Source organism: Mytilus californianus, unplaced genomic scaffold, assembly GCF_021869535.1.
Source record: "Mytilus californianus isolate M0D057914Y unplaced genomic scaffold, xbMytCali1.0.p SCAF_1, whole genome shotgun sequence".
NCBI lineage: Eukaryota > Metazoa > Mollusca > Bivalvia > Mytilida > Mytilidae > Mytilus > Mytilus californianus.
This window is the reverse complement of record NW_026262581.1, coordinates 63,185,817-63,255,350: the sequence shown is the minus strand read 5'-3', so window position 1 is coordinate 63,255,350 and position 69,534 is coordinate 63,185,817. Positions and strand designations below refer to the sequence as shown.

The following is a 69,534-nucleotide window of genomic DNA, read 5'->3' as shown; positions in this document are numbered from 1 at the left end:
TGGTGAAAAATAAAATTTTGAAAATTATTTTTTTTGCGATTGCTTATGGTATTTTTGTCAACACTTTGCTCTTCTTGATGGGATAAGAAATGACAAACAAACAATATGTATGAATTGAAAACTGTAATTTATTTATATTGAAATGAAGAAGAAGCAAAAAGTGATAAATATGTATAATTAAATCAATAAATCATATTTATAAACAACATATATGTTTATAATGACAAAACGTTATTGATCCATCCCATCAAAGATGGGGTTACAATCGAATATTACATTGAAATTTTGTATTATAATCAAAGTAAAAATATGTATGTGACTTACCTACGTATGTTGAATATTCACAATACCCATATGAAACAAAGTTGAAATATGTCAATTTTAAATTGATTTAAAAATAATTTATTATTGAAATGAGTTATCCAGGGAGGGATGGGGTGGGGGGGGGGGGGATATAAATTTAGTTCCCAAATTTTCCTGCCACTTTCAAACTGCAACTAAAGCGCCATCTGAAATCAGATAACCACAGGGGAGGGAATCAACTGTGTATCAAACATTTCTCCAACATAAAGTCAAAGAGTTATGTCGCTTTCTATAGTATCGCCAAGTTTCCCAAAAAATCATTTAGAAAAAAAATTAGCATTTTTTGTCAACAAAGGCTTGCTCTGTTTGATTGGATAAAGGAATGAACTGTCGTTTATTATCAAAATGACGAAGAAGCAACATAATGATAAATATGTACAATTAAATCAATAAATCATATTTATAAACAACATAACATATATAATGACTAAACCTTATTGACCCATCCCATCAAAGAAGGGGTTACATTCTCCATCATATTGTTGCACAAAGCCTTCCTTGCAACAATATCCCCTATCCAAGCCAGTGACCAAAAATTCAAAAAAAGCCCAACTACCAAAAGAAAATTTACAGATTTTAACATGGCTGACAGAGGCACATGTCCCCATGGCAACCTTTGTTTTCTTTTTCATTTTAGTGATAGTTTTGGAATATAGTAAAAATCGTTTTTATTCTTTTTAATTGCACTTATAATGTCAATATACATGTTGATACGATACGACATTTTCGTCTGCTTAATTTCGTGAAAGATAATAGTATTTCCCACAGAGTTTATGACAGTGCGGAAAGTTAACCATCAAACTTTATGGGATTCCAAAATTTTATGACAGTAGCTCCATCTAGAGTCAACTATATATATATATATATAGTCGTCTGCAATGACAGACGGGGATGATTTATTACTTTGGGTTTTATAATCTCTCTGAGAATCAGGGTTGATAAGTGCAAAATTGCATGACAAAAGTTGCAAACGTAAACACTTCGTTTTTATTATGTGTTCAGTTATTCAGTTATCCTCGAAAACAATGTTTTGAAACTGTGATAGAAAATGACTGTATATATTGTAAATATTACAACATAGTTACAAGGAACAAAATAAAAACGCTTATTCCACTACACAATAACAACCCTGGTTGCAATTAAGATGACTTATGACATTTATATATAAATATATATATATCCTCTCGTATCATGGTTGCCCATAAATTACATCTATGGGTTTTCAGTGGCCTATGTCCCCATGGCAACCAACACCTAACAACAACCATATAAACTACACAATATTATACCTTAAGTTTGCAAAAACACAGGAATGAAATGAAAGAGGCTCATGCCCCTATTTCATTTTTAGTCATCTACATAATTATATCTTCTCTTATTCATCGTACTTTGATCCAATTTACTTCTTTATAAAAATGACAGAGATCTACGTAAAAAATTATGATTTCCTCAATACATCATGTGTTTGGATTGTTGACAATCCACTCAGCTGTGGTCCCCATTGCAAACCTGGCAGATATATTCATATCTACAAGTTTTGGCTGTGCAGTCTCCATCATTGTTGAAAGAATAACAAAACTTTGTCCTTGTATAGACTGAAGCCGTGGGGCTGTGTGTAGGAAAGGGCTGTTTCGATGCATTGATTTTCCCAATAGGCCCATTGAACAACTCCATTACTCCATTCCATGGTAAATGCAGAAGGTCTATTTCCCTCCACTGCCTATATGCCTGATCATAAGAAAAATGCTGCCTCAACTCCCGTTTTTTCTGCCAAATTTGCAATGGTAGCCGCATATTTCATAAGTTTAGGTGATTCATGAGGATATTTTTCAAAATAAATTGCCCCATAAATGCGAAATGCCTCTTGCTACTGTGTCATAGACTGAATTTTTGCCTTATTACTGTTAGTTTTAATAAATTTTAAAGAATCATCCTTTTCTACTGGAACATATTTTACTATAGATTTGGATTTGAGTAAATCCTCCAGGTAAGTGAATTTATTTTACCAAATATTAGCTTAAAGTTTAGGGTTCATACGCAAAACCAGTGGACAGGATAAACTTTGACCTCCTAAATCTATCGAAAATGCACCTGTGCTTGAATTATTCTGAAGTAAATGGTTAACCACTTATTGACCAACAAACCAACATCGCCACAATGACTTTAAATAAAAGAAAGGGTTAACATGGAAGTATTGTCTAATATCTTGAAAATTATTATAGTTAGAGAAAATTAGCACAGGCAAAAATGTTCAGAATGTCAAGATCTACCTTCTGTCCATCTGTTTCAAAATAGTCGGACGACTTCTTTAACAAATTATCTCCTAATGAAGATTTTTCACATTTTTGCAATTTTGGCAACTATTTTGAATGTATAATGATAGAGAAACTTTAATATAAAAAATGATCATTAACACAAAATCTACAAATAAGTCAAAATGATTGTCAGTTGACTCCTTATTGGAGTAATTGCTTCAAAAGATATGATTTTTGTTTTGCCTTGTCGAAGTAGCAGAGGCAAGACGTATGCTTCGTCAGTTTGTAAGTTTGTTATTTGGTCAGTTTCAGCGAATCACTAATGGTAAGTCAATGATATTTGGTATGCAGTTTTATTAGCATCTGCACATCTCATTTTCTTAAAGATTGTTTAGCCCAGCCCCCTCATGTATGGTCTATTAACAGAAACGTTTGCATAGTTTCAATTGCGATTTGGTCAGTTTTTACACATTTTAGCTATTTTCATGAAAAGTATAGTAGACAAAGAGAAATGTACAGAAACAATAACCAGCAAGACAATTAAGAACTTCAATCGCCAAACATGACAAAAATCATTAACTGTCTCCTCATAATAGCAGTTATTATTCATTTTTGCATTTTGACTTCTTTTTGAAACATAAATACCTAGATTAGTGATATGAAATTCGTTGTGAATGTGCAGTATTACCTTTCGTGGGATACTAATATAGTGTAAGGCTAACCTGGACCACAAGATCTGTGTTAACTGTTACCTTTAATGTTTTCCCTTCTGTTACTTGGTATGAGTTGTTGCATCATCTTGCTTGCCAATTTGTTGTTAATTAGTTTCTGAAATCTTCTCTTTAAACTACTTTATAGCCCTATTGAAACCAAACTTTGAAACTGACATTTATTCTATGCCAACCCTGTTACTATTTTATGTTGTGATGGCTGTCCTTGTGAGTATTTAGCTATGTAGTAAGCTGCTACATAATACATTTCAGTTTATTTCCGGTGGAAAAACTTTTGTCATCATTCTGGTACTCTGAAATAATATTTTTAGATGTTCTCTATACTATTCATTGTCAGTTATCTAGGCAAATATCGAAACAAAGTTGATATTTTTCATATTATTACATCAGAGTAGTTTTTGTCTAGATGGGACGAAATTCACGGGAAGCGAGACATAGAGATTGCTTTTACGGCGCTGACATTCGTCGTCGTCGTTGGCGTCAACAATTGTTAAGTTTTCTGCTGAAGTTAGTTTGATAGGAACTACTTGTGATATATCAATGATATTTTATAGGAAGTTGCATTACTATCAGTACATATCAGTTTGACGACTATTTTGAGGCCCTGCCCACTAGTCTGTCCTGCAACTTTGAATTAATAAGCAATGTTGCTGTATATCAGATTTTTCTTTTTCTGAATTTTATGCCGACAGGCGAGACATATCTCTGCGTTTGCAGTTTATTAGCTCTACCATGATTCTGTTCTATTTGATTTGACTAATTTTGCCTTGCATGACTTGTCTTTATAACCATTGATAATTCCATTTATTCACCAAAGAATTTCCCAAAAATGCAAAAATGGGTAATATCTTCATTAAAGGGTAATACACCTTTAAAATATTGACTGACAATTTGGGAATCTTGATAGATCATTTTTGCTTTTTAAAGTTTATATCTATCTATTATAGTTTTCTAGTTTATAGGCAAAAAAGTAAACTATTGGTAAATATCGACATCTAAGGGCAATAACTCATACAAGGAGTTGACCGACGATTTTGGCCATATTGACATGCATGTAGATCTTGTCTTACTGATCATTTTTGCTATTTAAATTTTTGTCGAACTTTTATAGTTTTCAAGATGATAGGCAAAAACGAAAACTATTGGTAAGCAATGTCATTTAAGGGCAATTACTCCTATAAAAAAACGACCATCGATTTGGGCTCATTGACTTATTTGTAGATCTTGTCTTCATGATCATTTTTACTAATAAGAGTTTCACTCTATCTGTTATTGGTTTAAAACAAAATTGACAATAAGACAATCAATTGATAGAAATTTTCATTAAAGGGTAATGATTCCTAGAAAAAGTCAACTAACGATTTCGGCCATGTGACTATTAGTTGATCTTTTCTCTACCTATGATAGTTTTCAATATAATAAACAAAAATGAAAGAAAAAAATCCGCAATGGCAGGCGATTTCTTATTTTTGATGTAAATAGACAGTTGGTAAATCTCTTCATTCTGAACATTTCTGCTTTGTCTGATTTTCTCAATCTACAGCGGTTTTGATTAACAGACAAAACTAGCATTTTACCTTTATATTCTATTTTTAGCCATGTTGGCTGGCATGGGGTATCATCAGACATTTTTTTTTATCTAACGATGATTGTATAACAAAATAATAATTATGACAGACGTTATTATACGGAGTTATCTACCTTTTGAATAACATCGATCGATCAAGTTTCACCAAAAAGAACTTTCAATATATTTCATTTTTTATTTATATTAAGGTCATTAGGGTATAGAAACAAAACACTTTTGGTAGCGTGCTCCCTCGAGTGCGGGAGGTTGTTGGTTCGAACCCAACGGGGCCAAACCTAAGACTTAAAAATACGGGTCAACTCGGGGTCAAAATAATGTGTCCACACGGTAGGCTAATATGTCTACCTGTGGACTGTTTCCTTGTGATAAAGCACGTTGATAATCAGGCTCAGCTTGTCGGTCTAGTACAAAGTAGGCCTTATGTTCTGATCATATCACATTATCAGGTTCTCGTCCTAAATATGCATTTAATTTGCCTTTGAACCGTAAACAGTCTTTCGTCATCACCATCACTATATTTTTCTTTGATGTCGTCAAGCAAAAGTGTAAACTATCAAGGTGGTATAAGCGTAAATAGAATATAGAATATAGGGCTAGCTTCACTCTAGTAATATCTTATTTTCCAAATTACAGGGCCCATAAAGAGCATAGAAATCAGATACAATGATAGAAGTAGTTAAGTCAACTATAAGACATTACAATATTATATAAATATTGCCATAAGCCTCAGTCATAATCGGAGTCAAAACAAACAAAAAACACTTTGATATCAAATAACAGTATCAAGACCTGTTCTTCTTACGTCAAAAGAACTACTGATAAAATAACCAAGTTTTTCCATAATAGTATAGTTTTCTTGTGCTAACAAGTTGAACAAAACACATTTGGAAGATTCATCTAAATCATTAAAGTTCTGACAAGTTAGTGCTAGAAATATACTGAAAGAGTTCATATCTTAAATTATCATAAAATAAGCATTCAATTAAGAAGTGACGCTCATCCTCAACGTTATGAGCTGTACAATTTAAACAGAAGCGCTTAGATCTATCAATACGATTTTTGGAATATCTGGCAGTTTTAATTCTTAATGGGTGAGCACTGATTCTTTATTTACATATAGACTTCCTTTTTTTAAATCAATGATATCTAAATATTTCTCTTCTTGAAAACAATCTGTAAATGAAAAATATGTGTCAAGTTTGCCTTTGTCAGTGTTCATTGTTTGATACTTTAGATGATTCCAATATTATAGAAAACATGCAGTCACACAATTTATGTTTAACAAACATACATAAAGTACCGAGTAATTGATTAAAATTCGGTAATTAAATCTCTTTTTGTATAAATTCTATACTGGAAAACCATGTGTTGTCTTTATAAAAATGTAACTGTTTATTACATATATAGGCATCATATAATAATCCATCTTTCAAACCTTCTTGTCTATGACAATATTTCAACATTGATAAGATAATTGGAAAATGAATTGGAAATCTACCAATTTCTGACATCACAGCTATATTACTTGCTTTTCTATTAACACCAAGAATATATTTCATAAATTTATTATGTGACCTTTCAGTAGTATACTGAGAAAAAAACCTTATCTAAAATATATTCATTTCTTTTCTTACATACAGCTGAATCAGTAGTAAACATTCCCTAAATTTCAGAGTCATACAAAAGAATTGGTTTTATTGTATGATCATACAGATGTAAAAGTTGTAATACTAAGATAAGAGTAAGACAAACACCTCTGTAACATTAAACATGCTTTAAGTGATTTTTTTTATATAATTCATCTTTACATTGCTTTAATTGTCTTGAAACATGGAATCACCATTTTTTACTATACATGTCTTTATTAATAAAATAAAAATTTCTAGATATATTATGAGTTAAAAGTTTATATTTAATCCCTGCATGATATGGAAGGGAATATCCGCCAAAATTGTGCATTTAATTCTTAATTTGTAAAATGCAATTTCTTAATTTGTTACATGCAATTTCTTAATTTGTAAAATGTAATTTCTTAATTTGAAACACGTATTTTTTCCATCAGTTACATGAATTTCTTCATTTCTTGAATTGTGAAATGTAACAACTTAATGTATAAATGCAATTTCTTAATTTGTTAACGTATTTTTCTTCATTCGTTACATAAAATTCTACATTTCTTAATTTGTGAGAATGTGTCAGTATAATTGTTTCCGCTGCCAGCCAATGAGAAGTTCAGTTTCTCAAGAAAAGCTACAAGTTACAAATCAACAAGTTACAAATCAAGATTTAGAAGTTTTACAAATCAAGAAGTTTTACAAACCAAAAATGAAATAGTTCCACAATATTCCGCAGGAGGTCGCTGTGGATCCATGTCAACTCGTACCTTAGCCAACTCGTACTCAACCAACACGTACCCAATATTTACCAACTCGTACTTCTACCAACTCGTACTTTTAACTATCTCGTACTTCTACCAACTCGTACTTTTGACTATCTCGTACTTCTACCAACTCGTACTTTTGACTATCTCGTACTTCTACCAACTCGTACTTTTGACTATCTCGTACTTCTACCAACTCGTACTTTTACCAACTTATGCCCTATATTTTATTATGTATACGTATTAAAGTTTTCATGTACTTTATATAATATACAAAATACAATAAAGTACAACTTTATCAATTGGTAATATGATGCAATTTGTTTTCAAATCAGACAATCTAAAGTTAATCATTCGTCTTTAGAAGTAAGTGATTATATGAAATTGTTTGAACGATAATTTATTTCATTGTATGGTGACATATGGTTGGAACTCCCCTTTTTATATGACTTGCATGTGTTGGAACCTACGGACCTACAAAAATAGAATGGGGTTGTTTAAATGAAAAAATAAATATAGAAGGGTTTATGAAAACACAGATTTCGGAATAAATGTTGCACCAAAGTCCGTTGAGTTTTACTTATTAACTTTGTGAAAGGCAAAACAAGAACTTTTCCATAGTCAAATAGTCGCTGTCTTTTGCTAAGTGGGGTATCACTAGAGTAAGACATTTTTGGGATCGTGTCATGATTTGTTGACGAAGAGCTGGTTAGCTCTGTTCTATATTCGTCTAACACAGTGCTAGGACTATAGAGCTGATTGTCTAAGACGAATGAATAACTTTAGATATTTCTGATTTGAAAACATATTGCATTAGATTACCAATCAATAAAGTTGTTCTTAATTGTACTTGTATATTTCTTTATTATATCAAAGAACATGAAAACTTTAATGCATATCAATAATAAAATATTGGGTACGAGTTGGTAAAAATATGAGTTGGTTGAGTACGAGTTGGCTAAGGTACGAGTTGTCATGGATCCACGGAATATTTTGTAAAACTTCTTGATTTGTAAAACTTCTTGATTTGTAACTTCTTGATTTTAAATTTGTTGCTTTTCTTGAGAAACAGAACTTCTCATTGGCTGGCAGCGGTAAAAATTACACATTCTCCCAAAACGTGACACAAACAAAGAAATTACATTTCATAAATTAAGAAATGTCGAATTTCATGTAACGAACGAAGAAAATACGTTAGCGAATTAAGAAATTGTATTTACACATTAAAAAGTTACATTTCACAAATCAAGAAATGTAGAAATTCAGCTCTAATTCATTAAGTCATTTCTCACCTATTGTTGCACGTAAAAATATTTTCAGGAACATGTGACGTTTGAAATTGAAAGGCAAAACAAGAACTTTTCCATAGTCAAATAGTCTAGAAGTTAGTCAGTTTTGTCCCTTGCTCCAGAATTTTTTCAGCTACTTTATTCCAATTTCTGAATTCAAGCAAACATAAACTTTGAATTTCCAATATCGCAAAAAGTAAATAGATGTCTATGGATGTTAACCCTTTTGTGTTAGATTGCTGACTCGCTGACTTTGACTGATTATCTCCTTATTCATATCTTAAATATTAGTTTAATATAAGGTTTTAATTTAGTTCATTCCTCCTTCCCTTATTAACATATAACCACTCCCCTTTTTGAAAGTTGCTTGATACACTACTGATTAAGCTAAGATAATTTAAGTTGACTTCTATGATTAACTTCTTCCGTTTGAACAATTCATCAAGACAAATAAAACAATTGATATTATAAACAAGGTGTAAATTACGTGAATTTAATTTAGGTGGGATCATGACATGATTAAGGAAACAGTTGAGGTCTTGCTTTTAAAATTAGAACTTTTTAAAACTAATCAAAGAAAAAAATGTGTACGATGTGAAGTTTTAAGGAAAAGGACAACCAACTCATACTGTTTACACAAGCAAGGGTCACATGAGTATAGTCATTCATATGAATTATAGTGACCTATACTTCTCCAGTCTCGTATTAGTGAAGGGTGATTGTTTTATATAAAATCATGTCTGATCGAAAATCGAACATTCATTAAATGCATTTTCCAGTCTTCAGACAGTGCAAAAACTTTTTACTTTTTTTCTGCTGTCTCTTTACCACCACTGTGTCCACAGAACCTAGCCAATTGATTAAAAGTTTTTAAAACACTGGTATGTTAATGTCTTTTAAAATGTGGCTGAAGTATTTGACATTCGACTTGAGAAAGCAACTGCTAGTAGTCTACATCAAGATGGAAATCTGTATGATTTATTCGCCAGTCATCAGATCTTGGGGTCATCCGTGTAAACAGTGCGTCAATACTTTGATTTTTAACTGAAAATTAGTCAGAAACATAAAGACACAAATAAACAGCCAGGAACATGTTAATTTCACCATTTCAATATGACAATATAACAATATGTCGTTGGTATTTATATAATTATTTTGTTGTTATTTTTGTTGTATTTTTGATTGAATTTGTAAAATAAATACATGTAGTCAAAATAAAATCAACTTTTGAAAAAGAAAATATAAGTATGATTTTTTTCCCTTGTATATCAGAATAAGCCAAATCAATATACTGTTTACTATTTTAATTTGACAAAAAGTTATGTTGTTTCCTAAAAAATAAATGAAAAGACCGAAAGAGAAGTATTTTCAAGGAAAAAACAGGTCATTTGACAGAAATGGTCATCGCCTTGACTGAATACTTCCTCAATTTCGGCAAAAAAATTCCCTTGAGCCATAAACATATGTAGTCCGAACATGTAAAGAAAATGATAATCTTCTCTTCTGTAATATGAATAAGTGTGGTGTTGTGGTCACTTTACTTTCTAGTTACACATGGATATATATTAACTTCACGTCTTGTCAATAACATAAAAAGGGTAAGTGTTTTTTTTTTTTAATGTAAGACAATTTGAAGTATTTAATTAATACTTTATATTTTAATTCATTATTTGATTGAATAATTGTATGACTCTTTTATGAATGATATGCCAGTTGACAATGCAGTTAATATCACCAAACTAATTTTAAAAATAGTAATAAAAGGTATTAACAAAAAGACCAATTTCCATGGTAAATTCAAAAAGAGGAAGACTTAGTCCATAACAACTGACAAAATCAAACGTTAGATTTTATCAACAAACGGAAAGAATGGAAAACTACCGTCATATTCCCGACTTGGTACAGACATTTTTTATAATAAAATATATACAATGCAAGTACATGAATTCGCACTTTTTTTAAAATTGAGAATAACATAAAGAGCAGATATTGCGACAATAACATTGAATATTGTGTAAATATTTATGATTATAGTGTCATTTCATGTGTATTGTAAATCAATGGTTGTATAATCACAAGCTAAAGGCGATATTTAGTTCCTTATCAATCATGGTGATCATTGTTTTGTCACATTTATTTCGTATGTTCACAATGTATATATAATATGAATATCATTTACAGAGGTCAGTTTATCAGTTTATTTTACTTCTCAGTTTTTCATTTGACATTTCGGTGAGATTTTGATTTTTAAATGGTTTGTTAAATTATTGAGACAGATTTTTCATAAGTTTGATTTTATGTATAATTGTCCAAACCATTGCATTGCCATATCTAAAATGTAAGTCCTTACTATTACACGCATGGTTCATCTTTCATTTATTCATAGCTATTACACCTTATATTTCAAAATCTTAATTTTTGTTAATTTTGATTTAATATGTTTTTAATTTTTGTTTCGTTATTTGTTGTTTTAATTTCTTCTTTTCTTCAACTTCCTTCTAGGGAAAAGTTTAGTCTAAAACGGTTATTCTGTTTTTCTCTTCTGGTTTAATTTTACAAATAGAACCTTAATAATAAAATAGTTAGTAGTTACAATGTTTGATAGAATAGAATCAGTACTGAAAGGAATTCAACATTGCAGTTACTATATCTCTGGGTTTTTCTTGTTGCTGACTGAAAAGTGATAAAATACAATTTTTTTCTGGTGTTACTGTTTTATTCTTATTTACACCTACCTGTCGTTAACTGAAATTGATGTCCTGCATTTATCATGCTTTTCAATAACATAGGGTCAAATCTCCGTTATATACGTTCATGAAAAGTTATAAATAACACATCAGACATGAGATAACTGTAAGATAATAAACATAAAATTGTAAATGCTGTAGAGAGTGTTAATGTTACGAAGTTTATACGCTGCGTAAAAATTTTGCTGAAAAAGGTAAAAAAAAAAATAGTTCAAAGACTAATATGGCCAGGTTGCACAGAAGGTTCTTAAACAATAGAGAATGCTCTATACTGAAATTTAATATTTGAAAAATGACTAAGTTCCTGAGTCTGGAAAATTGAGAAAAAATCCCCAAACAATTCCATAATCATAGCAGGTGCACAACTTCAACATAAAAAATATGTACAATCTTCCTGTGACGTTTCAGGGACCTGAGTTGAAAACTGTAGGAGGAGTTGATTACACAAAACTTGTAACCTATTTCATACATTTTCCTGAAATTGAATAAGTTCCCAAGTTTTGTAAAATGAGGTAAAAATCCTCAAACAATTCTATGATAGCAGGTGCACAACATATGTGCAATCTTCCTGTGAAGTTTCAGGGATCTGGGTTGAAAACTATAGAAGTTGATTACACAAACTAGGTACACATATTCGCTCGCCCGCCAGCCCGCACATCAGCCCGACATCACCATACTATTAGCAGGTTTTGGACTTCGTCCAGCCCAGCCAAATACAGTGAGTTTAGGTACGAATATTTCAATCTCATCAAAAAAGTATACGCGTACATTCAACATATATATGACATCCTGTGAGGTACAAGGTCGTTGATTTAAATCTGTCGTAAAATTCAGAAACAAAAGTTTTATCCTAGATTGAAAGTTTTGCTGAAAAAAAAACTTACTCCTTTTTGTCAGGAAAACGGCTCAAATAATTCCCTAAAAATTGTTTATGCACAAATTCAATATCCTGTCATGATTCACTGTTTTTCAAAAATTGAAATAAATGAGATCATACAGGTAGCTTCCAATATCAAAAGTCTGTATCGATATAAAAAAAGCTAAATTAATAAATACACTTTTAAAAATAGAGCAAATTAGAAATGATAATGCAATCATCAAGTTCTTCAAATAAGTCATTGTTGACCATTAGACATATGTTTAAGATCATTTTCATCAAATTGAAAACAAAAATCGTTCAAGGTTAACTTTTCCTGAGGGAGATAATCATACAAGTCAAGTTTGGTTGATGCACAATAACATAATTTTATGAACCGAAAATTTACAAACGAAAAGATTGATTGATTGATTGTTGGTTGCTTAACGTCCAATGGCAAACAGTTCATGTATATTCAGGGCGAGAACACAAAAAAACAATAAATCCTGTAATAGAGGCCGTCTGGGATGAGGGTCAGGAAAATAATGACGGCCACTGGAAAATGAGGGTATATTGAATAGGGAAAAACATTTTGCCGTGCAAAAAGTCACATACGGACACCTCAGAGAGTTGATGCAAGGGTTCTTAACGTGCAGAGAGAGAGAGAGAGAGAGAGAGGCACTCTTTTTACATGGACCATCGAATTTAATGTCCTATTCTGACCGAACGTGGCTGCGTATTTGTACATCCCGCACAGCCAAACGGACGACTCACTTTGCAAGGGTTTTACTGTCGGTCGGAAGAAAACCTGAGTGAATATATTTCTATTCCCCAGCCACCCTTGGGGGTAAACGAAATGTATCATTTAAAAACTGCAAAAGCATGATAGTCCACCAACAGCGTTACGGGCCCAATGATAGTAAAAACAAATGATATGATCATTTCCTTTGTAGTAGCATGTCAAAACGTGTCTGATAAGTGACAATGTTGTCATGTTGAGAAAACCCATTACAAAGTAGATTTATTGGGGTCAGTAAACCTGGATTGTCTTACACTGACTCACCAGTATTGCTTTACTATTATAGTTCTTTTTTTTTTTACAAAAAAGCTGTTCTCAAAAGATAGGGTCGTATGTAGATGTAAAATGTTTAAAATTTGACAATTAGTTCAAAAGTCCGAAAAATGAAAACAATATACTCACATTCAAAATGTAAGACTTAGTTTTACTTCTTAATATATGAAGGTAAAGTTTCAAGGGCCTGGGTTATACAGGATAGCTTGATTACACACAACAATAAAGTGCCTTTTCATGACCACTTGCACGAAGGAATGCACGCTGGTCCAAAATGAAAATAATATAGCACATTCAGTACTCCTGAGAACAACGCACGTCAACAACTCAGCAGGTTCAACAGATGTTTACTGCATAATTCATAAATATATTAGCTAAATTAATTTATGATGACAACCTCCAAAATCGCCATTGTAAAAATAACATCAATCAGTGGCCACATAAATACAAAACTCAAATTATACTGACATACAATTTAGTCTTAGATGCATGATTTTTTTATGTTAGTTGTTATTGGCTTTGAACTAGCTGTCAGTAACTGCGAGTACTCTCGGATCTGTACTTAGTGTCTTTTTGTTGTTGGGATGTACAAGTACCCGGCCACGTCCACGTGTTATTGTTATATGTATTTCTATTTGTATCCATCTGATGAGTTAAGCCTTTTTCAACTGATTTTTATAGTTCGTTCTTATGTTGTACTGTTACACCACTGTCCCAGGTTAGGGGAGGGTTGGGATCCCGCTAACATGTTTAACCCCGCCACATTCTGTATGTATGTGCCTGTCCCAAGTTAGGAGCCTATAATTCAGTGGTTGTCGTTTGTTGCTATGTTACATATTTGTTTTTCGTTCATTTTTTTGTACATTAATTAGGCCGTTAGTTTTTTCAATTGAGTTATTTTACATTTGTGATTTCGGGGCCGTTTATAGCTGACTATGCGGTATGGGCTTTGCTCATTGTTGAAGGCCGTACGGTGACCTATAGCTGTTAATTTCCGTGTCATGTGGTCTCTTGTGGAGAGTTGTCTCATTGGCGATCATACCACATCTTCTTTTTTATATGTATCCGTGTCGGGTCGGGTTGTTGTCTCTTTGACACATTCCCCGTTTCCATTCTCAATTTTATCCGTACCATACTTGGAAGTTGTAATAATTAGGGAAAAACGAAAAAAGGTTGGACATCACTGAAATCTGACAGGTCAGATGTAGAATATACATTCTTCATAAGTATCAAATATATACTGTTTCCAAAGTTGTAGAGAAAATCTAAACTCTGCCGAAAGTCTGTTTTAACTTTATTTTACATCCTGGTTTTTCTTACCCATCACATGGTTACTAATACAGATTCTGCAGTAAAACTGACATCTTGAGGTCAATTGTTACAATCTCAAATAAAAAATACACCTCTGCGCCATTAGAATCTATCAAAATCGGACACGGGACGACTATCTAACTGATCGTAAAAAAAACCAACTTAAAATCCTGACTTTTGGAAACGCATAAAAACATGTGGAAAGATGAAATTGTCTAATATGTATTCAACTCTGTATTTACATAGCTTGACTTGTTGAACATAATATACAGTTAAACGCACTACAAAACTGAAACCATAGGAGCTTTATTCAGTTCTATGCGTATTGCAAATGACAGAAACATCAACGATTGTTTACTAGCTTGAAATACTTTTCATAAAAACGCCAAACACTTTCATATCAGCTACTTGTTTTTATCGAATTATGATTAATCTTTATGCTGTTTCTATTCACATGCTTACCACACTTCTCTCTGCATGAAAAAAAAAAATACCCGACTTACTTGAGGTATTTGGGCATAATTATTGACATCGCACGAATTTCTTGACGCGAGATTTGAAATCCATGCGGGATTTGTTTTAGTTTTCTTTTCTTCGTGACAAAATTCTTTAAATCCCTATCAACACTTAAATCAGTAAACACGTGTTGCGTTTCCTTATTGCCGAGACTGAGCAATGCAAATCTGAATGAGGCCATAAGAATGTTGCAGGCAGGAAATCTCACGTCAGAAATCAGGCAGACGGGATTTTAAAATGACCACCCATGAATAGGTCAACCTGTAATGACAACGACACGTCAACAAAATTTCATTATGGAAACGCAATTTGTTAGACAGATTTTCGACTGCAATGTCAACTGCTAATCAGGTCGTCGGTTGCCACGACAGACAGATTCACTGCAAATTGTTTTACGTATACTGAAATTACACAAAATCTACTACAGGAAACAATGTCAAGGTTTACAGTTTAAACCGCATAATTGCAAAACAGACTGTCATGGATGAGACAGAGGCCAAATCAGAAGTGACAAAAATGAACCCAAAACAATCCCAACAGAACTGGTCGACTTTTTATTAATCATTTAGACGTTGGTTACAAGTAATCAATGTCTTCGTCGGTGATACATTCATTAGCAGGGAAAACAACAGGTATACAAACTATCCATTAACAGAGTTAAAGGATACAAAATAAGAGATGATTTCAGATTCCCAATTGTGAACTTTCCATTTCTATGTAGCAACATTCCAGCAGAGCCTGCATATGGAGTAGATATTTCCCATTAAATACGATATGCCAGAGCTTGTATTTCCTATCATGATTACTTGATAGAGGGTTGTCACTTTGTCACCGACTTTTGAGTTTGAATATTTTTTTGTTATCTTCCGCCTTAAGATGGTATTAACAGCTGTTTTACAAGACGGAACTACTATTATTTCCAATGATTCAAATGGATATGGGCGGGGCAACCTATAGTTCTTTGAAGGAGTTAATTCATAAAGATGTTAAATCTCAGAGGTTCTAGCTTTGATGATATTGGCGAATATAAGATGATTGTTACAGGAGAGGAACGGAGGGAGATATTATTATATTATTCCACTGTTTAAACATATTGATAGTTTAATCAATATTTGATTGGTTGAGACTATCCCACGTGTCATTGAACAAATCTTCATATTCCATTCTGAGGATCATATTCCCCTCTGAAATGTCGGGATTACTTCGTGCGACGTTACGCGCGGTTAATGTACATACCGTTTTGAACTTCTTATTCTTCTTAAAATAGCAAAAAACATTATCATGTTCAAATTTATTTCAGACGATAAAACAAACAGACTTATAATTAAATTTTGATCCTTACTGTTTATCAATGGGTATGTCGTGTTTAGTTTGACTTACAAAAACAAGCGGATAAGAAAAAAAATGTATGCAAAATAATATTTAATGTATTGATAGTAAACACACCATAAGCAGTGGAATAAAACATTCATTTCCCTTTGCCTCGGGAGATATGAAGATTTGCTCACCCTTGAAAAATCATATTTCCCTCGGGCAGAGCCCTCGTGAAATATGAATATTCTTGGGGGAACAAATCTGCATATCTCCCTCCGGCACGGGAAATAAATGTATATTAGTGGACTGTTACATTTTCACGGTTTATTTTACCATACAACCTTATTTTTATGTATTTATCAAAAGATTGCATTAGCTTATATGACAATAAACACGGCTGTTATTCGGTATATTGAGAAATTTTAACGTGAAAGAAAAAGTAACGACGACAAAGTATTGTATTTTAGTAAGACCGCACTGACTTGTTCGTGGTGCCCTATAGCTATTACTGTCTGTCTGTCTGTCTGTCTGTCTGTCTGTCTGTCCGTCAACATTTGCATGTCGTATTATATGTAAAGATTGCCTCATCTGATATTAATTTAATCATTTTTATGAACAGATTTAATATTTTTAAGAGGAAGATCCTTGTCAATATTTTGTAAAAAAAAAGAGGTAAACTTGGGTAAAAACTCATTATTTTGGGTTATAAACTTTACAAATTACGAGAAATATTTTTAGGGCTAGAATTTCAACGGGAAATGATAATTCTATATTATATGCTATTCCAAATTGATTTCGTGGATTTCAATTTTGTTGCATGTGAAAAGTGGGGTGGGGTTATGTGGTAAAACTTTTTTTCTCAAAAAATACAAATTACGATTTTTATCCTTATATGCTAGGATTTCAACAACACTTTATATTCAGGAATTATATGGAATTCCAAAATGATTCTCAGTGTCGAATATTCAATAAAAGAAATACGCAAATTAGTAGATGAAAAGAGTCATCATTTGGTAGCGTGGTGGAGGATGAAAATGCTAGACTTTTAACATACAAATGTAAATGATTTTTTTCATCTGTGAACACTCATGGAAGTACTACTTGTTTATTTTTGTTTTTTAAAAGGTTTTGTAGTAAATGAGGCGGTAGTCAATTACACAATAAAAATGAAAATCTATGGGCCAGAAAATTTCTAATTCTTTTAACAATTTATGTCGGTTGAAATAATTTTCACTACAAATAATAACGTAACATTTCTTTACAACTTATGCAGCAAAAAGAGAAGGCAATGTAAAGTGTTCTTCACAAAGACTTAATTTGACATGACAATTAAATATTATTCAATTGAATTTAGAGGAAATTAAAGATTAAAGGAACCATTTGAAAACAATTACACATTTGTAAATGATTCATTTATTTTCAATTTATATATTATTTTTACTGGGCTTCAACTTATGAAGTCAGAGACGAATTTTTATATCTTTTTCTTTTGTTTTTTTGGGGGAAAGCACCGGGAGACAGGCTGGGCTGCAGCTACATATATGGTAAATACTTAGACATTTTTCAAGTCCCATGAATAGCGTTGCCTTGGTAACCCACCCTTTTCAAAGTCCTTGATCCACAACTGGAATTATGTTACTAATTTATTCTAAATCTACCATGCAAACCAATCTTACAACTTCTTTGGGATTCTAGGATAAATAGTGTGTCGGTTCTTTTCTGTTTACATATATATGGATATTTTGAGGATTTGGTATCCGAATTGTACATCGCATATATTCACGTCATTTGATTTATATCAACTGACTGTCCCAAATGTAGATAAATGCGTCTTCTTTATATTAATGATCAGACTAATCCTTTTAAAGATGCTTGCACTTTTATGAAACCTAAAATATTTTACAGTTCCTGACACATGTAAGAAGTGAAAACCGTTGAAAATCATATATGGTAGGAGGGGGAGTATTTAGTGGCAATAACTTTGTCATTTAAAAAGTCAGATGTTCAAAAGTAAAATAATAAAAATACCGAACTCCCGAACTCCGAGGAAAATTCAAAACGGAAAGTCCCTTGTCAAATGGCAAAATTAAAACTTATCGATCGTCCCACTGTCTATATCACTCTGCTCGTGACGTCAAATACGTTGACCAGGGCATATTACCGACGCTATAATGAATGAACCGACGTTGATAAGATTGACCCAAACTTTATCAAGTCGTCTTCCGGTTTGCTGGTGAAACAAAGAAAACACACTTGTTTCTATCATACAAACTACTCAAATACAACCCAATAAGTCGATTATCTGGTTGTCTGCATATTGATATTGTAAAATATCAGCTGCTCGACACAATATGAAATCTTTTTGAACTCGTTCGCTTCGCTCACTCGACGATAAGCTTCATATTGTGACTCGCAGCTGATATTTTATAATATCAATATGCAGACAACCTGATAATCGGTAGAAATGAAAAACTATTTATCGAAGAAGAGATAGCCAAAATATTCTAATAAAAAAAAACTTGAAAAAAAGAGTGTGCTGTCCCAAGTGAGGAGCATGCAGTTCAGTGGTTGTCGTTGGTTCATGTCTGTCATATTTGCTTTTCGTAAAATGTTTTGTTATAAATTTGGCCGTTAGTTTTCACAATTGAATTGTTTCACGTCGGGGCCTATACGGTATTGGTTTTTCTCATCGTTGAAGGCCCTACGGTTGCCTATAATTGCTTAAATCCACTTTATTTGAATTTTTGTGGGTACTTGTCTCATTTTCAATCATACTATTTCTCCTTATTTTTATATTAATCTTATTCAAATACAATACTGGTAACTCTGAAATGTGTATAACTGTATTCTTATCATTGGCTGTTCCTATGTTGCACATACGTTTTATATTGAATATATTTAGCGGATGTATTGATCAAAAGAATGATTGCATACACAATATTCATTAGAAAATTTGGAAAGCATACGGAAGAAAAAGGTAACATACAAAAATGATGCAGAAATTTTAAATAGTAAAAGATACAGAATGTTCCATCTAATGCTCCATTTTCAAGGAAAACTTGGAATACAATCTGACCCACAACAAACTTGGTTTCAAATTTATGCTTATTTATTTGAATGTGAATATTATAGATTCAAAAAGTGTTTTTTTCTCTAATGATTCGCATAAAGCTATATGTCGCCTTCTGTATTTTCTTAAAATACTGCATCTGTTCTTTACCTAAGTGCATAGTATCATTGAGGAAGCTCAGCCATTTTGACACACACAAATTTCTTTTTTCTGATTTTTTTTCGCCTATTGATATTTCAACAGATATTTTCACTTATTTTGAAGAGGAATTGTATTTGTATTTAATTGCATTCACGATCCGTTACCAGATCTTACACGATCCAATCGCAACGCTTGACCACCGTCGCTTATGCTTTCACTATCGTTTTAATCGATATACTGTCGATATTCCGAATGGCAGCCGTGATAAAAAAAATTATCATTAATATCAGTAGAAGAAGTAGTAGTACAACTTGACAGGGTAGCTATAGACAGAAATCGGCATATAACACGTTTTCTTCTGTACATGAGACACAATAAATTTTATTCTTTTCTATTATTTTAGCTAAACAAAAATCGGAAGCCAGCTGTTGTTAAGAAAAGATAAATTAATGATTGTTATAAAGAAAATACCTATCTTATCAATATAATATCAATATCCAAAACATCGTCTGAACCTAAATTTGCATAGTTGATAATCTTTTGCTTCGATGTTTAAGGTGAGTAATCTTTTATCATCATTACATTAAAACAAAACCTAATTAAACAAATTATTATCAAAAGAAGTTTGACCTTGCTCATTTAAGTCGAGGTTTTAAAGTCTTTAACAATTCTTTAACGTCAGGTTTCAAACGCCTTCTCTTCACTATATTGTTGGCATTAAATGAGCCTAAAAATGTATTGTCATTCTGGAGTAAAATATTGATCGTTATCTTAAATTTTAGCTAATTTTATTGTTTATCGTTATTTGGGTAACCCCATTCTAGCCTCAGTCAGGATTATATATGGCCAATTAGCACAGGTGGATATATATATCTACCCGACCTAAAATGGTATGTCCCGTAGTGTGTATTATTTGTTTCTGGTACATTCAAACTGTATATCTTGTTTCTAAATCTTCTAAAAATTCTGATTATGAGTGGCTAAGCTTTTATCATTATGACACTAATATTAATAGTTTTATTTGCAAAATACACCCATATATATGGGTCAAGCAAACACAAATACAATCATATCTAAATACAGAAAGTGAAGAATTACAAATATAAACATAAAAAACATAGTTATAAATGGTAATGTAACCTTTGTATTTCCTATCATGATTTCCTTGATAGAGGATTGCTGTTCACAAGGAAGCTATTAAACCAAGAATTCCAAATGGTGAAGTTGAAATCATCCCTTCGTAAATTTTAGGGACTCCATCACGAGTTGGTTGACCGTTATGGAATAACCGTTTCACAGATGATATCGGATATGTTCCTTATGTCGTAACTACAATACCCTTCCCTTTTCACGAATGTGACCTACCGAATTAGACTATTAACCGGATTTATAACAACATAAGCAACACGACGGGTGCCACATGTGGAGCATGATCTGCTTACCCTTCCGGAGCACCTGAGATCACCCCCAGTTTTTGGTGGGGTTCGTGTTGCTTAGTCTTTAGTTTTCTGTGTTGTGTCATCTGTACTATTATTTGTCTGTTTGTCTTTTTATTTTTGCCCATGGCGTTGTCAGTTTGTTTTCGATCTATGAGTTTGACTGTCCCTCTGGTATCTTTCGTCCCTCTTTGATGGACATGGACCTCATTTTCGAAATTCTAAAGATTGCTTTATAAAGTCACCAACTTCTGTCAAAAGCTCAGATTCAGGATTTAAAAGTTGTTTTAGTTTTAAAAGTGGTTGATAATTTGTATAATCAGGGTTTATATTATTGATCTTTAAAAATAATCAATCTCTTAAAGTTGAGTTCAGTTTGCAATATAGAATAAAATGGTATTCATCATCAAGTTTATCACAAAGTTTACATAACCGTTGATCTCTGGGTACATTTTTATATCTTCCCATTTCAACTTCTAGGTTATGGTCACTTACCCTGAATTTAGAAATTAATTGTCTGGTTTTAAAATTTGATTCTTTTAATAAATAATTCTCAATTTTTATATCAGATTTTATTTGACTATATAGAAATAATTTTGAACTGTCTGTTACAGAAGAAAGTTGATTCAAGCTTTTTTTTGTATAAACTTCATGTGATATCTGTTTAAACTTCATCTTTAAGGAATATTTAATTTCATTGTATGGTTTATCATAATTTTCAAAATCTTCAGCATTTAATCCGGTCTCTTTAAATATATTTAGAGCAAATGTATACCAACTATGAAAATTATCATTATGCAGTGACTTATTTAATTCATATAGGCTTCTTTTAACAGAGGATTAATATCATGGGTATGAAATCTACAAAAATATAGCATAACTTGTGGTTTAATAAATGAAGCCATAGAAAATCTGCCCAGTTCTGTTTTCGCTTTAATATTGCATGCAGTTTTCTTAAGCCCTAGGACAGATTTACAGTATTTATTATGAATCATTTCATAGAAAGATTTATCTTCTAAAGACAAAGTATTACAAACAGAACCATGTTGTTCTGATCGTTTCAAAGATTTAAAAATAGATAAATAATCTTCCATAAACCAGACCTCACTATTATATAATAATAGAACAGGTCTTATTAAGACATCAAATAGTTTACATGATAAATTAACAAGGATGGATTGAAAGTTGGAAAATCTACTTTTTAAAGCAAATAGGACCTTCAATCCCTTTTTTGATAGTTCCTGGATAGCTTTTTTAAAATTGCCTTTATAGTTAATAATGTTTCCTAAAAAATTGTGTTCCTTAGTCTCATTTAATTGGATGTTTTTATAGTGTACCACAGGGGTGGGAGAAAATTTATTCTGAAAAGTCATAACTTTAGTTTTTTTAGTATTAACTGTTAATTGTCAGTCAAAGCAGTACTTCTCTAGTTTATTTATAGCATTTTGCAGTCCTACATGTGAACTTGACATTATTACCAAATCATCTGCAAAACTAAAGCTGGACAATTCAGATTTTTGAAGGACTAAAGATTTACAAGTATTGTCAAAAACCTGATGTGTATTATTAATAAAGCAATTAAAAATAGTAGGGCTTAAACTATCCCCTTGCTTAACACCTCTTTCCAACGTGAAGGATTTAGAAATTTTATTATCAATTTTAATAGAAGATTCTGTTAAGTTATAAATATCACGAATAACCTCGAGATAATAAAATTTTTTCTCTAGCCCATTTTTTATGAGTTTGAATCGTAACCCATTATGCCACAAAGTGTCAAATGCTCTGCGTAAATCAACAAAGCAGGCAAATATCTTTACCTTCTTTTTATTTAGATATTCGAAATTGAAGATTTTAGAATAAACAAACTATCTGTGGTTCTATGATTGACTCTAAATCCAAACTGTTGATTTGCAAAAATGTTTTCATAATGTAATGTTAATCTATTATTTAATGCAGAGCTAAAGAGTTTCACAACACAATTTTGGAGAGATATACCCCTAGAATTATTAAGATCAGTACAGTCTCCAAATTTAAAAATCAATATTGTGTACGACTTCCTCCATTGAATTGGATATTTACCCGTTTCTAAAATTAAATTAAAAAGGTTCACTGGCTATTCGGACTTCTTTTGAACTGAATTTTACTGTGCGTATTGCTGTGTGTTTGTTTATTCCACATTGGCTAGAGGTATATAGGGGGAGGGTTGAGACCTCACAAAACATGTTGAACCCCGCCGCATTTTTGCCCCTGTACCAAGTCAGGAACCTCTGGCCTTTGTTAGTCTTGTATGTTTTTTCAGTTTTTGTTCATTTATATGTTTCGGAGTTTCGCTGAACTAGTATACATTATTATTAAGGGGCCAGCTGAAGCCCGCCTCCGGGTGCGGGATTTTCGCGCTGTGTTGAAGACCCATTGGAGGGCTTTGGCTGTTTTCTTCTCTTTGGTCGGGTTGTTGTCTCTTTGACGCATTCCCTGTTTCCATTCTCAATCTTATACTATATAAAAATATGGATATATGGTATGATTGCCAATTAGACAACTGTCCATTAGAGACCAAAAAATGTTGAAGTAAATGATTACTACTTTTGCCGGCAAAAAAAAATGTAACCAAAGTCAAGTATTATATCTTCTTCACAAATACTTCGAAACGACAATTAAACATCACTCAATCAAATCTAGGGAGTTTGAAGGATGTATATGAAAACAGTCTTATATTTGTAAAGGTTTGATATACCTTCTTTTTTTACGAGGCTTCAACTAATGAAGTAAATTATATTTGTAACATGAATGGTAAGTTTTCCTTTGATCTTCAAGTGAGTTAACTTCGGTTATGTTTAGAGGAGTGCGTTAACTGAATGACTTTTTAGTTATTGCACTCTCCAATCCTGCGGTTGACCGCTTCTCGTTGAAATAGCAAAGAATGAGAGGAGCTTAAATCAGTGCTCTAACTTCCATCTCAGAAGTTGTTAATACACAGTCCGGCTCCGCCTCCTTCCAGAAGTAAATAGTGAAAAAATAAAACAAAATGTAATAGAAATGACTATACATTTTCCTACTGTTATTTTGGTTGAATTCCTGCTTTTATAGTGTCGAAATTAATAATATTTAAAAAAAAATATATGTCACTGAATGTTTAATACGGAAGCGTATTAGGGCCATCCTTTTTAATTTATTTTTTTCAAATTGTCAACTTTAATCTTGGAATTATCAACTTTAATCTTGGAATTATATAATTTGATTTTGGAAATGACTGATATTTTACTTCTAACCCATAGTTTATTGTGTTTCTCCGTATACTTAATCTACTTATAATTATTTTCGCGGCAAATTTTTTGTAAAATGTTCAAGAAAAATAGACGTGTTTCTAAAGTCTTGAATAGCTTCACGTAGCCTAATATCAATGAAATGGGGTGTAACTTCCTATTAATGGTATACGTGGATATGCCAAAAATATGGGTCATAATTTTGCGAGATTTATATATATGACACTACTTTTTAATGGCATTCGATATTGATATGCATTGTTCTTTCATTTTTATATTGATTTGGGGTATGTTTTACATATCTTATATAAATATGTTATTGGAAATCTTACATTAATGGCCAATTGTGGCATTTAAATCAATCAGGGACTTTATATTTACATAAATATAAAGTCCCTGAATCTTTGCATTTTAATATTAAAATATCGTATAGAAGAAAAGGTCATTCTTGGTACCAAATATTAGTGAATGTTATATGCAAATGGGTACATTATTTTAGGTAAAATGGCACACCCCTATCAAAAAATTTCGAAGTTTGGCCGAGGTGAGAGTCAAGTGAGCAAAAAATCACGATGTTCTCAATTCAGAGATTCACTCGATTAATGTAAGTCGGAAAAATCAGTGTCGGACTAGTGAGGGTCGAAAGATTAAAGTTGGAATTTCCAAGTTTAATGTTGATATTCCAAGATTATAATAATGTTGATAATTCCAAGATTAAAGTGGGAAATTCCAAGATTTAAGTTGGAAATTCCAAGATTAAAGCTGGAAATTCCAAGATGTAAAGTTAATAATTCCAAGATTAATGTTGATAATTCCGAGATTAAAGTTGGAAATTCCAAGATTTAAAGTTGATAATTCCAAGATTAAAGTTGATAATTCCAAGATTAAATTCGAAAATTTGAAAAAAATAAAAAATAAAAAGGATGGCCCTAATACGCTTCCGTAGTACGTTTAATAATTTTCTCCATTTTATAAAGGTCTATCTCCGTGAATTGATCATGCTTCAAATATTTGTCCCTGGACCTTACTCGCAATCAACAACCATTCCAACCAATTCTCCGATCTTTTTACAGTTGTTGGGAATGGAAAAATAGTATTAATTACTTTCATATATTGTTATTGGAAAATGTTTCCTTCTTATCACAACGTTAAAACTCCATTGAACTACACGTCCTTTTTGGGGTTGAAGGCAGATAAACATCGAATAAAATTCTTTTAAACAATTGAAAATTGATTCATATTATTGTCAACCTGGGACTAGTTAGTATAATAGTCCCAGTGTCAACATATTTTTTTTTATTTTTGTTTGAAAGTTTCAGTGAGATATCAAAATCTCACCGTTTAGTGGGTGACAGTTTGGAATAATATGGTTGCAAAGTTAAATGGAAATAATTCAATTCCTTTACACACACTTGTATGGTTTTGATATTAATTGGAATTATATATAAATCGAATATTAAGCATGCAGATATCTATAAAGGCTACAATTAATTATAACTCAAAGCCGTGAAAGTAACACTCGCTTTTGAATTGAAAGTTTTGGCATTAATTGGTTAGTACAGGAATTTAATGGAAAACAATTTCCAAAACACTAAAGGCGACACATAGCCATATGCGAGTCATTAGAGAAATAACACGTTTTGAAACAAAAGAAAACAACACGTTATAAATGTCCGAAGCGATTTCTGGATATACCTTCATCAGGAACGCCCAAAGCCGAATATTTGAAAACCAAGGATATATAAAAACCAAAACAGTCGAAGAGCTATATGACCAAAAAGTACCTAAAAAAAATAAAACAAAAAACAAAAAAACAAAAAAAACAAATGAAAAAATGATCAATTTTTTAGTAGGTATATATTTGAATGCCTTGAAAATCTATCTTTTATCTTGAACAATGAAATAATGGTCTATGCACAGTTTAACTCTGCGCTATTTCAATTTTCGAATGTGAAACTGCCAAAAAGGGTTACATGAATCTTTCTTGTTTGTTTTTTTCAGACATGCTTTGAAGACAATTCAGCACAACTCCATGATAACATGGAACTATCTAGGCGATTAAATTATCATTGGAATTCAATTGCCGTGACACTATCTAGGCGATTAAAAAATCTTTGGAGCACTATAGTGATATTTTTAATAGCTTGTTTACTAGTTACTTTGACTTTGGATTCCTTAAATAAACAAAAAATTTTCTTAAAATTCAACGTGTTTTCAAAAAATCATTCAAACAGATCAAATGAATTTCAGGGATGGAAATATGAGGAAAAATACTGCCAAAACAAAAGACAACATACAAGCGTCGATGACATTCTTTGCATGGTTTGTATTAAATTGTAACCTTGGATATATTAGTTCCCCTCACCCATTTAACCTCTAATCGTTAAACGTGTGGACCTATCCTTCTAGACATCTAATTTGGATGTTAATGGAAGATCCTTGTTACTGTAAAATATATTCACAACTATTATAGAATCTTATCGGTGTAGTATAAGAGCTTTCTAGACTCCTAGCTGTTGTTGTAAATGTTTCACTCAAATATGAAATTTATTCAAAACAAAAAATGACATTTAATAATACATGTATACTTAGAGATTTTACATATAAATCTGATCAAATTATTATTCAGTGTTAAAAATTGATGTCTTAGACAATTACGATAAATATCGCAAATTTTGCATCAAAGGACATCGTTTACCAACAAGAATTTAAAAATGTTGTCTAAAAGGCAATACATATATTGATTTCCGAGAATTGTACGTAATTAGGCGGTATTTTGGATTTTTATGGAATTTTGTAAGCATTTAGAGCTTATTGAATTTCGGAGTATAATAAGGAAATTATAGCACAATGCCATCATGGTAACGACAAGTGTTATTAAATTTTTCTATGAAATGGAATTAAGACGGATCTTAACTGAGTTTGGCCATGAACACTGGGATTGATAACAAGATGCAATTGAAGGGGTGCAATTGGTTCATGCAGGAATGTATATAGTATAGACAGCTATACATGTAATAGACCCCGACATGACAAAACGTTAAACAATTCAGACGAAAAAACCTTAGGCCCGATTCATGACAAAATACCGAACGAAAAATAAATATAAATAATACTAACAGCGACAAACAACAACTACTGAATTAATTGCTCCCGACTTGGAACAGGCACCTATACAATGTGGCGTGGTTACATAAGATTGCGAGCGGTCAACCCTCCCCATCCTCAGCCGATTTCTCTGTTCCCTTTAAGTGTTAATAAATCTTCAAAATACGACGATTTGTTTAGGAACTCTATACAAAACACAATTTTTTTCAGAAACCATTTCAGTATTTGCCAAACTTTAAGAACCCCTGCTGGAAAGATGTGAACCATACCATTAAATGTCTTCCATATTTTATGTTAATTGGGATGGACAAATCTGGATCATCAGATCTTTTCGATAGATTAATAAAACATCCTGAAATTAAGGGGAACACTGGGTCGCAAGGAAAAGAAACAATGTGGTGGAGCTGGAGAAGATATGGTGAGTATTCACAATTCCCTTGTGATTTTTATTTATATATTTGTTCAGTTTTTCACTGAATTCCCCGTAAAAAACATGTGAGGAATGAAATGTCTCATTTTATTTAAATTGACGATTTACGATGTTTAATACTGATTTGTTTGTGATGCTTTGTCTTAAAATGAACAAAGACTAGCTCGACCAGAATTGAACTATAAATTTCTCAAGCAAAGCTAGTCCTTGGTGTTTCGGTTACATTAAGACTCTTTTTTCATTCTTTCAATAATATACATTACTGTGCATATTCGTTTAGGAGTTGAATGCTTCTTTTTTGTTTTTGTTATTAAGGTTTAAAAGCGTTGACCGAAACACATTTTTATGGAGCGCGGAAACTAAAAATGTGCTCATAATCAACGATTTTGAAATTTGATAGAGGGTTGCTGCTTATAAGGAAGCTATTGAACCAAGAGTTCCAAACTGTTGAAATCATCCCTTCAATTTTTTTAAGGACGCAATCATGAGTTGGTTGACCATTATGGAATATCTGTTTGACAGATGACGACGGATATGTTCCAATTATGGTTACCACAATCCCGCCCTCTTTTCCTCGAAAGAGACCTACCGATTTAGACTAATCACCCTGTTTGTACTTACATGAGCAACACGAGTTTTGTTTAAAGGGGTTTCGTGTTGCTCTTTCTAAAGTGTTAAGTGTTTTTTTTTTTTGTGATTTTTAATTTGTCAATGTCTGTGTTGTTTATACCGGTAACAGTCTCGTTTATTCTTTGTCATGAAAAACGTGTTTCTATTTCAAATTTTCACAGTTGGTCAAGTTTCAGGGTTAGAACATTTACTTGACCGATGGTTTATTAATTTGGTGATGTCTTAGGGTATAGTTATAATTAGTATATAATTATATTTATTCTCATCACCAAATACATATATTATTAGGTACATAGAAGACATGTAAAACATTAATAAACATAAATACTAGTTTACAATATATACAACAACAACAAAAACAATTTCAATTTATTTAGGAGGACACACTCGCTTTTTTATAATTCTTATTAACTTGCATACATTTGTGAGATCTGTCCTATTTGTAGAAGACATAATTTCAGTAGATAGTACAATATTTGGCCTTCTATTTAATTTTGTTTTAAAAATTTATTTCTCTCTTCTATAAAATGTGAACAATTTATAATGTAATGGAATTCACCCCCAATGTCTAGATTGTATAAATTACACTTTCTAATTTCGACTGGAAGTTTATGGTTACATTTTTTTAAATTTACACAAAGACAAAAAAACATTTTTCGTCTAAAATATTAAAATCTTCTTCAAAACAAAATGAATTCTTAAAAATACGGTTATTCAAGGCTTTCGAACAGTTTTAAATAGTCTCAAGCCATGTTTGTTTGAATTGATCACACAATCTTGCTTCTATATTATATGTCTACCATTATGGATATATCATTTAAAAAGTACTGTGTGTTCCAGACAGATATAAGAAAATCCACATTCATCAAATATACGTTTAACAAATCTTAACCATTTAAAATCTATGTTTTTGGTTCAATACAAGTGGTACAGTAGTTTATACATAATACAAGAATACTTTGACTGTTTTCCCATCATTAATTTCTACCCGTAGGATCCAAAATTTTACATCAAAATTAAGTGGAAAACGTCCTAGCTCACCGTATATCATGCAGTTGGGAGTGGAAGATTTCAGATTCAGGAGCAACTTACAAAATTTAGATGAACCTTTTCAATAGTATCACAGTTACTGGTCCACATATTTCTGATCCATATAACAGAACAGGTTTGACTACTCTATAAAGAAGATCTAACTGACAAGAAACTGAAAGGCTATGAAATTTTCCCCTTTTAAGAGTCTCATACATCTCTTTTGTCCCCTTTTCAACCTTTGAATTAATTACCTTTTTATAATTTCATGATTTTGTCAATAAAATACCCAATAATTAAACTCTTGAACGATTTCTATCTCTTGATTATCTAAAACAAAGTGTAAATTGTCTGGTAATCTTCCACATGAAAAAAAATGGTTTTGGATACATTAACTTTTGATTTCCAGTTTTTACAGTATTCTTGAAAAATATCTAACTGTTTTTGAAGATGTCTTGTGGTGTTTCGGACATAAAAACAGTATCATCTGCATATAATAATAAAAAGATATTGAGAGATACATCAAGTTCATGTTCTATTTCTTCTGCAACCATGAAAAGGCCTTTACAGTTTTTCGTCTGTAAAAAAATTCCAAATCATTTAAAAATACTGCAAACACAAAAAAGGGGACATGTTTACCCTTTGCCTTACCCCATTATTACACGGAAAATATTTTACATTTTCCCATTTATATTGTTTTATAGTAACTTATGGCAAAGCCCATCCCTCCAAACTTTGTCAAAAGCCTTTTCAAAGTCTATAAATGCACAGTAAAGTTTTTTTCTTTCTTCTCTTCAGAAGTTCAAACAGAGAATGCAATATAAATAAATTATCCATAGTGCTATCATTGCCTAAAGCCACATTGTGTTTCATGTAAAATCAGGAAATCGTCAGAATGATTGTTCAAACACTCGGTTAAAACAGCCGTTAACACTTTCTTATCCTTTCTACGCTTTCTTTGAATTCTATATGTTCAGGTACGTCACATCCGTCTACATTTGTTGCATACAGACTAATAGATAATAGACAATGTACGTCAGAAAATAATTTAGAAAAATCTACTACTTTCAAAGTACAAAATCTATTTATAAAATTCACATTCCCTCGGAATATCTAGAAAATCCAAAATGGACCCACTATTTTCTATAAAATCGGAGAAAGTATTTGAAGGATCTTCATAATCAAAAATAAGAAAATCTCTGCGTGGCCGCTCGCCTTTTAAAATCGCCAACAAAACTAACAAATTTTCACCGCGATGACAAGTTCAGAAACTCGTTTTCAGTCTGACTAAAAGCATCCCAAGATGCATAAGACGTATACTCAGGTGGAATATACATAATTCCAAACAGTGCATCTGTATCAGTGTTCATTAAGTTAGAACTTACCTCGAACCAAAATACAGTTAATCACTGGATTTAACTAATCAACGTATTGTATAAGAGTAACACGACGTGTGTCGCATGTGGAGCAGGATCTGCTTACCTTTCCTAAGCATCTGAGATCTCCGCCGGTTTTTGATGGGGTTCAAGTTGTTCAGTCTTTTAGTTTTCTATGTTGTTTTTTGTGTACTGTTGTTTGTCTTTCGTCGTATTTCGTTTTATTTTTGCCATGTAATTGTCAGGTTGTTTCCGACTTATCAGTTTAAATATCCCTTTGGTATCTTTCGCCCCTCTTTTACAACACACCCTATAAAATTACAAAAATTCAACTCTTTTAATTACATTATTATTCAACAACCATGAAATTAAGAGTTTTATCAAGCGTTTCGCTTGTTTTCCTATGCATTGTTTTAACATTTTCACGGATAGCACGTGCAGTCATAGCTGTTGTTTGTTTTATATGGAAATACTATTTATATTGAAGTGCCTTATGTTCAAAATTACGGATTCTAATGAAACATATATGTAATGTACTTATTTCATATTACCAACTGCTCAAATGTTTTACCAAATGCAGTTTGAATTCACCTCTACAAACTGATCAAATTGTAATGCTTTTAAGCTCATTTCCTTCAGTGAAAATCAAGTGCAGTGTAAAAAATAGTTTTTGATTTTGTTTAAACTAATAGTTGTCTATAAAGTCCCAATCGTTTTTTAGGTTTATGGTTAACACGGAAAATAAAACGACAAAACCTTAATGATTACACATCCTACTTTGACGGGTCAGCAGCACATATAAGCAACACTACAAATGATCAAGGATATCATAACTTGATAGCAGGTTAGTAATCTTGCAATTATTCAATGGCTGAAGCATGATTGTAAGGTCACCATTTTGATAAATTTGTATCGGAAAGAAACGGGCGCTGGATGCAATGACGAGAAGATATTTTGACAGATCATTTCTTTGTCTTAAAATAATGTTTTTCACTGTGTTTAAAAGAGAGATATGACCCCTAAGCGGCAATCAACTACCGTCCGACAAACGCTTAAGACAACATTGAAAGTATTTATGCCATAGTGGATTTATCTACATCATTGAACTTAAACGTTGTATGTTGTATTTTGATCCCAAATATCTAACTTTTGATAAATTTATTTTTCTCGTTATGATATCGTGTCTTCCGTCTACGTTTCTTTAAAACATGTGTATAATAGCAAAGGAAATCGAAAGACTGATCGGTGTATAATTTTGCAGTGTTAAAACGAAGAAAGAAAAGATCGAACAAATCGGTATAACGAGTCTTTAGTCGTCGAAATATTCACAATATGAAGCTTTTAGACGAGCGAGTACAGCGAACGAACCAAACGTAGCGTTGTGTCGAGTAGCGAATATTTTGCATACATTCATACAAGTAAATGCAATAAAATAATGTTGAAGTAGTTGATTAACCCTGCCACAGTTGCTAAAAGTGTGCTTCTTTTCAGGTGATGGCACTCCAATGGACATGTGGGATTTTAGAGGATGGCCACAGATACCACAAAACCTGAATAAATCTGAACCTGAAATTCTTACTCCACATCTTATAAGACATCTTTATCCAGAAATGAAATTTATAATTATTTTACGAAATCCAATAGACAGGTACTTCAATTTTTAGAATTATGGCCATTTAATGATTAAACAACAAACAAATAAAATCTTTAGATAACTATGTTGATTTTACAGAACATATATTCTGAAGCAATAAAACACAACTTCAATTTGTTAGCGAAAATAAAAGATTTTTTTTTTATGTTGAATGACATAAATTAAGTTTACGATGATTTATTAAAATAATTCGTTACGTCAGCTCATTCGAAAGAAACGACTGTAATAAAATTGTCTGCTCTGTTTTTGGCATTGATATAAGTGTAAAAACAAAGATAATTGGTAGGAAGAAAACGCAGTGTTCATGACATTTTTTCTTTATGCTTTCCTAACTCGTGTCGTCCTGAACATGAAGGAATTATTTGCTCTTGTAAAATAAGGGGACAACCATTTGATATTGATTCTAAAGCTGGCCTGGTAATAGATACAAAAAAATAAACATGCGTAGCGACAGACTAAAATGAATGATCAATCCGCAATAAATCCTTCTGTCTACTCCCCATCTCCAGAATATCAAATGGTCGTCCCCTAAATGTTACTGTCCATCCTTTTCTTTCTTTTGTGTTTTGCCATTTTTCATCGGATAGTTTCCTTATTTGTTTTCAGTTGAAATATCCGATGGAGAATGTAAAAAAAAAAAATTCGTGATTATATCTTATAGAACTACTGTTTAGCAGCATTTTAACTCGTGTATCAGAAATATCACAGTATTGCAAACAATTTTTTATCTTCAAAAAATTTAACCTTTTTTGGTTGAATTTTCACGTTTGTTAGTACCGATCTGATAAGTTAAGCCTTTTCCAATAGAGTTTATAGTTTTTTCTTAGGCTGTGCTATTAAACACAACAGGCCCAAGTTAGGGGAGTGTTGAACACTCGCATACATGTTTTACCCCACAACATTCGTTATGTGCCTGCCTTGGTCGGAAGTCTGTAATTTAGTTTTGGTTGGTTGCTGTTGTCTATATTTGTTTTTGTTGATTGTTTTATACTTAAATTTGTTTTTGTTGATTGTTTTATACTTAAATTTGTTTTTGTTGATTGTTTTATACTTAAATTTGTTTTTGTTGATTGTTTTATACTTAAATTTGTTTTGAATTGTTACACATTTACTCATGCCGGGCCCTTTTATAGCTTACTTTACAGTATGGGTTTTGCTGATTATTGAAGGCCGTACCCTATTGTTGTGTACATCATCATCCTTTGGTCTCTCGTGGAATATTGTCTCATTGTCAATCATACCGTTTATATCACCATAGTTTGAACAAAATAAGGAGCGAAATCTAGTTTTTGATTTTCTTTTTTCATATGATTAACAAAATGTTGTTATAAATTGTAGATTATACTCGGATTATTTTTTTCTAAAACTTGGTATACCAACACGTGCTGCCTTTGATGTTGCTGTCAATTCTTCTCTGCAGATCCTTAATGAATGTAATCGTGTAAACAGTCTCCGGAAATGCTTGTATGATGCAAAACTACATTATAAATGGGATAACAAGGTACTTCTTGGAATATTTAATTCATATTTTATGGGCCGCCGCAGCGGAGGGGGCATTAAGTGTTACCCTTGTCCGTCTGTACGTTCGTTCGTACGTACGTCCCAAAATAAGTTTCCGTTCTCTAACTTTAGCTTGCCTCAACCAAATGTTATGAAACTTATAAATAATGCTTATTACCATAAAACTCAGATCAAGTTCGAATTTGGGTGGCGTCACTTTTACAGTTCTCTAGTTATGTCCCTTTATAACGTTATATGTAAGCGGGGGCATCATCTGTGTCCCATGGACACCTTCTTCATTTATTTTAGTTGGATAATGCAGACGCTTAAAATAGATTTTTTTCTTAATTTAAGGTAAGATGGTGATAGTATATTATCAATATTTATTGCAAAAGAAATGTAACTATTCTTCAGAATCATTTGGTGTTTACCTGTCTATTTACATTTTTGCAAGTTGGCTGTCCCATTGAATAAGAACAATTTATTGTTCTCTGTGGAGTTTATTCATTATGACCTTTAAATTTCTCCTTGAAAAGCCAATCATTCATTGATTAATTTACTCCCGGATATGGAAATGCATGTAACAATACTAAATAAGGGCACTCAACTGTATGTAGTGTTGTGTTTATTTTATATCAACTCATCAGAGCTCCAGAAAAGATTCACAAGTTGGGGTTTTTACCAATTTTGATTTAATTGAGTGAAATAGTTTTTTCAATTGCATTATAATTTCCAATTCACCCCTCAAGAAAATATCAAATTGTTATCATATCAAACAAAGATGTTCATTCACTGTTATCTTGAATATGTTTCTTTCAAGTATTGTATGTGATAGCCTTTTTATTCGGTTTAAACACTGACCAGCATTTTTTTTTTATGTTAAATTTGTGTTTGGTTTGTTTCAACTGTTCTGCCAGTTTCGTATTTTTTCTGTCAATTTCTATTAATTGGTGTTATAACAAAATGCTGTCATGATTTATTCAATATCAGAGGAAACTTTGGCAATGTGTAAATTTTTATTGATGATATGCATATGCTCAGCACTGTCATTTTGTCTTGTCACTGCTGACAGCTGAACATTTGGGGTCCCTTCGTCGCCCCAAACACTTGTACATGTTGTAATTTTGTTGTCTCAGTGGCTTGCGGTAGACTTACATTCAGAGCAATAAATATATATATGAGACCCCCGTTTAATCGAATTTATTTAGCAATGGGTTCTTCCTTTCAGTGTCTTTGATTACATTTAGTAGTATTTTCATAGAAGGAAGAAAGGACACCGTTGATGATTTCGTCTAAAATGTCACATATATTTGGATTTGTCGCCTTCTCCATTAAGGAATTGATAATTTGACTTGCGTACTTCTGTGCTTCCACACAGCGGTCTGTTTTCCAATAATTCAACACAATATACGACTTTTTTACTCGCAGTGTTTTTTTCTGCCTCTCCAACACTGGCACTAGTCTCAGAAAAAAATTTCCTATATACCTATATTAAGGTATATAGGAAATTTTTTCTGAGACAAGTGCATGTGCTCTCCGACTCATGGTCTACCAAAGAAAATTTTATAAACTTGTCCTTTATGTTTACCGGGGATACAGCTTTGAGTAAAGGAAAATTCCTTCCAACAGGGACCCAGATCAGATATTTGATGTAACGCTCTATTTTTAGAACGAAAGTAGATTTCTTAACTCTGATTTCCTAATATTACAAAAATAGATTTACGCGACAACAATTTATCAATTATGGTAAATAACGCACATGCAAGCGACAAGTAGGGTTGAGAACTTATAGTTTTAACATATAATTGGGTTATCTTTGAATTAATTGGGTTTTTGAACGCTGCATTTGTCAATATTGAATTGGGTTTTCAATTGTTTTTATTGAATAATCACGAAAATACGCAGCTTATCTGGAGCTCTGTCTCTCACTCATTTTAGTGGGTTACTAAATGGTTTAAAGGAAATGTTTACCTATTTGGAAATTTGCTTTATCACTATAAAACCATAATAAACTGATATAACTTATTTGCAATATGCACAATTATTATTAAATTGTCCACAACTTCTCATAGTATTTTACAAACGTTTTATTTTTCAATTAGTTCTATAACACTGATTATAAACAGAAAAAAAAATCCGACATAAAATTTTGCTATTTTGCTATGGAAATTTGTGGCTTCCAGTTTTTTGGTTTTTGTTTTTGTTTGACCAATAAAGTTTATATATAGTTAGGTACCCAATATTGGCCATTCACCATGTCCTAATTTTTATTCTGTTTATTATTCTATTATAAATTTTGTTATGTTTGATCAGGGACTTTCAATACTAGTATAGACAGTCCCTGGTTTGATTAACATGATTAAAAAGAACCTCATATTGAATGAACACATTCAAGAATAACCAGTGGAAATACTTTTAATAAATATATCCAGAGTGTGTTATGTTCAACTGATATTTCAAGAGTTATACCATCTATATATAACCTGGGACATAATATATTAACGGGACTTGACACTCGGCACTTGTCGCGTCAGTTCTAATTACAGATGTGGTACGGAAACGGAGATGTGTCAAATTACGTACTCGCTATTATTGACGACAACATACGGCTCTACATTACCAATTCGAATTGAAATCGGTTTTAAAATAATGATTGGAAATTTTCTTACATTTTATAACACTTATGTAAAAATATTAAATTAATTCCAAAGTGATAAAATGAACAATTATACAGATACTAAATGTTTTTTTAAGAGAAAACGGCAATTGCGATTATAGCTTTCTTTCCTTTTGTATCTATTTCTTATTATTAAACGAATTTTCACTTAAAAAGTGTTCGAATGTGTGTTTTTTGTTAGAGTCCTTGTTGTTGCAAGGATTCTGATCTTCTGTAAAAATTGTGTTTATTGAGGAAACAAGTTATGATAAATATAAGCTAGTCCCCCTTTGATAAACCTTTATTATTTATTCGATACAAATTTAAAGAGTTATTTATATTTTATTTTACATTGGGAATTTAATTATTTTCAAAGAGTCTGCACTCCTGTGGTGTAGTAACCATTCAACCTCCTGTGTACAAGGTGTAAATATAAACTCATTAGAGCATGTTGTGATTTACCTGGTAATAAAATAATTCATACCTAGTATACATGTCGTACTGTGAAATTAAAATGTCTCGGAGATATGCTTATGTTTATTCAAATGAGAAATTAATTGCATTTTTTTTTAAATATTTAATCTTAAGAATTAACAATTTTGTTAAATATAACGTGTGCTTTTATCGATTTCGCTAAAGCTTTTGATACCGTCTGGAAAAATGGTCTGTGGCAAAAATTACTATTAAATGATATAAATGGTAAAATGTAAAATGTAATTTTTAACATGTACTATAGTGGTATTAAATCTCGTATTTCATTTAATGGTGAAACTACCGAATACTTTCTATGTAATATTGGTGTTAGACAGGGAGAAAACTTATCTCCTTTTCTTTTTTCTTTGTATCTGAATGACTTGGAAGATTTTTTTCATAGAAATGAAGTATTAGGTTTAAACTCAGTGACAAATGAAATAGAAGAACAAATAGATATTTACTTGAAACTTTATGTACTACTTTATGCAGATGATACTGTTTTATTTTCTGAAACTGCACAAGATCTTCAACATCAGCTAAATACATTTTATGAATACTGTGAAATATGGAAACTGAAGGTTAATTCAACTAAAACAAAAATTGTTATTTTTGGTAATGGTAGATTGTCAAACAATCTAAATTTTACACTTGGTGGTAATGATTTAGAAATTGTCAAGGATATATCATATTTAGGCATTATTTTTTCGAAAACGGGTAGTTTCACAAGTGCTAAAAATCAACTCATTAGTAAAGCCATCAAAGCTACTAGTATGTATGAAGTCCTAAAAAAGGGCCGTTTACATAACCTGACAGTTAAATGTCAGTACGATCTGTTTGATAAAATTGTTAGGCCATTATTGCTATACGGCTGTGAAATTTGGGGATTTAGTTATATTGATGCAATAGAAAGAGTCCATTTGAGGTTCTGTAAACTTTTATTTAATTTGAAAAAATCAACCCCAAACTTTATGGTTTATGGGGAGCTAGGCGCTTATCCTAAGTCAGTATATGTGGAACACCGTATGGTAACCTTTTGGTCTAACATTGTAAATGGTTCTGATCAGAAATTAACAAATATTCTGTAAAGATATATTTATAAACTAAACGAATATAGTGGATATACTTTTGAATGGTTGATTTGTATAAAAAATATCTTGAATAAATATGGATTTTCAAATATTTGGATAAATCAGAGTAATTGCAGTTTTAATCCAAAATGGTTAAAGTTGAGCATTAAACAGAGAATACTTGATCAATTTCAGCAGACTTGGAAATCAGAACTGGAAAACTCTCCAAAAGCATTATGTTATAAACTATTTAAAGAAAATTTGGAATTTGAAGAATATTTAGACTTATTACCTTATAAAGATAGAATAGCTTTATGTAGGTTTAGAACTGGAAATCACCGGTTACCTATAGAAACCGGTAGATGGCTTGGAATTGTTAGACAGGAAAGGTTCTGTGTACTTTGTAATTCTCGAGAGATAGGTGATAAATTTCACTATATTCTAAACTGTACAGCTCTAACAGAAAGTAGAAGAGCTTTTCTTAAACCTTACTATGTAAGTCGAGTAAATGTTTTCAACAAATACTCGGGTATTGAAAAATTTGTGTAAATTAATCAGAATTATCAATACAGAAGTATGTTCTCCAGGTTGATCATCGATCTCTCATCTTTTTATGCTCGTTTTGTACAAACTTGTCATGCGCAGAATCTGTATGTAATTATATGTAAACATGTCTTTCTTTGTACCATTAACTTGGTTTTATAAGAAATAAAGAATCAGATCAAAAATTGTTTTCTTAGTAGAAAATTATTATTGTAATTATTGATGGTATGTCATTAAATTCATTTCTTTCGTAAGAAAAAAGATAACTTTTAACTTTGTCGCTTTATTTAAGTGCAAAATAAAAGGGATAATAAATAAAAAACGGTGGCCATAAATCAGTGACCATTTCACAACGCTTTAAATCACTTCACATCCTGAAAATCTCTCTTTTATGTGTCATTCTAAATACCAAATTATATTTTGTTTGTTATAAAATTAAATATAAAACGTTTTTGACGATCGTTTAAAAATATTCCGTAAATTTACACAGCCGTTGAAACATATTTCACTCCAAATCCTCGCAAGTCTCGAAAAATCTCGCGACAAGGTGTTTGATCATGTTATAAGGAAACCCTACGAGATTCTAATGCCGTTAGTATAATAGCCCCAGATATAACAGCATCACATATTCCAGTTGTTTCTATATCATTGTTATGTAATCACTCTATTGAAACTCTCCCTAATAGTAAATAATTGCAGAAATATTTTTTTAAAAAAGGGCAATTAACTGGAATAAAGGTATGGTGCTAATGTGAAAAGAATTTTCACAAAAAAATCGCAAACCTTAATGTTTTTAGAATACAAAGAAAATTGGCTTTTCGCTCTGACAATATGTGTCATTATTTAGTATTGGTGCATGCATTTTCAGCACCAGCAGTTACATTTTTGTTCAAGTTAATAAATAAATGAATGATTGGCTTTTCAAGGAGAAATTTAAAGTTACCAGTGAATAAACTCTACAGCATTACAATAACAATTTATTGAATGGGACAGCTGAACTTGCAAAAGTTTAAATGGACAGGTAAACACCAAAATGAATGATTCTGACGAAAAGTTTCACCTCTTTCGCAATAATACATTTATTTATTTTTTTTACACTGGAAATGATTCCGTTGATTCGATTGTTTAAACCCGGTTAAGTGAGAACCATTCTTTTGATAATGTATTCGGTTTTTTTCAGGCTCGGATACATTTGGGATTCTACTATGTATTTTTGTTAGAATGGTTTAAAGTTTTCCCTAGAGACCAGTTCATCATTTTAAGGACAGAAGATTATTCTAAAGATATGTCCTACCACATGTCAAAACTGTATAAATTTCTGGGAGCAGGTAAGATAATCGTGACCTTCTGAATGGCATTTAATTACTCATACCGCATAGTAAGCTATAAAAGGTCCCGACATGACAAATGTAAAACAAGTCAAACGAAAAAACTAACGGCCTGCTTTATGCACAAAACTATAAACGAAAAACAAATATGAGAAACAGAAACAAACGACAACTACTGAATTAAAGGTTCATAACTTGAAACAGAATGTATTTTGGCTCTAAACCTTCCCCCTAAGTTCATATTTCATCCACTATATTATTCCATATTCTATATGCTCTTTGCAACACATTTCAGTATATGATGTACTCAAACTTTCGTATGTCAAAATTATTAGTGTTTATAATATTTGCATCCTTCTAGATCTTCTTTGCTTCAAATAAATCGTATCGAAAATATTCTTTAAATTTGTTTGTATTTTCAGTATCATATAGTATGTCATCTTTTTTCTTAATTTCCTTACCAAACCTCTAGAATGTGACTTTAAATATTCACAAAAATAAAGTATATGTTCTGAATCAAAAGTTAAAAACCTAGGGCTATCAACATTCCACAATCCATAGGGAAACACGGACCCTACTAAAATCATTGAGTAATTAGGTGCTCCGTATGGGAAAGCGGACCTGTTCTACTATCGACACCACTAATTTAGTTTAACATGATTAATAAATTCAGTTCTTATATGAAAAGTAAAATAACAAAGCCGATTGTACAAAACATGTGTGGCAACCTTTACCATGCAAGCGTTGTTCCTTTAAGATTATATAATATATCAGAGTTTGTCGTTGATATAATGTTTGTTTAAGTCTATTGATTTGACGATATCTAATAAGTTGTATCTTTATCTATAGGTGAACTAAGTATGAAGCAAATGAAAGATTTGGGAATTCTGTCAAGGGAGCATAAACATAGAACAAAAGAAAAACAGAAAGTTGCACCAATGTCAAATGTAACTAGAGATAAACTATTGAATTTATATACGCCATTCAACAATGCGCTGTCAGTTATGCTGAATGATTCGCGTTTTCGGTGGTAAGACATTCAACAGAAACTTGAAATGGACACCAAAGATCTCGTTTATTTCATAGCGAGCTGGCATTATTTATGGAATATCACGAAGCTGAGTTAGTGGAAATGCTGCAAGGTTGTTTTTTTTGGGGGGGGGGAGGAAGAGTGACACCATTGGAATTGTTTTTTTTTATCTATAATTAGATATTTGCAATTTCTGTGGAAAGACATGAGAACTGTATCTAATTTATTGTATGCCATTATATTGGTAAGTTATGTGTTGTTTGCTTGTTATAGCGCTTGATAACTTTAGTTTTTATTATTAAATTTGTTTTATTATTTTATAATTTATTACATTTTTATCTTTGCCCCACTTACTATGTTTTTTTTTTCTGAGAACTCTCATAATTGTTTGCATGTTTTGTTTGTTACGTTTCACTCACGTCTCAACGTCGGGCAGTTTATTGCAATTTTTATTAGAGTTCTACGACTGCGCACTACCTATTGTCTACATTTTCTGAATAGCTGTGATACTAATTCAATGATATGATTTTCTGTCTCTTTAATTTTTCTTCAATATTAATTAATGTGATATCAAGAAACAGAAAGAATACTAAGAACTTTAAAAATAAAACTTCTATAATATAAACGCGACTTAAAGACTACATCCCTTACATTATAACAACCGCAAATAAAAATATTGAATTTGAATCTGATCCACAAATATTCCCGTACGATTTCAAAAAATGACAAACCTGCTACAGATTATCATCTGGTAATACTAATCGGCCATCTGCGAACGGGGGAATGTTTCCGCTGTCCTTTTCCGTTGACATTACTTGGAAAACTCAAAGCCTCGTATATCTGGTAACATGAACTAAACCAAAATATGATATCTAATATTTAGTACTTAATATGTAGGGCAAACAGCAAACAGGACGTTAATTTTTCAAATAAACACAAAAACATCTTTACTGCTTCCTCAGATAAGTGATTCAGAAGTCCACTCGAAACCACCCAGAAACAACCAGGACAATCACATATGCAATTGGAAGTTTCCCGTAAAAGTTGCGAACTCTCTTGGATTAAACGATTCCAGACAGCATATCCCACTAAACTAAATGGAGAGTGCGCATGCCTAAAAGGAACAGACGTGTTTTGAAGCTCCGATAAAAAAATGTGATTTTCTCAGGAAAACAGCTTCCATATGTGACTTAAACATGTTTTAGTGCCTTTATTTCAGTGTTTGTAAGGTACGGACATCAACTATTTAAATTTTGAATCATATTTAACATAAAACTAAGATGTGACATTGAACAGGTATAATGTTTCAATAGTACCATTCGAGTGCACCTTTAAAAAGTAAACAAACACGATGATGATATAGTTATTCGAGTGTCCGTCATTAAAAACAAAACTTGCGATATAATATATTTGTGTCCAATACTTTTGAAGAAACCAAACATATTTTAATGCAGGTTGATGAATGCAATACACCTGATTCCTTAAATTCAAAAAAGCGAAGACGTAGAAACTCATCCAGACCATTCCCCCAAAATACACAGATTGCCAAAAAAACAAATCTTACCAGAAGTACTAAACTTGATAGCTCTACTGATAGCATGGCAGCGACCAACCAACAACTAATTGTTAGCATTAGTGACAGTGATATCGCAAAAATAGCTATAGCAGTTAAGCAAATTTTGACTGATGAGTTCAAAGCCCTTATTGAAGAAAAACAGAGGCCTATTCTCTTTGAACTAGCCGAAATAAAACAAAAGCAAACTGGATTAGAATTCTCCTATGGAGAAGATGTCAAAAACTTTAAAAACCAGATAGACTATCTAAAAATTAGATGTGATGAGCTAGAACAGCATAGCCGGAAGCAATATGTAAGGCTTAGCGGAGTGCCGTATACTATAGGCGAAAATACCGATACAAAAATTATAGAAATCGCCAATGAATTAGGTGTTATTATGCAGCCAAATGACATAATGATTAGTCATCGTACAGGGAAAGCTAAACCTAGACAGATTATTGCTCGAATACCAAACCATAATCTAAAAAAGAAACTGCTGAAGGCATCCAAACAACTAAAAAACAGACCTGATCTACAAGGTAATTCAATTAATCAAGACCTCACCGTAGCCAGAAGTGGTCTAGCTTACGAAGCATTGCAGTTAGTGAGAAGGAAGAAAATCAAGTCAACTTTTGTGGTAGGTGGAAAAATATATGTATATGACTTATCAGAAACTAGACATGTTATCCGGAATGAAATTGAATTCTCCAAGATGTTGAGTGTATGCCATATCGACACAGACATCTCTGATGATGAATCTACACCTGAAAAACAACCTGTAACTGATGAAGTAGTGATGGAAAGTGGGAGCTAAATCTATCTCGACGGTTTTGTTTCAAGCAAACCGCTGACTACAAAAAAATAAGATATTACTTGTCACAAATCTCAGTCTGAAATAGTAATTTAAAATTGTTCTGAGTAAAAGAATATTATTTTTTAATTTTGAAATACCTGTAACTGTAATATAGGGTCTGTTTGAATGTCTTTACTTGATTTATTGTCAAGAACTCGTTCTCTTTCTACATTTTATTATCTCAATTTCAACATGTTAATAAAAGTTGTCTCCTTAGACAACAGATACTATAAGACAGCATTCTGAAAGTATTATGTACTGCTAAAACGTTTGAAAAGATATTTGTATAAAGTTAATACAAATATCATGCTACTTTCGTATGAAAAAAAAAACAGATTAAGCCAACAGATTTTTTCTGTATTCCTTGACATTGTTATTTTAATTTGAAGCATATCAATAACATAAAGTATATTTTCTTTTTCTTTTAATTCCTTGGTTTTTTTTTGTTGTTGTTTTTTTAATTTTTTTAAATTTATTACAGATACATTTGCATTTAATACTTTGTGCATACTGATTCAAAAAGAAAACTTTTTCTTTTTTTTTGTTGTCCACATAAACTGAAAACATAAGGAAAGATCCTATACTAATTTTAATTTATAATTAAAGTCACACTGGAAGGTCTTAACCAACAACTAAACAATTTGTGTATATATGTTGTTACACTAGATGTTTTTTTTTTATTTTATTTTGTTTTATATGCCTGTTCTGTGGTTTGCCATGCTTTATGTCTGTTTGAACTTGTTTATTATATTGTTGAAGCCCCACCCTTATATTTTGTATCCTGGTTTTTTTTTTGTAACTTTATATGTCTACTGATATAACTACTTATAGAATAAGGGTGGGGTTAAATTATACAAGGTCAACTCGAATTCATCGTAAAAAATGAATTGACATGCATACTGTTGTTCTTGTATTACTTATGCTTCGATATAGTTATTTAGGGATCATAATTGCTCTTTATATACTGTAATATTTGAATTAGATCAACTTCCCATAATACCATTTTCAAGTACACGATTAACTTCCACTGTGTTTAAAGAAGTACCGAGGTACCATTTTGTGAAAACTGAGCATATTTGTTATTTAATATTTCTTGTAGTTTTTATTATCTTGCTTTCTGGTGATATTGAAACAAATCCTGGGCCATCAATTACAAATGATGCTAGCCTAAATGATTCAGTTTCAAATTTAGATCTTCGCGATTTGATTACATTTACTTGCATTAATATTCAAAGTATAAAATCAAAACTTGATATTTTGGAGGCAGAGCTTGGGGATAGAGATATAATTATGTTAACAGAATCTTGGTTAAAGCCGAACACATCAGACAAATCAGTTGTATTATCAAACTTTAAGGCTCCTTATCGTAACGACAGAGAAGGTGATAAGCTTGGAGAGGGAGTCATGATGTATGTAAAACAAAATATCCCAAGTAAGCGACGAAATGATCTAGAAATCAATACTCTCGAATGCTTATGGGTTGAAGTAGTAGTTAAGGATCGTAAAGTATTGTTTGGCCTATTTTACAGACCTCCGGATTCACCATATCATATTTGGAATCATATAAATCAATCAATCGAATACGCAGTATATAGCAGTATAGAAAGTATAGTGGTCATGGGTGACTTCAATGAAAACTTACTACTGACAAACCGTAATAATTTAAAAAACATAATATTAGATAATGGTATGCACCAAGCAATTACCGAGCCAACATTTTATTGTGAAAATTCCTCATCACTCCTCGACCCCCTTATAGTTAATGATATCCATATTCTTGCATATGACGAAGTGAGTGAAAATATTTTGGAAGCAAATACTAGGTTCCATTGTCCGGTAAGTGGAATACTTAATTTACACAAACCGAAATACACCAAATTTAAACGTAAGGTTTGGGATTTTGAAAAGGGGACTACGATCGCTACTGTGAGGAGTTAAGACAAGTTGACTGGGATACATTACTTGATACGAATTTAAATAATGCAGTCTCCATTGTTACACTAGATGCTGCTAACAAGCATATACCAAGTAAATTAATTGTTGTTCGCACGAAAGGTCCTCCTTGGATTACATCATTTATCAGGAGACAAATTCGTAAACGGAAACGTTCGCACAAAAAAGCCAAAAAATACAATACTCCTGAGTCTTGGAAAAACTTTAAGAAAATTAGGAATGAATGTGTAAATTTGATTAAACTAGCAAAAACCCATTATTTTGAAAAACTTGTGAATCATAAGATTCACACGTAGATTCCATTAAGAATTGGTGGAAAAAATTGAGTAACATGGCTGGGCTTCCTTCCAAATCCTCAGACTACCCCCTATCCTATTAAATGATACCTACTTAGACGATAATAAGGATAAAGCAAATGCCTTTAATCGTTTTTTTTGTGATCAATCAAGTCTTGATGACTCATCTACAAATATCCCAGAATTAAATTTAGATGACATCATTCATACTTTAGATAATATAATTATAACGCAAGAAGAAGTTCATGACCAACTCCTCTTGTTAGATGTGTCTAAGGCAACAGGTCCCGATAGCATTAGTCCAAGATTTCTTAAATATGTGGCTCGCTAATTAAGCTATCCCCTGGCTCTGTTGTTCAATAAGTCACTTCAATTGTGCATTTATCCGTATGAATGGAAAATAGCAAATGTAATACCAGTTTTCAAGAGTGGTTCTCCTGAAATTTTATCAAACTATAGACCAATCTCTCTGTTATCTATTATTGGTAAAACGATGGAAAAATGTGTTTTTAAATATTTATTTAATTTTCTTTCTCGCTATAAAATAATTACACACTTGCAATCAGGTTTTATGCCTGGAGATAGTACTGTTAATCAATTTATTTATATTACCAACGATATTACTAAAGCCCTTGATTCTTGAAAGGAAATCAGAGTTGTGTTTTGTGATATCAGTAAAGCGTTCGACCGAGTCTGGCATGAAGGCCTCCTTCATAAACTAGAAAAATATGGAATATGAGGGGACTTACTGAAATGGTTTAAAAGTTATTTATTTGAGAGAAGACAAAGAGTTGTCATAGGAGGACAGACCTCTGATGTTTATAGCATTAAAGCAGGTGTCCCCCAGGGCTCAATTTTAGGCCCTGTATTATTTTTATTATTTATAAATGATATTGTATGTGACATATCATGCAACATCAGACTTTTTGCTGACGATACGTCATTATATATAGTTGTTGAGGACGAGTATGCTACGGCTGAATTAATGAATTCTGATATAGAAAAAATGCACTTATGGTCTCAACAATGGCCTGTTAATTTTAATCCAAGAAAAACTGAAACCATGACCATATCTAGAAAAAGAGCAAAACCCCATCATCCACCAATATATATGAATGATACACTGATACAAGAGGTTGAAAAACATAAACATTTAGGGTTATTTTTTTCAAGAAAACGGCTGTTGGGAAAGTCATGTTAACTATATTATTGATAAAGCTACGCCGCGCTTAAATCTTATGAGGAGTTTAAAGTTTAAGTTATCGCGTAATAATCTACAAGTTATTTATATCAGTTTCATCAGGCCTATTCTCGAATATGCGGATACTGTATGGGATAACATACCAATTTATTTAAAGGACAAACTAGAGAGTATTTAAATAGAAGCGGCTCGTATAGTCACAGGTGCCACCAAACTTTGCTCTAAATCTAAACTTTATAATGATACTGGTTGGGTATCTCTGAGTGAAAGAAGATCCAGACATAAAATTATTAAATTTCACGAAATGTTTCATGATCAAGCTCCTAATTATCTTTGTAGTCTCATACCTCAACAACTTTATCAAGTCTATAACTATAATACTAGAAGGGCATTTAATGTTCAAAATATGAACTGTAGATTTACTTTTTATCAAAATTCCTTCCTACCATCTGTTATTCGTGAATGGAACAGCCTTCCACAAGATGTTAGATGTAATCCATCTAAATTTACACTTAAAAATTATATAAATCGAGATATTAAGAAAGTCCCTACATATTATAATACTGGTTGTAGAAAAGGCCAAATACTTCACGCCAGACTCCGGTTGAACTGCAGTGGCTTAAATGAACACCTTTTCCAGAAAAATATTGTTCTTTCCAGCCTCTGTATATGAGGACAGGTTGAGAGCACCAAACACTATCTGCTAGAATGTCATAATTATAGTCTCATCAGGACACAAACCATTTCTACACTACCAAGATATAAAATACAAACATTATTATCAGGTAGTGAACTCATCAGTGATGAGGAAAACGAAAATATTTTTAAAGTTGTACAAAGTTTTATTTTAGAAACAGGGAGATTTGGTTCATACACAATTATTTTTATGTCGATTTAGATGTTGAAAACTATAATTTAATTTACCTTATTTTCGAAACATTTACATATTTCACAGCTACATGTGAGACCACAATCATAAAAAAAGATGAGTTGATAACATTATTCGATCAAACTGACTTCTGAGTAACGGGCAAACCACTGAATAAACATGTACTGTGAATTGAAAATTACATTATACGAGTTTCTTATACTATGTTCCTAATTTTGTCATTTTTAAAGGGAGACTGATTTTATATAAGTTCTTCTTGTTTCCGAATCCCAGCATTTTATATTTTATAATTGTATTTTGTGCACTTTTGAAAATAAAATATTGTTTAAACTAAACTAAATGACAATATCATGGGACAAGGGAACATACTTAAAAAACTTCCTCTATGCATATAAGGAATATAGTGTTGATAAAAGACAACGTTATCCACGTCTAATGACAAACGAATTAATCATCATACTAATTTTACAGATGATAATATCTTATCAATATTCAAAAACAATGGTAGACACTAATCAGAACTAGGTGCTGATAATAGTTGCGTATGGAATACTACACGGAAGTTCTTGAGAATGGAATTGTATATTCTTCTACATTCAATGACAGGTTGTAGGTATTCCTATGGGCACCAATTGTGCCCATTTAATAGCAGATTTGTGTCTGTATTGTTTTGAATCGCAGCTTATAATCAAACTCAGTAAAGATCAAATTATTTTCACATTCGGTAAATAATACTAACCATTACCTTGATGATATTGTTTCTCCAAATGATCAAGAGTTCTTTAATGATACTGCGGAAAGTCACCAATGAAACGTGCTTTAAATAAATCTACTATTAACAGCAATATTTTTTTTTTAATTTTGGGATATTTCAGTTTCATGCGAAAACATGGAAACCAAAATTTACGACAAAAGAGACGATTTTTCGTTCCCTGTTGTGAGGGGGTGTTCCTTTTACCTCTTCCTACAGTGTGTATATTTCTCAACTCTTTCGCTATGCATGTGTCTGTAGTGACGTTTTAATTCAATCAAAGAGCCTTTGTGAGCACGCTCATATACCCCGCGCCCCACATTGTCACTTGACGAACAAAATCTCACCAGATTCCTTAATTCAAAGACTCATAACTCCTACAAAATCCAACTAATAAAAATTTCTTGTGGATATAAAATTGAGAATGGAAATGGGGAATGTATCAAAGAGACAATAACCCGACCATAGAGCAGACAACAGCCGAAGTCCACCAATGGGTCTTCAATGCAGCGAGAAACTCCCGCACCCAAAGGCGTCCTTCAGCTGGCCCCTAAACAAATAATTATACTAGTTCAGTGATAATAGACGTCATACTAAACTCCAAATTATACACAGGAAACTAAAATTAAAAATGATACAAGACTAACAAAGGCCAGAGGCTCCTGACTTGGGACGGGCGCAAAAATGAGGCGGGGTTAAACATGTTTTTTGATATCTCAACCCTCCCCCTATACCTGTAGCCAATGTAGAAAAAACAAACGCACAACAGTACGTACAGTAAAACTCAGTATAACAGAAGTCCGAGTCCGATGTCAGAATAGGAAACAAAAGAAAATAAACAAAATGACAATAATACATAAATAACAACAGACTACTAAATGCCCAAACACATTCGACGTGTGCTGCGCATCTAAATTGTATGTCCTTATTATCTACAAAGCTGCATACAATATGTTGTGTGGTTTCAGAGAAGTTGCGATGACAAATTGTTGCAGTAGTATATTTAAGCCACAATTCTAAGTTCAAAGGGGCATAACTCCTAGAAAAAAATTTAATCATAATTTCTTGTCGATATGCACATCTACACAGTTTATCCTAATTAACTACAAAGTTACATTCTGTTTTGTAACTGAATTTTACGGTATTTCTGTGTATAAAGCTTTCAAAATTTAGATACAGCCATGTTAACTCATTGATTCTTTGAATAAACTTATTCTTAAAGGATATACATTAAACACTGCAGTAAGTTCTGAAAATATTGTTTTTATCGGTACTGAAATTGATTTTGGTTTTGAAAAATCATAATATAACTAAATATTTATTGCTATACATTTATGAATATTTATGGTCCTACATCCTGTTTATGCTTTGTAAGTATACGCTAGTATTGCACAATGTCACACATTTCTCATACTATTAATGATGTCTTTACACTAAATCCGTTGGATGTGTACTGATTTACTGTCTTGGAGAACATGATTTATTTATTAGTTATTGGCTTTGAACTAGCTTTCAGTGACTGGGAGTGATCTCATATTTGTCTTTCTGTTAGTTTTGTTTTTTGTGTATTCGTTTTTTATGTGCATGGAGTTACACACCACTGTCCAAAATTAATGGGGGGATGAGCGCTCACTTACATGTTTAGCCCAAACACATTCGACGTGTGCCTGTTCCAAGTCAGGTACCTGTAATTCAGTAGTTGTCGTTGATTGCTGTATGTCATATTTTTCGGTTTATGTTTTGATCATTAATCAGGCCGTTAGTTTTTTTTATATGAAAGTTATACTTTGTCATGTCGAGCCCTATACTGTATTGGTTTTCTGATTGTTGGCCGTACAGTGACCTATATTTGCTTTAATCCACGTCATTTGGACTCAGGTGGATAGTTGTCTAATTGGCAATCATACCACATCTCCTTATGTGATATACCAGGATTAAGACATCGTTGTTTGTTATGGGTGATGGTAACCGAATTTTGAATGGTTTTTATGAAAAAATGATGGAACACAGTCTTGTTAGTTGTGGTAACCAATTGTAGGCCCTATTAGTCCTCATTCTGTTTTATCGGCAAACACCTCCCGACACACTCTAATATACTGGAACGCGTTATTAATAAATTGACAATTCCTGGCCTTAAGTTTTGTTTACTTTCGTTTGGTGATAGTCATTTGAGTCCTATTACAAAGCGTTAACAAACTTTGTTAGGTTGCAGAACACACCAATATTTTTTATTAATACACTGATCGAATAAAGGCCGATTTAAACCTGAATTCACATGAAGACACCCTGAATCAAATGGCCTTGCCGTCGGGCATTTTGGAGATCATATTATTGCTAACGAAACTTTAATGCAACTGTATCCAATATTGTTCTTTCCTGCTGACAGAATTAATCATCGTTACCACAGTGTGGGAACGGAACTGTACGGTTTTAAAAGTTATTGGTCATTTGGGAGATTTACAGTCAATAAAATATCCGACATTGAGATAAATGAATTTATTAGAATTTCTATTGGGATAATGGCTTTTTAAACTTTCAGACAGGTAAGACTTTCTATCGGAAAATGTACATGTGAAAATTCTGGTAGCAACGATTGGTTTTTCTATGGTTTTTTGCATTTGTGTTGCCGTTATGTGCCAGTTTTTATCAGTTAACTCGGAGCTCCACCATTCTAAGAAAAACGTTTGTATGCATATATCGTTTTTATTATTTAATTGGTTCATATTAACATGTAGAATGTTTTCGTTACCAAATCATGAAGCAGAAACTTTATATAACTTGAGTTCATCAAACTTTCTTTAGCAACTTATTATCTCTTCTAATGACGGAACCCCGCTTGAAAGTCTCCCGAATGACCAAAAAATGAAAAATTAAAAAACTTATAGTTCGGTTACCACACTGTGGTCACTGTCTTGTATTTCCTGACAATTTATTGATGGTAAAATGTTTAAAATAATTTACAGTATGTATAAAAATGCCAAATCTTGTGTACGTTTAGGTTGTTTATTTTTTAGCAATATGGGGTTGCCAAGGAGAAAATTTGTCATCTGTACTCTTATCTTTTTTTTTCTGATCAAGTTGAATTCATGTCACAGTCTTATGATGGTTTGTCAAATGTTTACAATGCTGCTAAAATTTACCTTGATAATGATGAAATTGCTGTATATTTTAAATTGTATCTGATATATAGCTTCCGTTTTGAATTTTCCTTAGAGTTCGGTATTTTTATTATTTTACTTTTTACTCCATGCTGACGACACTGTAATTCTAGCAGTGTAAGTCTGACCCTGAATTACAATCTGCCTTGAATGCCACGTATTTGTATTGCTAATGTTGGAAATTAGAAGTAAATGAGGCTAAGGCTAAGATTGTCATTTTTAGAAAACGTACTTTTGAACTGAATTATAACCTTGTATTTACTTATGATGGCCAAATTATAGTTATTGTTGATGATTTTACATATATTAGAATAATTTTTGCTTCAAATGGTTCACACTGTAAAAATAAAGAAAGATTAGTTTTTCTGTCTAGAAAGGCTATGTTTAGTATTATGAAAACTAAAGGTTTTAAAGAGCATGTCTCGCTCACCTGCATCTTCAAAAATGGGCACGTTTTAGTTAAAATCATCATTAAAGGACAATAACTTCAATAAGGAGTCGACTAACAATTTCAATTGTTGACTTATTTGTACATCTTGTCTTGTTGATCATTTTTACTTTTAAAGTTTCTATCTATCTTAGATAGTTTTTAAGATATTAGGCAAAAACGCAAAAAAATGGTAAACATCGTCATTATAGGGCAATAGTTCGAATAAGGAGTCGATTGTAGATTTCAGCCAGGTTGACTTATTTGTAGATTATGTCCTGTTGATCATTTTTTATATTTAAAGTTTCTGTCAATCTATTATAGTTTTCGAGATAATAAGCAAAAATGTTTAAAAATTGCAAAATTCATCATTTAAGGGCAAATACTCCTATAAGAAGTCGTCTGGCAGTTTTGACGTAAACAAACAAATAGGTAGAGCTAAATATTATGAACATTTTTGCCCCGGTCAGATTTCTCTATTTATAGCGGTTTTCAAAATAATAGGTAAAACTTGCATTTTACACTTTATGTTCTATTTTTTGACATGTCTGCATCTTGGTTGACAGGCGGGGGTCATTGGACACTTTTTTTAAAACTAGATACCTCAATGATGATTGTGGCCAAGTTTGGTTAAATTTGGCCCAGTAGTTTCAGAGAAGATTTTTGTAAAAGTTAGGCCAGGTGAGCTAAAAAGTAGAAATGCATTTACCTATTGATATTCAGCATATATGTTTGATGCAATGGTTTTACCTATTTTAATGTATGATTGTGAGATGTGGGGTTTTATCAGCAACAGTATAATGGAACCATGCTGTCTGCAATTTTATAAGTATACACTTAGTTTGAAGAAATGTATTCCAAATTGTATCATGTATGGTGAACTAGAAAGATTTCCTGTAGATATTTTTATCAAAAGCAGAACGGTTGCATTCTGGAAAAGAATTATTTGAAATAAGCAAGATAAAATTGTTGCTACTTTATACATACAAGTTATTATATAACATGCATACAGTTACGGTGAACTATAGTAAAATTCTATGTCATTTGGTCTCTGGTAGAGAGTTGTCTCACTGGCAATTATACCAGATTTTCTTATTTTTATATATAAAAAATCCATTCTAAATGGATTGTTTCTATCGAAAATACTTTGAATAATTGTGGTCTTACAGGGTACTGGCTGTCACAAAGTATACATAAGAATGTTAATGTATTAAATCTAGCCAAACAATGTCTTTGTGATCAGTTTAAGCAAACATGGGTTACTACTGTTAATGATTTTTAATAGGACATTTGCGCTTTATAAGTGGACATTTGCGCTTTTTTAAGTGGACATTTGCGCGTAAAAAAAGGGACATTTGCTCTATTTCTACAGGACGTTTGCAGTTTTTTCTACCGAACAATTGTGTTTTATCAACATTTTGATATATCTATTTTTGAAGTAGTTGATGGATTTCAGTGCAAGGCTACTCTTCATAAAAGACGAAATTGCAGGATAAGTTCAGTAAAATTGATGATTATACCACTATGCAATGATTCTGACCATTTGTTGTTTGTTTTCTATGTGAAGGCTTCTCAGCCCATAATATTGGTAGAAAGCTATTTACTATTCCTAACTTGAATATTTTGCCTAACGAACATACTTCAAAAGGGCGGAAGGAAACAAACTATTCATATGATGAAGACATAATCTTTCAATCAGTTTAATTGAAGTCTGGAGCTGGCATGTCAGTTAACTGCTAGTAGTCTGTTGTTATTTATGTATTATTGTCATTTTGTTTATTTTCTTTGGTTACATCTTCTGAAATCAGACTCGGACTCGTTTAGTATGGCGTTCATTATCACTGAACTAGTATATATATTTGTTTAGGGGCCAGCTGAAGGACGCCTCCGGGTGCGGGAATTTCTCGCTGCATTGAAGACCTGTTGGTGACCTTCTGCTGTTGTCTGTTCTATGGTCGGGTTGTTGTCTCTTTGACACATTCCCCATTTCCATTCTCAATTTTATCTTATATAACAACCACGACTCTTTCTTCAATTTCACCATGAACAGTCGTTGGCTTAAAAATCAAATTGAGGTCTTCACTAATTCAGAATAAAAATGCTTTATCCGAAGAAAAAGTTCCTCTGACCTTTCAGGCAAAAGAATGAACACAAGAGGAATAAAGTTTTCATTGTTAACAGCGATCTATACAACATTGACCAGACATTTGCGCTTTTTACCTAGTATATAAGTTTAACTGTATAAAACGGAATTATCATTTTGACATGTATTGAAGAAACATGAAAATTAAGAAGCTTAATACAATTCATGGATTTAACAATGGAAACATTATTCCTCTTGTGTTCATTCTTTTGCCTGGAAGGTCAGAGGAATTTTTTCTTCAGACAATGCCTGTACCAACCATTGTTTGTCTAAGCCTTTTTATACTGAATTAGTGAAGACCTCAACTTGATTTTTAAGCTAACGACTGTTCATGATGAAATTGAAGAAAGAGTCGTGGTTGTTATATAAGAGTTTGTTTCCTTCCGCCCTTTTGAAGTATTTTTGTTAGGCGAAATATTCAAGTAAGGACTTTCGAGTGAATACAAAGCTTTCTATCAATATTATGGGCTGAGCAGCCATCACATAGAAAACGAACAAAAAATAGTCAGAATCATTGCATTGTGGTATAATCATCAATTTTACTGAACTTATACTGCAATTTCGTCTTTTATGAAGAGTAGCCTTGCACTGAAATCCATCAACTACTTCAAAAATAGATATATCAAATGGTATGTTGATGAAGTACAATTGTTCGATAGAAAAAAACCGCAAACGTCCTGTAGAAATAGAGCAAATGCCCTTTTTTACGCCCAAATGTCCACTTAAAAAAGCGCAAATGTCCACGGAAAGCTTAATACTAAAATATATGATAAAAGAGATGATTTTTCATTTCCTATCGTTAATTATCCATTTTTAGATGGTGACGTTCCCTTGTCACCATCTTACGGTGTTTATATATCTCAACTTGTACGATTCGAATTCGCTCGTGTATGTAACAATGTTTTAGATTTTAACGAGAGAAATTTATGTATTACTAAAAAATTATTACACCAGGGTTTTCGATATCACAAACTAGTCAAAACATTTACTAAATTTTATCATCGGTATGAGGACATCATTCGTAAATATAGCTCAACTGCAGACTTCTTATACGTTCAGGTATTTCACATCCAATTTTTTATGGAAATATTCTTTATAAAGCACAAAAATGTCAGTATTCACCTCTGAAACTAACAAAACCTTTAAATAGACTTATTAAGAAGGGATATAGTTACGATACTGTTGTCAGGTCATTAAAGATTGCATATTTTGGCGTTAATATTGATTCACTTATAGGGTCTTTGCATCGGCACTAAACACATTTATTTAAAAACCAGTTGTTGGCATGACACGGGTTATGTTCTTCTCATATATGTTATGATGGTATGATACTAAACCCCTAACGGGAAGGATTGTGCCTGATATTCATATGATGAAGACATAATCTTTCAATCAGTTTAATTGAAGTCTGGAGCTGGCATGTCAGTTAACTGCTAGTAGTCTGTTGTTATTTATGTATTATTGTCATTTTGTTTATTTTCTTTGGTTACATCTTCTGACATCAGACTCGGACTTCTCTTGAACTGAATTTTAATGTGCGTATTGTTATGCGTTTACTTTTCTACATTGGCTACAGGTATAGGGGGAGGGTTGAGATCTCATAAACATGTTTAACCCCGCCGCATTTTTGCGCCTGTCCCAAGTCAGGAGCCTCTAGTCTTTGTTAGTCTTGTATTATTTTTAAATTTAGTTTCTTGTGTACAATTTGGAGTTTAGTATGGCGTTCATTATCACTGAACTAGTATATATATTTGTTTAGGGGCCAGCTGAAGGACGCCTCCGGGTGCGGGAATTTCTCGCTGCATTGAAGACCTGTTGGTGGCCTTCTGCTGTTGTCTGTTCTGTGGTCGGGTTGTTGTCTCTTTGACACATTCCCCATTTCCATTCTCAATTTTATTATAAAAAGGGCAAATGTCCTATTAAAAAGGACAAACGTCCCGCGCCGCAATCAACACGCTAAAGGAAACTATTTAAAAAAAAAAACATTCCACAGTTGTTTGCTAAAATTAAAATTAGAAAAAAATACCTTGATGATGCTGTTTTTGTTTCCTTCAAAATGTTATTTCTATACCTACGGTCATGGCTAAAAGTCAGTTTTGTCAAGCATTTATATGACTTTGGTCTAAAGCATCCATGTTTTTTTTTTATTATAGGTGACCTTGATTAACTTAATCTCGTTAAGAGGAATGTTGTAACATCCAACAGCTATTTACGACTAACGACAATGGAAACAATGTAGTTCTAACTTTCTATTGCTTATAATTTTGATTTTCTATTGCTTATAATTTTAATTTTCTATTGCTTATAATTTTAATTTTCTATTGCTTATAATTTTAATTTTCTATTGCTTATAATTTTAATTTTCTATTGCTTATAATTTTAATTTTCTATTGCTTATAATTTTAATTTTCTGTTGCTTATAATTTTTTTTTTATTTTCCATTGCTTACAATTTTAATGTTCTATTGCTTATAATTCTAATTTTCTATTGCTTATAATTTTAATTTTTTGTTGCTTATAACTTTAATTTTTCTATTGCTTATAATTTTAATTATCTGTTGCTTATAATTTTAATTATCTGTTGCTTATAATTTTAATTTTCTGTTGCTTATAATCTTAATGTTCCATTTGCCTATAATTTCAATTTTCTGTTGCTTATGTTTTGTTTTGTTTTTATTTTTTAATGCTTATAATTTTAATTTTCTGTTGCTGATAATTTTTTCTTTTTTATTTTCTATTGCTTACAATTTTAATTTTCTATGGCTTACAATTTTAATTTTCTATTGCTTATAATTTTAATTTTCTATTGCTTATATTTCTAATTTTCTGTTGCTTATATTTTGTTTGTTTTTATTTTCTAATGCGTATAATTTTAATTTTCTATTGCTTATAATCTTAATTTTCTAATGATTAAAACTTTTTTTTTAATTTTCTATTCCTTTTATTTAATTCTTTTTAAATTTTGTATTGCTTATAATCTTAATTTTGGATTGCTTATATTTTTATTTCTTTATTGCTTATAATCTTAATTTTGTATTGCTAGAAATTTTATTTTTTTATTGCTTACAATGTTGATTTTCTATTGCTTACAATGTTGATTTTCTATTGCTTATAATTTGAATTTTCTATTGCTTATAATTTGAATTTTCTATTTCTTATGATTTAATATTCTCTTTGATCAAATGAGATAATCTTATCATTGCTCGCACAAATTATTTCATTGTAAAGGTGATGATCATACTGGTTTGGTATAAAGTTGATAATCCCTATTTTGCTACAGACACAAAACAAGAGGACAATACAATTAAGGTTGTATAATAATAATAATAAACAGATCAAACAGTTGTGGAATAAACATAACCTTGCAGGATAAATAAAATCTTCCAACCGTAAATACAGAAGTCATTGATTCATGACCTACCGGTTGTTTGAACGTGTTTTAAGATCGATCATGAAATTATTATATTAAAAGAAACACGAAAACAATGATACATAAAAATAGATATCTGCTTTTCGTTTATAATTGTTTTGTACATAAATAATGACATGCCACTTGTTTTGTCGTTTTGACTATTTTACATTTATTATGTAAGATCCTTTTATAGCTTACAATGCAGTATACCGTAGGGTGACGTATATATGCTAACATCTATGTCAATTTGTCTCTGGTGGATAGTTTCCTCATTGATGATCATACCATGTCTTTTTATTTTTATGTTATAAGTATCTGACTGGCTAATTTTGTGAACTGTTGCAAAACATTTACTAAAACTATGGTTTTGAACATTTCCCATCACTTTTCACATGCATCGATCAAAGTTCAGCTATATACCATTTGTTGTCAGAACTTTATAATACAAACATGTAGATGAAGATGTGATTATTGTTTTCTCAGATGTTAGCAAACGGAGTTTTTTCCTGTTCATTGCCTCAGTTAAGGTTTCTTAAATTTGTATATTTAATTTGTATATTTATGGGATTTTGTGTTGATTGCATATTTTTGAAAGTCTTTGTAAAATTATTCACAGTTATTTATTTTTTTTAAAATTTAGAGCTTAAAATATAGTAGAGACATGTATTCATTAAAGAAACCCGAGTGTTGATTTTATTTAGCTTTGGCATTAATTTGGTTGCTGTCTTGTTTTTGATATCATACATCTTTTTTTTTACACAAATAAATCTGGCAACGTTTTACTTAGTATACATACATGTATACTTGCGTTCAAAACGGACCTGTACCGACGCCTATGTGTATAAAATACCCTCCCCGAAAAAGTTACCTGTATTAATCGTGTTAAATCTTATTTTCCCCTTTGGAAGTTTACCTTACAAGTAGACCGTTTTGTCATCAGAACTTCTCTATCCCTAGTCGGAAAGGCTATTCTAATTTTCAGCTGTGGTGCCTTCCTGCGCAAAAAATATAAATAGCCTTTCAAGACGTCATAATTATTTGGACCACACTGTACCGCGATGAACGTTGCCGGCGTGATAAACAATTCGACAAATGTTTACATCAACCCTCCCCTCCACAAGACCTAGGATAAATGAATATTTCTCGTTTTTTATATAGATTAGACCGTTGGTTTTCCTGTTGGAATTGTTTTACACTAGTATTTGGGGGCCCTTTATAGCTTGCTGTTCGGTGTGAGCAAAGGCTTCGTGTTGAAGGCCGTAATTTGAATTATAATTGTTTATTTTTTACACATTGTGACTTGGATGGATAGTTGTCACATTGGCACTCATACCACATCTTCCTATTTATATTTAAATTAATCGAAAATAAGTCATTTGAAGATATATAGATTCCACCACTGCAACAAGTGTGTTACGGTATTTCTCCAATGGAGACAGTTAAAATTTTATATCTTAAAGCGAGAGGCTTGCCGAGCTATTTAAATAATGAAAATTTAACTGTTGAGAGTGTAGAAATATCGTAATACACGAGTTATAATGGTGGAATCTGTTTCTCTAATGATTGTTATCCTTCCTTTTCAGAGATTTGCAAAAAGTTGTGTTGTTTATATGTGATGTCATCAGGCATGGTAGCCTTTTTTTCATGACGTCACAATAGGAAATTCAGTAGAAATCAAGAAAATTTGACGTCATAATTAAATTTTGATCAATCATTTGCCGAGTAGTTATTTCACTAGTGAGGAGAACAATTTTTTAACAATCGGTTGGTAAATGTGAAAATAGTGAAAAAATTAGAACTACAGACAGAAGCATACGCAATCCTTCCTATATATGTTTTTTTATGAACGTTACATTTGTAAATGGCTCTGCACCATCACGACAGTGTGTTTTTTTGATGTAGCGTAACTTAGTAAATCACTACATGTGCTTTCAATACGAAACAAAATCGCTAAGTCTCGGCTATTTATAGATAAGCGTGTAATATTGTTATCCTGTATAAAGATATGCATGAGTGATAACAGTAATTTTATTGGTGCTTTGTAACTCGGCAACTGATCTTATATTATATTATTTGTTTGTGCGTTTCTCTGTTATGAATGTTCTTGCGTGTGTTTGTGCTGTATTTCTGTCATTTAGTATTTTATCGATATTTTTTTAACATTGTCATAAAGCGAGAGGTTTGGCATGCCATGAAACCAGGTTCAACCCACCATTTTTTCTAAAAAATGTCCTGTACCAAGTCAGGAATATGGCATTTGTTATCAAATAGTTTGTTTTTGTTGCACTTCGGTGTTCCTGTTGTTCCTTTGTTTTCCTCTTATACTAGTAGTTGATGTATTTCCCTCGATTTTGGTTTTGTAACCCGGATTTGTTTTCTCTAAATCGATTTATGACTTTTGAACACCGGTATACTACTGTTGTCTTTACTTAAATTCACCAACCAGTTAATTATGAATACGAAAGTTAAAATATTATTTTTTACTTATGCAAACACAAGTGAATAAGCTTTTGCAGTTGACCTTATAACACCATCTGCAAATAGGATTCATTTTGCTTTTCTCTGTTTAGATAACACGTCGAGTATATTCAATATCAAGAAGTTAATCTTTAATCATTAGATAGTATTATAAAGAAAGAAGTTACTGTGTATGTGTCACACTTCCGATTCAACCAATCAGCATCAAGAACGGTTTGTAAAAGGAGGCAACCTCTGACAAAACATAGCACTTTTGATATTGCTGTTAACTGCATCACTGGAAAAAAATACTACAAACTCGCACCACTGAAGATATGTTTTAAATCATCAGAGAGTTCCAGATTGTCTTCTTCTTCTCTGAGTTATTTCCTCTGGGTTTTTTTTAGTACCCGTATCACACAGAGACGGAACTTGACTCACACCTTTCGAAAAAAAAATACTACAAACTAGCACCACTGCGGAATGTTTTACTCGTCAGTGTTCTAGGTTATCTTCTTCTTCTCTGCGTTATTCCTCCATTCTAGGAGCACCTGTGTAACACCGAGACAGCAGCTACTAATTGGAAATTCAAACTCCAATGGAAGAAAAATTGACAAACCAATAAAAACTATCAACATAATGCATCAGTGCATAAAACAGTTTGAAAAACACGAACCCAAGCTGTGTATCACCATAAACATTATCACCACAATTTTCATGTCTCACAACTGTCTGAATATTTTAGCTTAATCATATAAAGTTCATTGTTATCATATACTTAAGTATATCCTAATTGTAAATGCATGATCTTATAATATGCCAATTTTCAATCAACGTGACAGATTATCTACTTAAAGAGCACTCTAGTTTTCTGAATGCCTTAAACGAGAATATTATCTAGAACATCTACCATAAAATTTAAATGCAAAATCATGGCCAAGTAAATTTGGAAACAAATTGGTCCAAAAACATAACTATTTATCTCTCAGATTCAATTTTGCAAATTTATTTGGTTACGTGTACCTGCAGTTAACAGCAATATCAAAAGTGCTATGTTTTGTCAGAGGTTGCCTCCTATTACAAACCGTTCTTGATGCTGATTGGTTGAATCGGAAGTGTGACACCTACACAGTTACTTCTTTCTTTATAATACTAATATTTCAACTAGTTAGGAAGTCCAATTATAACTAGAATTATTGAGAATTTCTAGAATGTTCAAATCAATTAAGATATAGACTGTTAGATAATGTAACCGCAACATGTCGATTTTTTACAAGAAAATTGCGTAGTTTGATAGGGTTTCCTACTTTGGTTAGCGCAAAGAACTGTTTCAGTGTCTAGTATATAAAAGTTTTAACTTCCTTCGTCAAAGCACGTTGCAGTAGAAGCAACCAAGAGACCAATTTTTTACATTTAAACACGAGAAACATTTGAAATTCGACTTTTAATTCGTCAATTAACTTACTATGTAGTTATATATTTAATGGATTAATATATGTATATATTAAATCTTTTATTTTTTTTTTAATGTTAATCATAATAATAATCCTAATGCTGGCAATTAAAATACATACTGAAATATCGAGTTTCGCTCCCGAAATCGCCCCCTAAAAGTGAATCTCGTGTGTATCATTTGCTTTAAGTTTTTTCGCATTTTTGAGATTTATTTTTCTTCAACCTAGTATTGACTACGTACAAATTATTTTAACGTTGAACAACTAAAAAGCATTCTTTTTCGTTATATAGTTAAACGGAGTTGAACCTATTTTTAACTATGTATATACAGTATTGAAAAAAGGTATGAATGAGCAGTTTGGACAGAATATAAGAAACAATATCGTTTTAGAAAGAAAGGGGAAATAACTGAAAGCATCACAGCTAACCGCTTTTTCCGCAACACATACTTAACTTCATAACATATTTCCGGGATAAGAGTACCGGCATGTAAAGTAAAATTGTAGGCTTTTTCTGCAGACTAATTCAGATAATGGTAAACTCTAAATAAGTATAAACTTGTTTAATCGTTATTTCTGCTAAAAAAGAGGGACAGTCAAACTCATAGATCGAAAACAAACTGACAACGCCATGGCCAAAAATAAAAAGACAAACAGACAAATAATAGTACAGATGACACAACATAGAAAACTAAAGACTGTAGCAACGCGAACCCCACCAAAAACTGGGGGTGATCTCAGGTGCTCCGGAAGGGTAAGCAGATCCTGCTCCACATGTGGCACCCGTCGTGTTGCTTATGTTATTACAAATCCGGTAAATAGTCTAATTCGGTAGGTCACATTCGTGAAAAGGGAAGGGTATTGTAGTTACGACATAAGGAACATATCCGATATCATCTGTGAAACGGTTATTCCATAACGGTCAACCAACTCGTGATGGCGTCCATAAAATTTACGAAGAGATGATTTCAACTTCACCAATTTGAACTCTTGGTTTAATAGCTTCCGTGTGAGCAGCAATCCTCTATCAAGGAAATTATGATATAGGAAATACAAGCCCGGGAATATCGTATCTATTGGGAGATATATACTCCGTATGCAGGCGCTGCTGGAATGTTGCTACATAGAAATGGAAAGTTCACAATTGGGAAGCTGAAATCATCTCTTTTGACGTAAAGTTTTGTTTTCAACCGACCCTCATTGTCAATTTCTAGATGTAAGTCAAGATATGAGGCAGACTTAACTGTATCTGTAGTATCCTTTATCTCTAGTTCGATGGGATAGATTCGTTCAACATAGTCACAAAATTTTGTATTATTTAGTAAGAGAACATCATCTATATGTGTCGTATTTATATGTTTTGCAAACACAGTTTGGAGATATATAGGAACTAGGAAATCTATAACACAAGTATTATAATAGCCTAGAAAGGAATAGTTTCTTAAGAATATGTGTAACACTGTGTTATTTGAGAAAAAAAGGAAGACAATTGAATTCATCGCAGCTGATACTAGTTTTCCCGGCAACACGTTTTATCCCTTCATATCATGTTTCCGGTATGAGAGTACGTATTGGCGTATAAAGATAAATTGCCAGCTTAATTTTCAGATCAATTTAGATAAAGGTATATTCTAAAAGAGTATCAAATTGTATAATTGTTATTTCGGTGTCGTATTTTAATACGTCTTGCAAACAAAGTTTGGAGTATACAACAACGACTATGTTAGTTCGACTTCCGTTTAGAACGTTGAAGTATTTTAAAAGATATGATGACAGCAGTTTTCATAGAAAAAAAGAACTTTGTATTGTGTCAGTTTGGAAAGAAAAAGGAGACAACTGAAAGCATCACAGCTACTTACCCCTTTCCCTGCAACCAAACCTTTCCCGTTATAACAGTCATATTTCCGAGGTAATGTCATATAATGTAAAATTGCAGAAAAAAAATTCCTACTTTATCGGATGAAAGCATTATCTAAAAAAACATTGCACGGTTTTTTGTTATTTCTGTGTATTGTGTCGTAATTGTTTACGCTTACGTCTGGCAAAGAAATTTGAAGGTATATAGGAATCAACCTGTTAACAGGATTGTCCTTTTAGAACTTTTGAGTATTCAAAAATTATGATGTGAACCGCTGCAAAGATTATAAGAAACAAATATTGTGTAATACTTGGACAGAAAGGCGAGACTACTGACAGCATCGCAGCTATTATACCTTTCCCCATATCACTTATTTTCTCTGTATTCCATATTTCCGGGATAAGAGTAACGATATAAAAAGTAAAACTACAGGCAAAATGTTTTAGACTAATTCAGATCAAGGTATAATCTGAAAATAACAACAGGGTCTAAATTGGGTTTTTTTGTGAAGTGTTTTGTATTTTTTATATGTCTTGCAAAACAGTTTGGAGGTATATAGGAAATATTATGTCCACACGACTCTCTGTTTAAAGTGTCATTATTTTATGTCTATATGTGTAAATATATGATGTTAGCAGTTTCCCTCCACACAAGAAACAATGTTTCATGTTTCTTGTAAAAAAAGAGAGGAGACACAATCGAAAGCATCGCAACTACTCCCCCTTTCTCCCTTTCATTGCAACATATTTTTCTTTTTTAAAATATTGCCGAGTTAAGAGTATTGGCATGTAAAATTGCAGACTACAACCAGACCAATGTAGATGAAGAAGATATAATTAAATGTAGGCAATACAGGAGTAAATCCTGTGGATACTCTCAAATAATTTTACATTTTGAACTTACATTCGTGTGGAGAGGTTAATTTTTTTGAACTCAAAAGACACTACTTCATATAATGCTAAGAATATGCTATACTTATTTAGATTGGTTTACTGCTTGTTTGCCTAAATTTACTTATACCCATTATCTATTAGTTAAGTAAACAAAAAAGACAAAAGGTTTAATGAGCATACAATTGTATAGTCTTTTCCAACTTTATAAGTAAAGTTTATCTGTGATTTTTTTATATTCAGGCATCTTTCACTGTGTAGTTCCATTTTTATTTGTGTAATTAAATAAATATATTATAAATAATTGAATTTTTTTCTCAATGATGATTTAATGTCTATTCAATGGATTCATTAAACATAAATTTAATAACAAATAATTTGCATTTATTTATAAAAGTATCTTAATAATCCATTATTAAAGTTTTCAATGATAATGATACAAATACATCCGATGTAAAATAAAGTTGTCTTTTATTACACACATAATTTTTAGAATTTATGGATCAAATTTTTATTCATTGCAAAGATGAAATAAATAAAGCACTATGTAAGATGAAGTAATATGAAGCACTATATGTATAATGTTGAAAAATACAATATTTTATTTATATGCATATCAAAAGTCACTAAACCTTATATTAACAAAGTCACAAATTACAATATTTCACAAAGTCATGCTGCGTCAGAGTAGTCTATCACGTTAATGAGTCCTTGTTGGTATCTGTCTTTCAGTAGCTGAAGTCTAGTGTCTATTATTCTGTATACTAGGCGTCTTTTTGGTGGAAAGGTACAGTCCTCCTGCTGCATACTGGATAATTGTACATTCTGTTAATGCTTGGGTCTTCTTTAATAGTTCGATGATCTCGTAGATGTTGGGTAGGGCATGTTGAAGACTAATCTTAATCTTGTGCCATACTTCTAGGTGGCTGGTGAGAAATTATTAACAGCTTAGATAAAATGATAAAACTTGCTTAAATTTTAACTCTCGTGATTTTTGATTGAAAAAAGAACTACACAATGGGAAATCAAGTACACGAAAACAATAAAAATTTCACTCTTGAGTCGAGAAAATCAATAATAAAACAACGCCGGTGAGGGTACTGATCAAAAGTTATTTCTAAACAACAATTGTACATTTTTAAGAAATTATTTTTTAAAATGTGTTATTAGAAATACACATGCAAATACACGATGTTTTATTTTCAGTATTTATCGAGAAAATTAGAAGCTTTTGAAATTGAAATCTAAATAAAATGTTAATCTTTGCTGCATATTGATAAAAAAAAAATGGAAAAAAATCTTGTACATAAATAATCTAAAGATCTTTCGAGTCACCAATTTTCAGGAGGTTCCACAAAGTCCTTATCATGTTGAAAATTCCCAAAATATACTTATTTTTCACATCTACGTTTTCGAGTACACTGGTCTGCTCTTGTCACGTGAACATTCTATAGAAATATTGTCCTTTCGTGAATATAACAATTTTAAAGTCTGTCTATGCAGTTTCAAAATGTTTTTATAAAGTTGGTATCTTTTTACTATTTTTATACAATTTTAAGAAAAGGCCGTCTCTATGTTTGTACATGCATTTGTGGTCTTCTCGATCTTTTCACATTCAATGTTTACATCAGGATAAGGTCCGTTTGAATTTGCTTAGTAACTTAATTTCAAAAGTGTCAATCTTTGCTGCATTTAATCGATTCCTTAAGAATTATTTTCCTGAACTTCTCTTGTCTAGCTGCATATATATACGGATAATTAGCATGTTTCAGAGTGATAGACAGCCTGTAGAAAAATAAATTGAAGTTGGTACTTCAGGAATTTATTCGCATAGCAACATTTAAAACCAATTTTACATCAAGCTCCTATAGCCTGCTGTACTCGTCGTTTGATATTTAGGTAGGGAAATGATAACATTAAATGGAAGTTTTGTCTTTATTTCAAGTTATTTCTATCTTTACTATTTACCAGAGTGTTTTCACGTGATATTATAATTTAAAGCGTCCTTGCTAAAACGAGACAAACATTCAAAAGATCTAGTTTTCAGTAGTTACAGGGGAGGTAATATTTTGTCACTAGATTTCCCACTGTACAGTTATTTGTTAGAATGTATTGTTTTATTCTATATCAAAAGTTCCGAAATAAATATTTACAAAAATTAAACAATAAATAAGGTAAGTAAATAAAAAGAATTTTGAATTTCACGGATTTTATTTCAATCTACAGTTTCATTATTTTACTTTTTAGATTGTCGTCAGAATTTTACCAACGATTTAAAAAAATGTTGATATTTTGTCCAAATAAATATTTGTCAAATTCAATGCATTTTCTGGGCAAATTTATAAGATATTTCCACAAAATTGCACAAATTTTAGCCAACTACTCAGCAAGTGCAATCTTTAGACTCCTCTATGGAACCGAGGACAGGGGCACTTAAGGTCATTTGTTTTGTTGTGTGTTTAATATTTTGTTTTATTTCTATGTTAATGTAAATGTCATCATTATACTGTTGTTTATACATTAACTGTTCTTATGCCTTTGGCCCTCTTATGGGTGTTATTTTTGCTTAATTAAATATTAAACATATTCGCCACATTTCTATAAATTAATGGTAGAATTCAGTATCCTTCATAAAATTTAACACGTAAAATACAGGTTAAAATATAACTATAATTCAGAAATAAACTATAATTGTTAAAACAACATAACACTTTATGTTGTTATAAACCTGCAATTAAATGGAGACAAAGCAGGACGACACCATCCACAGAGACTGAAAAAAATAAAAAATGTTGTGTATCACAGAATAAATTTGTCAGATAAAGCTGTAATCTGATTAAGTGTCAAAGGGGAATTAGCTGTCAAATTCATCCAAATTCTAAAAGTCTAAAATAAACAATTTACGATGCATGGACTTGGTAATATGAAACAACATTTCGTGTGGATTTTAGTTTAGATGCCATCTAATTAACCATCGAGATAACCTCCGAAGATACCTGACGGTTATATAATCCGATATAAACAAAAATATAGATATAAATAGATAACAAACACGTGCAATTGGGATTTTTTATGTCTATTTGATTTCATATTATAGGTTAAACAAATATGTTAATTATCGTTTTTCCCTGTATAAGAATGAATTTTTGTGGATTGAATCAGTCACCCTTGTTTCACTTTCAGTGTTGACATTCTTTTCCTTTTAATAGCTGAACACGCCTAGTTTATGCGTAACCCATCTTTAGCTAAGGGGTTAAATAGAAGGTCTTATGAATACGGAGTCAATGAGGGCGAATTATTCACTTGCAAGTGAATAATTCATCTGTGATGTTTCTTAGATAATTTTTACAAAATTGAAACAAACTGGCTGCTAAAAGCGAATTATTATTTCACTTTCATTATTGGCTGTACCAAAAAGAAATCATATCTAATTATTTTTAGATCTCGAAGTTAATGTCCCTTTAATCAGTTTCAGTGTATCATTATATAGTGTGCCGTCTCTTTGGGGCCAAGGGGTTGGCGGGGCGGAGGAATTGCATTTTTGTAGCTTTGCAAAAACAACCGTTTTTTTTCAATTTCCATCAATTGAGTATCACTCTTATTTACGGGATAAGAGTATTGACATCGTCGAATTCCCTGAATCCTGATCTGTTGTAAAGCGTTTAGTTTTTCGCGAACTATGGATGCTTGCGAAACAACGGTTGGCAGGAAATTCGATGTGACCTGTCCTATCAACTGTAGTCTAACTAATGAAATGTGAGTTGTAAGTTGATAGAACTTGGGGGGTAAAAAATGTCATTTAAAAGATTGACCAGTGATAAAAAAATGCAATGGATGGTCATTGCTCAGATTATAAAAAATGATATGAGCTGAGTAATTCCCGATGTTGTAAGAATTTTAAAAGGTGGTATATGGGAGCCTTCAAGTCGCATGTGAGAAATTCTTTTTTTTTTTATATATACAAAATATGATGCACAATAACATAATGGTAAAGTTCGAATATATCTAGAACAAACAGTAAATCGTCACATGGCTGATGAATATCAGAAAAACTATAAAGTTCACATCTGTTAATTTTCACGCTTGCTGCAGGCTCTAAATTGAAATACACATTTCTCGGCAAAAACGAAGGATACGAATTCAGTAAATTATAGTAAAAGATAAGTGCACGTGTATCAAGGGAAAAAACAGCAACTCTTCACACAGCTGAATATTCTAAGAAACAGTTTAATCCGAATCAGATAATTGTCACTATAGATTATGCTTAAAGTTAAGATCCATTGTTTCGTCTGCTAAACGATATTGTATAAAGATATGTTCAAGTGTATCGCGAAAAAACAGCAACTCTTCGAATGGGCGAATACTTCATAACAAGTAAAGTTTATTCATATAAAAGTTCAATTGTGGTCACAAGTTTACAGTTAAAGTACATTTGTTGTTTGGAAAAAGAACATACATTCAAGTTCGATTATGTCCACATATCTATAATGACTCAGATATTGTAGTAAATTTCAGAGGTGCTCCTACTTTTAGGAAAAATATATCTCCTAGCAGGAAGGGATGCCTTCCAATTCGGGGCTTCCTATTCTAATCTATGGTCTATGTCGGACGTGTGTTCCACAGCTCCTGCACGAAGTATTTAGTTATTAGAAGCCACGCTAATCTGACAGTTATTGTTGGTAAGTTATTAGCTTGCCCACACAATCACTTCACTGGTGTCAGATGTTAAAGTAACTGACAAAGGTGGAAAATAGTCTTTTCAACGCAAAACGAGACGTGTTGAATTTTTGTTTTTCGCGGGTCAGATTTGTCAATCAATCCGTGTTGTTCCTGTGAATTGCACATTCACACATTCTTTCCACACACTTACCAATACAAATTAGAATCATTGAGTTAAATATATTCATTTCACTTGAAAAAAGGTGAAAACAAGGGAATAAAAACCATACGCACTGGATTTCAGTGTTGTCACATGAAAAGGGTGACAACTATAAAAACAAAACAAAACATCAGAATATCTTAATTTTCTTTGGTTGAATTCAGATTTAGTCTGAGTCAGTAGTACTGATGGTATGAAAGAT

At 31.9% G+C, this 69,534-nt stretch overlaps 2 protein-coding genes across 2 annotated transcripts; both read left to right on the top strand.

Moving 5' to 3' along the window:
* Positions 1 to 10,132: 10,132 nt before the first annotated feature.
* LOC127722373 (carbohydrate sulfotransferase 15-like) lies at positions 10,133 to 41,472 on the top strand. The gene is made up of 8 exons (XM_052229255.1): positions 10,133 to 10,204; positions 26,334 to 26,654; positions 27,651 to 27,858; positions 31,627 to 31,749; positions 32,397 to 32,553; positions 33,898 to 34,060; positions 39,980 to 40,127; positions 40,977 to 41,472. The coding sequence occupies exons 2-8, from the start codon at positions 26,373 to 26,375 to the stop codon at positions 41,159 to 41,161; spliced, it is 1,266 nt and encodes a 421-aa protein (XP_052085215.1). The 5' UTR covers positions 10,133 to 10,204; positions 26,334 to 26,372; the 3' UTR covers positions 41,162 to 41,472.
* Positions 41,473 to 42,353: 881 nt separating this feature from the next.
* On the top strand, positions 42,354 to 43,990 carry LOC127722384 (uncharacterized). Its single transcript, XM_052229262.1, has one exon. The coding sequence runs from the start codon at positions 42,606 to 42,608 to the stop codon at positions 43,524 to 43,526; it is 921 nt and encodes a 306-aa protein (XP_052085222.1). The 5' UTR covers positions 42,354 to 42,605; the 3' UTR covers positions 43,527 to 43,990.
* Positions 43,991 to 69,534: the final 25,544 nt, after the last annotated feature.

Bases quoted from the DNA above. Each gene is read 5' to 3' on its own strand.
- LOC127722373 (XM_052229255.1), top strand. From the start codon at position 26,373: ATGGAACTATCTAGGCGATTAAATTATCATTGGAATTCAATTGCCGTG. The intron at 27,859-31,626 runs GTGAGTATTCAC...ATCGTTTTTTAG, and splicing joins GTGGAGCTGGAGAAGATATG to GTTTATGGTTAACACGGAAA. The intron at 34,061-39,979 runs GTACTTCTTGGA...GGTTTTTTTCAG, and splicing joins ATTATAAATGGGATAACAAG to GCTCGGATACATTTGGGATT.
- LOC127722384 (XM_052229262.1), top strand. From the start codon at position 42,606: ATGCAGGTTGATGAATGCAATACACCTGATTCCTTAAATTCAAAAAAG.